We start from the raw sequence: 72,089 nt of genomic DNA on the forward strand, positions 1-72,089 counted from the left end.
TATTTCAGAGTTCTGCCTGGTGTATTAATAGTCCCTCACTACATCAGGCTGGAAGACAATGGGAATTTTGGAGTCCTTAAATCATTCTGCTTCTCCACTGCAGTTCCAATAAGGGCTTGTACTAGAGAGTGAGCTGTAAAAATGAGCAGAACTCAATAATGTGCTGAAAGTATACTTTTATTTTCCCTTCCAATGCCATACCAGGTAGTGGGAAGAAAGCAAAAAGACAGGCTGGGCTAAAAATATCAAGTAAAAAGAAAATCATCATCACTCTTAAAGGAGCAAAGCACAAATGTGGAGGATGGACTGATGTTTTTTGCTATTCCTTGTACAGTCTACTTCTAATTACCCTACATAATTGCACGAGGTGAAACAATTACCTGTAGCCAAAGGTAAAGAAGCAATCCAGTAGTTTCCATGGGAAGTTACAGCGTTCATCTGCAGCTGAACTGAGCTGAATTTCTTGCCACTCCTGGGTGTGCGTGCCACTCCAGCTGGGCTAACATGTCCATCCTTACTACAGCTGTCATGGATTAAGTCTTTTGTTCCTTATTTTCTCTTCCTTGAAACAAAACCGATGTTTAGGCAGCAGCAGGAAGCCCTTGTCCACCTAGGAAGGTAAATGGAAATCTATTACCATTATGTACTTCAAAAATAACAAGAGAGTAATTTTCTCCTAATAGTAAGAATTATACTGGATTAGTCTCACTCCTGAAAATTATAGCGAGCTCCAGGTATCTCAGTTATTTCTCTTTTATAAACTCTAGTCTATAATAGGCTAACACTTAGCATCCTTCAGACATTATTAAAACAAAAAGTATCCACATTTTAAAAAGTATGCACAGACCAGATGTGCAATGGATTTGACCCGAACCACTACATCCAGCTAACCACGGTGGTGGCAGGACTGTCTGGAGCCAGAGCCAGGATGCTTGTCCATGTTGGTAGCCTGCTGTGGCACCAAAAACGTCCCAACATGTATAAGCAAAAAAGTGAGGAGGGATAGTGGGAAAGGGAAGGAAAAAGGTGGCTTGGAGACAGCACCCTAAATACCTAATCTGTATTTTTATGTCGTTGGATAAGCAGGCACCATACCAGAGACAACAAAGCCACCAGAACTCTTGCACAGTTTATACTTTTTTTTCTCATTTAGAGGGTGTTTTTTTTCTATAGCAGTATCCACAATTTAACTGGAAACATGTTAGAGGTTCCACAAATCAAAACACTTTGGAAGAACACACATAGAGAATTTTGTATAGCTTCTGGAAAGGCTGTGAGCAGCAGGGAGGGAATCAGAGTTGGTGAGAAAGCTCTACTGAAAAGAATGGCATTTAAGCCTGAAAGCCAAGAAAGCCCAGGAAGTGGGAGGGGCCCTATTCCTCATCTTTATATCTGAATACAAGTGCTAAGATACAGATTAGGAACAAAAGCAGGAGAAATGGAACCTAGAGGAGATGCTGGTTGAGGAAGATAAAAGGCGACTAAAGGCGTAGGACTAGAATAGATTTAAGTAACACTGTGGGATATGGCAGGTGGGAGGTCTCAGTCCCACAGAGTTCAGCTCCAAGAAAAAGCTGCATTCTTCCTCAGTTCCCACCTCATCTTGAGCTCTGCCAGAGCAGCATTTGAACCAACAGGTTCATCATATGAACCTCAGTTTTTCTCTTCTTCAGGGCTTGCTAGGGGTAAGCATGCTCCACCTGAACAGAATGCATTCTGGCAAGAGCAGAACACACAGAAGAGAAAGGAGCATGACATGAAATACCTGCCTGTTTCTCTCCAGAAGTCTGACTCTTGAAGAACTAGTTTTCAAAGCTCATAGATAATTGCTGTGGTGTTTCGTGACAGCCACATCCTCTAAATGAGTCTGCTCCCTCTCTTTAATCAGATGATCTTGATGAGCATCTCAGCATTCTATGTAACGTTTTCAGAAAACTACAATTACTTTGAACCTATGAGGGATGAAGTACCACAGAACACTATAATATTAATAATAATCCTTAGGAGATGAAAACTTCAATGTTAACTGGATGTAGGACTTTGCAAGAAAGAGCCCAAATCTTCTCTCCCTCCTTTCTCTTCTTCTGCCATACTGAAATTTTTGCCTGATGCCCAACCATTGCCCAAAATGTTTGCACAGCAGGCACCCTCCTTCTTGCCCTTGTTCCTTAGATTTGGTACTTCTTTTTGGTGCCTTGCCTTTGAACCCAGCACTGAAAACACACACCAAAAAGAAGAAGAAAAAATAATAACAACAAAACCGTGACCAGCATGTTCAACAGACACACAGACAAAAATGTCTCACTGAGAACCCAAGCCGAACAACTGCTTGGACATCCTTGGTTTCATCTTCCCTTTGGGAAGGTGACTCGGTGGAAAACCCTTTTGTTCAAATATCCTGTTTGTCATACCAAAACCTACTGCAAATTGGGTCACATGGAAAGAATCTACCATCCCTCCTAGCAATACATGGCATTCTATATGTACTCATAACTTAATTAATACCTAACAAAATCTCAGTATTGCATGGTTGACAAAGAGCTTTCAGTGCAAAGGACAGAGCTGCTTTTATTTATAACATCAACACATATTATACATATTCAAGCAAGCTTAGCGTCAGCAATTGGCAGAGATCAATCTAGCCTTTGCTATGTAAGTATCCTCTGCTTTGCAGCCCAAATGAAATAAAAGCCAGAGCAAGCAAATTCAGCACAGCCAGTAATTGCCATGGTCCTGTTCAGAAGGTCTCAGGGACAAGAGAGCAAAGATGACATCTCTCTTGCATTAAGTACCACCATATAGGAATTAAGGAATTTCAAAAAGTCACTTAACTTTAATGTCCAAATGAAAAAGATGACACACTGTGGGTAATGAATGGCATAAGCTGTGGGACACCTGAAAACACACCTGATTTTATATAGTCATTAAAAAGAAAAATCAGCAATCTTATGAGCTGATCTGTGTCTCTGTCCTCTTGTGACTCATGAGTCATCTTTCACAGATCTCAGAGAGACACACCAAAACATGCTGGCGTCTGAATCAGTTCAGAAGGCAATAAGCAATAGCATTACCTTTCTTAAAAAAATATCTATCCTAAGTTTGATGCTTGGGCATAAATATCAGGCCTTTTCCAGGATATAGTCCTGAGAAAATAAAAAAGGGGAATAAAACCTTTACTTAAAAGTCTCATTTTACAGTTCTTGTAAACATTTTGAGAGGGTTACAGAGGACACAAGATATAAATACCTTAAACATTCCTGTTTGTTGCAATTCATATTTGATGAGTAATGTAGCCTCCAGGTTACTATAGCAGCAAGATCCATCACCTAGGTGACCAAGCACTAATGATGTCAACAGACTCAATCCCTACACACGCACTCACACTGTGCACATTATCAGACTTCCGTTTCTTGCAAGATGTTTGTCTTCATACCAACAGACAGATAGTAACAGACCGTACGGAGAGTCTCCAAGAGGAGTGAGCTCTCCTGGCGGCTTGTTAAGGAGGACTGTTTCTGAGGAATGAACCTGTGTCAGAGCTGGGCACCTTAGGCATCCAACATATGCAACCTGATTTACTACCAGAGTAATAAGTAGCAACAGAACTTGCATAAAAGCTCTTAGGAAAAAGCTTCTGATGGACAAAGGGGTCTCTTAATGTACTAGAGGGTCTGAAGTATAAATCTGCACAAAATAGCAGGAATCTCTTGGAAAATGCATTGGCAAGGTCTTCCCCCAAAATAAGCATTCCTTTTGGGAAGTCCAACTTTCACTAAGGAACACAAAATCCAATAAAATAAATTCCCAAATCAATACATTATCTATTACATGGGTATAATCCTAATCCATTCCAGATAAACCTGTGATCTCTATCTGTTTAAGGCCTTGCAAGCAAGTCTTCTTGACCCAACACAGCAGCAGAGCAGCTCATGAGCTTCCCCGAGCCACTGGCTGGGCAACAAGTAATGACGTGTTTGTTCACAACCAAGCAACATACCACTTTGATTACAAAGAAAGATTAAACCCAATACTCCTGAAAAATACTGATTTTTTGATAACGACATTACATAATTGGTAACTTCCGCAGTATAAAGGGGTTTTAGTTGGTTGCGTTAAAGTGAATGAAACTGGGATTTTTCTTCTGCTTTTGTTAAAGGCTGCCTTCATATCCCATACACAAATGAACTGAGGCAGAAATCTCTTGCCCTCCACTTCAATAAAAGCAGATGACTCATTATTTCCCCACTTTATTTTAAATATCCTGTCATCATTGTGGTTTGCTTTGTTCTGCCATTCTCTCAACCTCATACAGCACCTGCTGTAGTGACGCAGGAAGCCCACTGTGGTGCTTTTACCCTTTAAATACGTCTCTCTTACCAACAGAGTGCCCTGACCTTTAAGCATCACTTACTTTACTTGCCCAGCAGGTACTTGCAACTCCCTAGGACAGTGTTTCTTTGATCACCCTTTCCTAGATAGTCGATCACATTGTCTTCACAGAACCCAAAAAAATATGCCATACCTTTTTAAGCCTTTGCCCTTACCAAAGAACACTCACATTTTGTACTGCAGTCTAAAATTTCAGGAGTGAGCTGTCACAGCTTCACTGACACTGCGGTAGGTAGGGAAACCTCTTGAAACAAATTTATTTGCTTGAAACCTAAGCGTTTGCTTCCTTTTGACCAACTTTCACTGCCTATTGCTCCATGTTCCTATGCTGAGTAAAGACTATGGTGTCTTTAACCTGCTTATCCACAAACAGATTGAACAGAGACCATTAGAAGCCAAGCCCTTCGGAACTCTGGAGAACAAAAGAATAGCTGCTCCTGATAAAGTCAGTTTTCTTGTCCGCTTCTCTCGCTAGCTGATGATGGGATAATGCTGGCAGACGAAAGCAAGATCAAACTAGTGCTGGATCTGAGAAGATAAAAGACAACATTCAGAGAGAAAGGAACCTTGGGCAGATGAGAGAAATAAGAAACACATTTTTACAGCAAAGGATATTTTACACTGAGGCTAGACAAGGGCAATGATGCTAGGAGAAAACAGGGCCTCTCTGTTTCAGGAAAGAAGACATCTGCTGGCAGAGAGCTACTGAACCCTGAAAGATTCAACCCTAACACAGAGAACACTTGAGTAGTGGAAAAAAAAAAAACCACAAAAAAAACCAAGCATGGAAATGAATAAATGCTTATTGTTTGCTGAGAACTATACATTCTTTGTTGCGCATAAATGCATCTTGAATTTTGCAAAGCTTTTGTATCTGCTTGCTTCCATCATGAAAACGCCCTTCAGAGGTGAGCCACTGAACTGCCATGGGCAGTGTGTGTCAGAAGGACACGCACACCCTGACTTGTTGATATTGGACCGTGAGCAGTGTCAGTTTGAAATGGCCAGCTGAACTAACTGAGGTGAATGGCATACATCTATGTAGTTAACTGGCCAAGAAACTCTCCATGGTTTCTTGTGTGTGAATTACGAAAGAATGTTTTTCTAGTTCACATCCCCAACAGTCCTCTTCAGAGGACTGCATATCTAGGGTCAGCATGTCTTTCTGCACAACTGGGTACCTTTAAGGAATAACTGGTCTTTAAACAGTGAATTTAATTAAAATGCATCACTTTACTAGCAAAAATATTCAGCACTTGTGACATTAAGCAATCCTGCACTCAGTGCAAAGATATAAGATAAACAAGGAATGCTTGGGGTTTGCGTATCACCCTGCATGACATAACTTCCTATTACTTTCTATTTCTTTTTAAATACATATTTATATTCAGAAGAGATAACAGGTTAACTGAACATTTCAGAACTGCCAACAGCTGCCCAGGTGGAAATCTTGCTATGATGAGACTGCAACCATGCTCAACCTTTCAGAAACAAGACTTCCTTCATTAAGCGCTCGGTTGGTCTTTCCTGCAGGAGCAGTGAAATGCTGAGTGCTCCTAACTCCGTAATTCTAAGAAATAAGATGGGTCCTAAATGCTCACATCCTGTGTTTTAACTTTCATTTCTAACACTCTCAAAACCAAGAGACAACAACAGGAAAAGCCAGTAGGATTCTGTCTGTTGTTTCAAAGTGCAAGGGCAGCTCATGATGGCATCTGAAAGGCAGTAGTGTAAAGCTTCGTGTTTTACATAAGGACAAACAAGAGAGAGGGTATTCATCTGTTTCTTTGAGGGGAAGGCTTCCACTAGAGAAAACCCCCAAAACAGGACAAAAATGTGTGAACAAAGTGATCAAAGGAGACCTACAATGGAAAGGGGCACAGAACCTTTGAACTACTTTTTTTCCCCTTTTTATAATGCATAGAGGACATGATAGGGGTTTTTCAGTAGTTCTTTCTTATTCTAAAAGGATTTTTTTTTTTGCTCCTCCTTCTTTTTACATTAAAAATTGCCTAGAATTGAAGTCTCTGAGGGAAACAGCTTCAAAGACATGCACAAGTCAGAATCAAGCACATCAGTAAGAACATTGGTTATTGCATTGGATTCTCAAGGCTGCAGAAGAAAGTCAACAAATCCGAGCATTCAGAAACCAAACTAAACCAAATCTAGTTCAGCTGCAACAAATATTTTTTTTAAAGGGATAAAAAAATAAAAATTTTTAAATTGCTAATGGTTTAGCTTAAAAAAAAATAAAAGACCCTCCAAAAGTTCAGAGCTATCCTTACACAGAGGAAACTTGTCCTTGATACCTGGAGTGAAATTCGTGATCAATAAAGCACCTTTTCATTGCCTTTCACAATAACTTATATGGATATGTCGGTGACTGGATATTTATTGCAATTTGGTCTGTGACAGTCTCTCTAGGTCTGTCTGGAAGAAGTCCCTCTTTAGGAAAAGGACTAATCAATTTGTTCCTCCGGTAAGAGCTCCTGTGCTATTGGGACTACCACATCTTGAAGCACTTCACACCTGCCTTTCTCCATCCTTTTCCCTTCCCAACATGATATTTTCTTGCACTGCCAAGCCATGTTACCTGCCCAGAAGCCTGCTTTTTTTCCCAGGATGTGTGCTAAATCAGGCAATGCTTCCGTGAATAGACTTTAAGTTACCTTCTGAGACAGGCTTGAATTCCAATCCTTTTTCTGCTGAAGGAAACAGTACTTTCTCAGTTGGCTGGTCTCTTTTCTGAGTGGAAAAGCAGCAGCAGAGCTGTGGAAGAAGAGCTGGAGACTATTATTTCTTCTGCATCAACAGAACAAACTCCAACATTTAAGTCTGTTGTGCCTGCAAACACGCCAGATCATTTTCTCCCCAGCATAGTTCTTATAGTAGGAGGAAACATTTTTCTTTCTCAGACTGGTTGTTGGTGAAACTATCTGCTAAAAAAAAAACAAACAAGCATCTTTTATTTGAAAGCGAACACTTTGGATTTGGAAGTCAGTAAGAGGAAGCAGATATGGTGCATCTGATGACATTTTGCCAGTTTCTTTCTCAGGGTAGAACTGAGCTTTCAAAACTGAAAAATGATTATAACTCTTTTTCCTCTGTTCTGCGTGTGGGGTTTTGGTGGATTGCCTACTGCACATTGAGTCAGAGATGCTCAGCGCCTGCTTGTGTTCTCAAATTCATGCGGTTATGTTGCCCCAGTTAGGATCAAATGATACATTACACCCCGAGTCACACTCTGCTAATGCTTGCTAGATGATTTCTGGCATCGAATTTTAGAACTGGAGCTGATTGGGTTTTTCCATAGGGGACATCTTCTGAACGAGAATTCTGTTTCTGAGAAAACAGAAATTTTCCATGAGGGGAAAAAGGTTGTTTCTGCCAAAAAAATTTTAAAGGTTGGTTTGTAAAGAGGAGCGAAACACAGTATTTCCTTTTGAATTGACTTGGACTAACCAAACTGTGCAATGCCCCAGAGGATCCCCATCAATTTTAGATACTTTCAGATGGAGGCAAGTCTATCCAGAGACCCAGTCTCAGACAAAGCAAGGGCTGTGACTACAAATGTCACATGGCCCAGCATGACTGCAGCATTTCTGACAGCCATGAGTGTCACCAGTGCCTGCTGGGCAGGGTAAGGGGTGATGTTCAATAATCCTCCCCAGCTACAGGGCAGGGTAGGTTACAGGAGCCCCATGCAGGGATCTCCAACTGCAAGACACAGGCCCAGACACACATTTTCCAGTGACGGAGGAGGCACTTCCCAGTAATCCCAGATGCCTTCAGAGCTAGTATTTCCCTGTCCATATCCTTTCCTCCGTGCTGGAACCACTTCCTCCTCCCCAACCCCCTTCAGCCCCGAGCCACCCTGCAGGACAGCATCCTCATCTCTCCCATCCCTGTTCCCTCATCCCTCAACTCCCCCTCCAGAGTCACGTACCTGCTGGATGCTGCCAGTCAGCTGCTCCACATTGACACTGGAAATAGCTGTAGCTGTCTCCTCCTCCCCATCCCGCTTCCTTTTGCTGGCTGCCTTCACCCCATACCAAGGCACAAACTCTCCTTGGCACCAGTAAACTGGGCAACACACCCATGCAGAGCCACAGTGGCCACCTCCATGCTGCTTCCCACCTGTCATGGGCAACATGAACGGGAGACAAATCCAGTGGAAAGCAGACTTGCTCCAGTCCTTGGCTCAGAGAGCGGAAGTTTCTCCTACAGCTTGGAAAGCTCCCAAGGCTTTGTCTTCATTTGCTTCTTTTTACATTATAAACAATAATTCCTGAGCTCCTGTACTTGGCTAAAAGAAGATGTTCCTCTGCCCACTCAGTACTGCTCAGGAATACCTTGAGACCTGGACTGTCCTAGAGGCCAGCTCCAAAGCACTCCAAGCCACCAGTAATCTTCTTTCACATTTCAGTGGGCTCTGGATCAGGCACAGAAATATCAAGGAAGCCAGATCCAAAACCTTGAACTGTTAAACACCAGGAACAACCAGTGTCTGGCTCAGATCTGCTTCTGTGTCCTCCGCTGCTGTGGAGGCAAAAATGGACAGAAAACTACCCATTTGGGGACAGGAGTTTTCTTTGTGGTGTGGAGAACCTCAGATGAGAACTTCCAATACCCTCCCTGGGCAGAGATACCTTCTCACTTATCTTCTGTCTCCTGAGGTAAGGGCCACACTGTAAGATAAGTACAATGAAATTAAAGTCATCTCCTGGCTGTCACAGGACTTTTGACCCCACAATCTGGTGACTTTATTTTCCCCAACGAATAACAGAAAACCTCCCTATATAGTGAATGTAAACCTGTGGACATTGCAAACCCCACGTGTCCATAGGTTCAGCAGCTACAGGCTGAAGGACCTCACTCCAGCTAGTCACTCCAGACACCATTATTTCCAGCAGCCTGCAATCAGCGCTAAACTGTACCAGAGCATAAGGTTGGAGAAGGGTGGAAATGTTGGCACAAAACGCATTTTCTCTCAAGCGACAAATAGCAGTGGCATGGGTATCATCACTCAGCGCTCTCCAGGAGCAGCTGCAGGCCAGTCGTGAGAACAACCTTCACATCAGTCCATGAAGCTGTTGTCTGGGCAATGTTTCGAGCTCCTTTGTTCCCTTGGTGCACCAATTTAAACACTGATTGATTTGCAATTGCATTTTATTGTTCCAAGAGTGCTAATAAATAAGATACTAGTGGAAGGAGACAGGGTCTGGTTGGAGATATTTACCTTGCAGGAAAATTGCAAGGGTCGGTCTGAACCTGGGCACTAGGGCATAGATAAGTCCTGAAACCTGTCATGCACAGCAAATCAAACCGCTACAGCAGAAACAGTCTTTTTAGGACTAATGGACTGTGAGAATAGGAAATCAAAGATCTCCGCTGAGTTCAGAAGATTCAATGCAGACTGCTGTCTAGTCACAGGATGCTACAGATACCACCTGACTGTTTGGAGAGCAATGTTCACCTGTAATAGCACCCTGCCTGCCAGCTTGAGAACAGAAGACTGTCCCAGCCACTTACCTACAACACAGAAGTGACAGAAAAGCTGGCAAAAGCTCGCTCACTGACAGAGCCTGTCATTGACACCAGAAACCCTAATACAAGGGTTTATACAAACAGGGCAGCATTTTGAAAGCAGAGGTAAACCACTGGCTGCTTTATAAATCTATTATCAACTCCAGGTACTCAGTGTCCCACATAGGACCTGGCTTCCTAACATCACCTGGTTAACCAACCCCTGTGCCAAACCTGTGGCATCTCGACCATTGGGAAGATTCACCCTGGTCAAACTGAGCTGTTTGCTCCCATCCCTCACCACAACACCATCAAAATTCTCGTGAGCCCCATATGTGCTGTACTCATCATCCCCTCTCACTTTGCCTATTCGCTGTTTGCTAGGGATATATAAGTATTGGCCTGTAGGAAACCACGTTGCCTGCAGCAATGATACTGGATGATAAACCCTTTACAACTGGGGAAAAATTATTAGACATCACTAACTGCACTTCTTACATGAGATTCAGCTATTAAAGAACACTTCCTAAAATATCCAGAAGAGCTCCTCGAAAGAGGACTGAAAAGACAAACAGTAGAAATTCAAAGTGAAGGGCAAGAGTGGAAAGAAGTGATTTGCCAAAATGATTGGGATTTTTTAAGTGAAGAATTAGACTTGGTAAAAGGGAGATTAACTAACAGAAAACAGAGCTGGCAAAAGTATCCTTTAGGGACTTGGAAGTGCAGACACAAGAGTGGGAGCACCAGAAGAGATAAGATTTACAAACCATCATATCCCCAGAACAGAAACAGTTCAGCTCATGTGTCTGACTACACAGGGTTATCTGAGTCAAAGACAGGTACTACAAAAGTACTGTTCACACTGCAGTCCTGTGGGAAGAGAATGCTGGCAGCTCTGCTGCAAAACCCCATCTTTTCCGGCTTCACTGTCCTATGTTGCTGCAGGTTCTTTTTCCTGGAGGTTTTAATCCCATGTGGAAGAAGTCTGCAAGACAAGGCACAGGCAGCTCAGCCAGGAGGAGCTGACTCCAGAGCCAGGGGCAGCTGTAGTGGCCGCAGTGCCGATTCTCCTGCGCAGGAGCTGGCCGCAGCGCCTGGACAGCTGGTGGGAACAGGCTGGAACCACACACCACACAGTAATATTTCACCTTGGGTGTTACCTGCCTAGGAGGTGTTTTTCAAAACTAGATTGCAGTTTAGCATTCTTTCTGAAGAGTCATCAGCCAACATAAATATCTATCTACAACTATTAGCAATTTCTAGGTTTTGAACAACCTTTACTAGTAAAATAAGAAGGATTTTCTTTTTGGAAGTGAGACATCAAGATTTGTCAATAACCTACTGTCCCCACAAATTTAGCCTACTTAGCTCTTTCACATATGAAGCTTATACCAGAGCACACTTCAAATTATAAAACCACATGCGCAGAGCTGCCAGTGTTACTAGTTACCAAGAGTGCAGCGCATAGCCAAGGGATATTTAATTTACACCAGTAAAGGCTGAAAGAAAAAAAAAAACATAGCTCAGAAGAAGCATTCAGCTAACAGAAATGAAATCACAATTTAACACTCTTTAAAGTTTCCATACAGAAGTTTACATTACCTCATGACAGCTTTCAGTTTATTCTCGTATCAAAGATAAAAATGAGTAACATTTTAAAATTGTAAAGGAGCAATAAGAGACACGTGCTTTCCCCTGATATTTTAATAACTTTGGTTTTGTCACCATGTCTCTCCCCATTCACACGCAGGTTTCAAACTGGGTGATTACCCAAGAGATGGGAAATACTGGCATTAGAAAACAGAGAGCTGGACCCCAGCTTCCCAAGTGACACCAAGAAGCAAGAATACTTTCAGCCACTGGCCATCATAACTCTTTTCACTCTTTGTTCTTTGTAAAATATCTGTTTCTAACATTAGATAAACTGAAGCCAAAATTCCAATCCTGTCCGTATAGTGTGTGCCATATAACATATCTTAACAGTCTCTTCTGGCCAAAATGATTCTATGATTCTATACAGTGTTCTTGTTATGTTAGCTTTATCTGTGCTTTTTCTCTTTCTACAACATTGCTCTGGTATGACTTACAGCTAAGATTCAACCCTCATCTGCATATCTGTGTTTTGTAAGTGCTTCTCAAAGATGAAGCATGTGCAGCAACGCCAAGTTAAGCCTAAAGGATTTCCCTACTCTTCTAATAGCCTGAAGAGACATTACAAAAACCTCGCCCTGACAATATGCTGGTTTCGTTTGTGAGATTATTTTCTTCTTTAAGAAACTATAGGCTAAGGCAAAAATGTTTTATGTAAAAAATGTAGTATTATAGTAAACACTTAAATGCAGTTTTCGTGTAACTGGATATTAGCAGGTACGACCGAGCGCTTTGTAATTCCAGTGGTGGAAAAAGATGAGGAAATTCAGCGGCTGCAAGCTAAGTTTGACAGCCAGGTGAACCTTTGCACCTTTTAGTCTCTCCAGACTGTATTTCTCAACCTGTCTAGATGCCTGGAAGCCTGCAATACAGCCTGATTTCTCTTGTCACACATTTGCTTTTAATTCCATATAATCTGTACAGTCTGTTAAAGAGCTGAGGCCAAAAATTCAGCTTGCTCACACCTCAGTTGCTTAAACACTGTACTACACGTATTGCATGCCTTATTATGTGCCCCAAATTACAGTTATGAATGCTTACTTATTAATGTTAGAATACACAGTAGTCTTAAACTTGCCAAAACAGCCCCCCCACCCCAATCTATGAAGCTTCTACTCTTGTTTTTGTTCAAATTAAACACAAACTTAATCCTCTCCTGTCTCTAAATAGCACTGAGCAATATTAAATTTAGTTCAACATCTGTTCCAACAGTAGAACCTTGTTAAGCAACACTCACAGCTTTATCCCCCGCGTTCTCTCACAGGGGATGTGAGGTGCTCCCAAAGCTGCTGCAAGAGGAAGAAGAGAGAACTGTAACGGGATCCTCCACGACAGCTCAGTACAAGGCACTTGCTGGGGACCAAATACAAGAACATCTACTGTTGATTTAATTTTAGGAAAGAGCAGACAACTCCAGTCATAACCATTTATCTTAAATAGTACATGCATAGCTGTTCCAATAGATATAAAAAGTAGCATATGCATTTATCAAACAGATCCACCCCTCCGCTGATATCTAAAGTATATTTTTATAGTACAGCATATTCTTTATCCTCCTTCCCTCCAAACACGCCCTCTTGATCAGTTCTTTAGTTTTACCATTACTGGGAACACATAAGGCAGTTTGGCAGAGTCACCTCCAGATATGCAATGCTCTCGCATACTGGATGCCATGGGGAGCACTGGAGTTACACTCAGCCCCACCACAGCCCAACTGGAAAACTCTCCTGCAATAGATGGTGAGGAAACCTTTAGAATGAAGGGTCTGCTTCTGAAAAGTGACAGAAAACCATTTCTGGCCAGTGCATTTTTGAGCAAGAAAACAAAGTATCCTTACTTTTGTTGTGTAAACCAGAATCTGCAGTATGAGCCCAATAAAAACAGCTTGAGTTTATATTTTGTTGTGAATACAACACACTTATCAAAAACCTAGTTGTATGTTGGCTGTATAACTCAGGGGTTTGTGGTGGTGTTTTTTTAAATAGAGATAAGTCAGCAGATATCTTTAAGTTGGAAGCAGGCCTTTTCTTTCACAAAATAAACAATTTTCATCAAAGAGTTCAATATACTGAAGTGTCTCTCTCCTCCTCCTTGTAAGTTCTTTCCATATTTTGATTTTTTCTTCCTGTTACTTTGACCTGCCTCCAGTCAGATGTGATTTAAACTGGATGAACCCAGATATACTTGTAAATACACTGGAAACAACTCTTCACAAGTTCATTGTGCTCGGCTTAAGTTGAACACTGACTTAAAGAGATAACATGCAAAAGAAGGATTATTTTTTTTCCTCATGATGATAGTAACCATCAATTTGAATTACAATATGCTGAAAAGCTAAAAGAAACAGCACTAAAAACAGCCTCACAAAGGCCAAAATCTTCATAGAAAGAAGTACAGATGGATAAGAAATAACCAAAACGATGACAGAAAATAAGGTAGGGCACCCAATGAGATGGCATCAGCTCAAGTGGATATCCATGTAAGGGAAAACAATATGGACAGGAAAACTATTCAACAAAGCAGCCAGCAAATATCTAGAATGAAGGGGAAAGAAGGGGTAGCAGCAAAAGAGAAACGGTGGAAGCTGGCTGCTTGGCATGACTTGGCAGGCCACAAACAAAAGCAAACTTACCCACAGCAGCTTTGTCCACAACCTGCTCCCCGAGCTCGAGTGCAACTCCCGCTGTGGGTCCTGGGGGGCAGCTCCTGGGGCAGGTCCCGCTGAGCACCCTGTGGGAAAACACGTTTCAAGAGGTCAGTGCAGCATTTCCCCACGCTGCCCATGCCTCCTCCCGCCCGGCTCATCTCATCCGAACACCCCATCAACTACACGACTTGACCACTCTTCCTTTTTAATTAAAATCTGGAATTTATTTGACTACAAGTATCAATTGCTCCTTCCCCTGGTAACCTGTGATCTTACTGACAGTGAGGGAGAATGCTACTAACATTATATAGAGAGGCTTAAACAGGTGTAGCCTCTACTGGGGGGCTAGAAAAGACCAAATATTTTTGTCTGCAAGTGTGTTCCTGGCAGGAAAGCAGATTTTTCAGTAATGTTGCAAAACAAAATAATCTGAAGAATCTGCATCAAAAACTCCCAAATGTTTGGATTTGTTTTCATTTTGTTTTGGTTTTCTAAATGCAACACACTCTCGGTGTTTGCCACATTAAATAGTTTGGGATGTTACCTATGACAAACACAGGCAGCCAGTTTCAAAGGCAAAAAGGCCACAGGACTTCCTAAGGGAAGAGTTACCAATTGCACACACTGTCGGCTCCTGAAATTAAAGAAGGGAAGGGTCAAAAATGACCTATCAGGTCCTGTCTGTCAACATGACACAGGAAATAGTGTCTCCTCTCTTTGCCCTCAGTCATACTAAAAGGAACTGAATCAGCAAATAATGCCACAAATAGGCAACAGGGGCTACCAATAATTAATTAAAACTGATTACATCTCTAATACAGCACATTGTCTTAATTCCTTAAAAATGTTTTTTGTAAGCCAGAGGTTTTAATGATTTAAAATTATTTCACGTTTAAAAGTGAGAAAGCTGAACCCCTCTAAGGCGATAAAGAGAACAGACACATCCACCAGAAACTCACCCTCTCCAGTAACACAGTAAAGAACACACATTTTTCTTCAAAATTTTATTTCAATTTAAATTATGGGGCCAGCCAGATTTTTTGGATAAGAAACACATTTTCCTCAGGAGAAATGAAATGCTACCACGGAAGTAGAATTACAATTGTGTACATCTCATTTAAAAAAAAAAAAAAAAAAAAAAAAAAAAGGCAAAACCAAAACCTGCTCACATTTAAATAACTTTTAGTAATACCCTTAAGCCTTCAAGCAGATAAGAAACCACTTCCAGAACAATAGTTTTTTAATACGAAGAGCACGTCAAATGAGCTTTAATTTAAACACAACTTCTTTTTGAAAGCCAACATTCAAATGTTTTCACATATTAAAAAAGTCACCATAGCCATTGTTTCCAAGGCCTAATATAGAATAACCTCTATCCCAGTCCAAATGTTTTCACTTCTTGACATATAGAAATCTTTAGCATGTCTACATTTTTCTAAAGAGGAAGCCTTATATGTTATGGTGAGTAACTTGGCAAATAATATTTTCCTCCACCGACCTATGATAAACCAAATATAATAGACTGTTAGTACTGAACTCTAATATCACCTCATGGCCAATTCTGCCTGCCTGTGTAAGTGATCCTCGGTCAGGGCAAGCTATTTAATTTCCCGTAAGCAAAACGAATTGGTTTGCAAAGGACACATTAAGAACCTTTAAAAGACCAGTTACAAGGTTAAGAGCAACTTTGAAAAACCGAGTGAAAACAGGCAATTTTCTGGCCTGACTTCCCTTGTGAAGGCTTTCAAATCAGCTTAAACGTCACTTAGGAGTTTCGTTTTGGTGATATTTGCAATATTTTAATTAGGAAGAGGACAGGAAGCAATATTTTCTGTAGCATTCTCAGTCAGATTCAGCCATGCAGAATTTGAACTTTCAGACTCCAATCTCTAAGTTTGCCTGGTTGTCAGCATTACTATATGATGGATAGATACAATTTTAATAACGTCATTTAGCTATACTTAGTAGATTCCTTTTGTATGGTCACAGTAACAAAAACATGGTGCAAAATCAGTTTGGTCTTTTGTTTTTATAAATACTGATAGTTTGCAGCATTAAAGAACAAAATCAACAAAATTTAATCATTTTGTTACCCTAGGACGTCTATGAAATTGTTTCTTGAAGTTGGAACGAATTAAATCATTCACTTTCACAACTACTTTACTGAGTTATTTACTGTAAGAAATGATGCACTGCAGGCTCCCCAGAAGTTAGAGGAATCAATACTAATTTAGCATAACCTTTGCCATTTGCAGAGCTGGTGAGCACAACGCTAGTTTAATTGAATAAGGCCAATATTATCCAGTAAGAATGTAGTATAAAGGGTTCCAGTTCTCTCTTTCAGTCTACCCTAATTGATGGCACCCCATCAGATAAGTGAATACAAATAATTCTGTTGTTGTTGTTGGTTTGTTTTCCTTTTAATGCTGCAGTACTTAAGATTGTTAAATCGGCGTTTCCATGTGATCCAAAGTATTCAATTACATGTGAGCATTCATTTTGCAAAACTCAATATTAGGTAATAGTTACAGACTAATACAATAACATTCCTCTGCTGTACAAATTAAATCATATTTTAAAGAAATGAGCAGCCTAGGAGTTATATACAAAAGAAACCAGCAAGCACTGTTGAAATGAAATGCAAAATGCCACTGCTAGGTCTACTGTCTGAAATACCTTTAAAGTAAAATTAACAAAACCCCTTAGAACATATTTCCAAGTTTACAAGTCAATTCTCAGAAAAACCAAATCATGTCAAAAAAAACCCCCTATAAAGCGGTGAAAGGCATATATACATTTTCCTTATCAACCTTGAGATTTCACTCTTTTAAAAGTTGCTAAGTTTCAGTATCAGTTTATTTGCAAGACAACTGTTAATCCCAATAAGATCACATCTTAGATACATTTCCCCTTTGATTACAAATAAAGCACTGCACATTTTTTTTTAAATCAAGGCATATAATCTTATACTATGGTGCCAGGTATGCACAGGTCACGTTGTGCTCATATCTCAAACAAGGTAAGTGCAAACATACAGATTTATTCAGATTTGCAAGCATGCAACCTGTTACTTAACTACATTAATACCTTCTCTCCTAAACCAAACTAGTATCTATATGTTTGCTTTCACGAACCTAGAATCTTTCTTTTCAGGACTCCTAAAACAAGCAGTGTCTTTGAATTCTGAAATGACACAAATATCAAGAAAGTCCACATTGTGCAAGAAAGCAGCAGCTATGTTTTTCAACTTCGACTAAAAAGAAAAGAGAAGAACAAAAACCGTTCACTGAACAGCAGATTAGCAGTAATGTTCCTCATGAATCAATAAGAGTGCCTGATGCTGAATATCTAACAGCAAATGCTGAATTTGGGTTTAATATTTTAAGGGTTTATTGGAGATTAAGCTTCTTGCTGTGTTGGTCTCTTCAAATCCCTGATCTGTTTAACTAAATAGGTCTTCTCATCATTAAATTGTTCATCCTCGGTCCTGTCATTCTGAAACTTGCTGAGGAACTCAATAAGTTTGGTCTGGTTCTTTAGAAGGATGTCTAATATAGGCTGTGTCTTGTTAGGATTGGCTACAAACACCTGCAAGAAAATAAAAGGCATTTAGCATAACAGTAGGAAACAGAAGGCTCAGTTAAGAAAACAAACCTAGCCAACAAAATAGTGATGACAAAAACTTAGTGTCATGTTTTAATCCAGCATCTCTACAGAAAATAATGGAGCAAATGCAAGTTTTAAAATAAAGTTACTCAGTTTTTTAAATTGTAAGCCAAACACCAGTACCAAAGTAAATTCAACTTGTGGGAGGTGATGAGCCACAACATCCACTGTAGAAAGCACTGAAGACACCTCACAGTTAAATTCTGTAGCAAATGCTTGGTTTATTATTATACATGGCACCAGATGGGTATATTAATATTCACTGAAAACTTTTATACCTCATATCTCCAAACTCTTAGCTATTTGTCTGCTGCAAAGTCAAAAGTTATATATTGTTATGAAATGTAGGTGACTTGACTAAAATACTGGTATCTTTCAAAGATCACACAGTATGATGAAAACACTTTTGAACTCCAAGATGCTTCGTGATTTCACATGAAATCATGCACTCCTCCTTATCACACTTCATCTTTGTTAATTCCAACATTTTCTAACACAGATTACACTGAAAATCGTATGAAAGTTTCTTAAAAATTTTCAAAATATACAAAGATAGCTATTTGTAAAGATGGATCATAATAATGACAAACATTAGCAGTCTATTTAACCGCTCAGCAGACATTATGATAAGCTTCATTTAGGCTCAGCTAAGTAGTTTACTCAGCTAAACAATTGGGTTTCTTTTGTTTGTTTTTTTTGTTTGTTTGTTTGTTTTATTGTGGGCTTTCTTCAACATACCTTAAACACATGAAAGGCCTCAAACTGAATGTTACGACTCTTGTCTCGTAGAAGGTTCATCATTAGCTTGAGATTTTCAGGTTTACTGATGTACTTCGTCATAATTGTGAAGTTGTGTCTGTCCAATAACAATTCACCAAGAAGCTAAAAGTTGAAAACAAGACTCAATGAAAAATGACTGACATTGGATGTAAGAAATAACTTTTTCATAAGTGCTTTCAAACACACTGAGGAGCTGACACTGGTCTGTAAATATATTAACAACAGAACTCAAACGTCCTGAATTTATGAGTGCAGGGTGCATTTTCTCCTTTTTCTCAACAAGTAGAAAATCACCTTTTGTTCCCCCCTTGTTATGAACTGAAATTGAAAGAAAAGGATTTTTCATTCCTTTTTTCCCCCCCATGGTTTCTGTATTTTTTTTTCATTTATAGAGAAGCTATACATCACCAACAAGAATGTGGTATTAAAAACCAACCAACAAAAAAAACAAAACAAAACACCCACAACCAAACAAACCACATACACCACAAAAAAAAAAGTTAATACTTCAAAGGAGAAATATTTACACTTCTTTCGCTATCTTCTTTGTCCAGAGAGGAGTAAAAGAAAATTGGCTACAAGTATCACCCCTGCTACAAGTTATATATTATATTTATATTCAAGTAGGTCAGAAATAGTGAATATAAGATTAATATTGCTCTAATCGCACCATGCAAATATTTATTAAACTATTTGAATGCATCCAGATTTTTTTGAAGGAAAAAACCCAATCAAAATAAACGTATTGCATACAGCCATTTCTGCACAGGCAGAGAAATTACTTGGTGTGTGTTGGACACTAAGTAATGGAAGGACTGTACTAGAGAAAAGTAACTAATCCCAAGTATTAGAACACATGAAAAACTAAAGTAAACACTATTGAAGGCAGTTACTGAAGTTACTTCAATTAAAGTTAACCCTTCTTGAAATTAAAGGAATTCTCTAACTTAGCATTTAAGAAGAAAATATATTTGCGTTACCTTAAGTGACTGCCTCTTTGTCACATAATTTTCCGAATGAAGTAACTTCTCATATTCACTGAAGAACTAAACACAGAATAAAGAAAAGGGTTAGGACCTTTCCAAGTGTCATCCACACTCTTCTTCCAAATGATTGTAAGAAACCAGAGGACATGCAAATCCCTAACAAAAATGTAAATAAAATCTGAAATCTCAGTAGGTTCCTGTAAGTCACTACTGTTTAAACATTGTATATGCTCAAAACAAACAAACCAACCAAAACAAAACAAACAAAAAAATCACACACATGCACAAACACCAAAAAAACCCCCACACAACTCGTTTAGGAGCCTTCAGTGTTTAGACTGCAATGTAGTTATCTCATTATTTCTTAAGCTCTAGTAGTTCCTGGTACTGAACGCTGTCCACTAATTTCAGGAGTCCCCAGCAGGTGGAGGGTTGTCTTGCATTCTTTGGTTGTTACGGGTTAACATGGACAAAAGAAAAATTCAAGGAAAGGGTTCCCTCTAGTGGAAAAATCGGATCTAGGTTTCTGCCGCCTTCTCTTGCTTTTACACCTTTCTTACGTTCAACAATAATGTCTTGAACTGAATTTTACTGCTTGGCAGAAATTAGTGTATGTTCAATTGGTTTAATATTGTATGTAAATTTCAAAAAATGAAGCTAAACAGGGAATGAAATACACTGTTTTCTTTAAATAAGATACAAAGCACTAGAAAATTCTGAATATTAAAGCGCATCTGCTCACCCTATCATAATGTTGTTCCAAAAATTCTGCACTTAGCAACTTGTGTCTTGTAAGCAAATCCTGTAAAAGAGCACAAAACCAGTATTTTCACTAAAATATTTAAACAATACATATATATTCTCACTAAACAGTGAGTATACACAAGATATTCAAGAGAAAACTTTGCTATTTCATTAAACCAAGACATTTAGAACAGTTATCTGGACATTGCTAAAGATGCTGGCATCACTTAGGAAAGGTTTGCGATGCGCCATGTTGATCACACCAATAAATAGCCTAAGGAATGCTGTTTATGGATCAAGGCTCTGCTCTGCACACAACTATACACAACCAAGGGTAAGACCAACTATTTACTACTCATTAACATTATGCTTATAGTCCCATGACTGAATGTTTTAAGAAAACAAAAACTTTCCCCAAACGAAGCATCAGCATCAAATATACTCAAGTTCATAACAGAATGAAAAGGAGTTTGCTCACTTGAGGAGCTGGAGACACATTTAAAAGCCCCTGGCATGGAATACACATGTATTTAGATAATGCATGACAGTTTAAATCTTGTTTTCTAGAATAAAAGTGGTTTGGAACATAGTATATCTATTTAAAGGAATGTCTTGCCTTCTGAGGAATAAGGAAGAACAGTGTCCAGCTTACCTATTTGCATCACACCTTTTTGATTTTTTTTTTTCCCTTCTCCCAGGGCTTGTTTTGCCCAAGAATGTAACACACATGATGTGGGTTCATACAGCAGAGAACTACAGAAACAATAATTCGAATGTTGTATATCAATTACCTTGAATGTGGCAAATGCATCCGAAGCAATGTCAAATGTTGACATTTCCACGTATCTGAAGAAATCATAGAATTGTTCTGACCACAAGATTATTTTAGCAAGTGGTTCATGCCTGATGCATTCTCTAAGCATTATTCCACAATTTAGAGCAATTTCTGGAGATTCGTACCTGTTAAAAAAAAAAAAGTAAATAAAAATTCTTCATAAATACTTTGACAAGTTAGCACTGCAACACCACACTGCATATTACAGTTTTCAGTGCTATCAAGCAAACAATTCAAAAACTCATTTCTGCATTAAACCACCCTTTTAAATACTACTACAAACTATTGAAATCATCAACAGTTAAATGCCAAATTACAGCCAATACAAATGATTTTCACAAACTGAGTAATGAGAGTAAATAAAAATACTTTGTTCATACTCAAAATCAGTTTTCTTTTTTTCATATTGGTGGGGCTGCAGGTAACTGGAAAAGCAGTAAGTGATTTCTGTCTTCAAAGCTGTTTGCTTAAACATGACAGCAGTTTACATAAAACTATCCATAATATGAGCATGAAAGGTTAATAATACTGGACATAGATTCACATCTCCTCTTTCACTAAGGCATTTTTCAGTGCTACTGGCTGCTCTACACATCACAGGTTTCCAGCTTGAAACGCTGGCAAGCGTCCTCTGTAAGGACAGTATAGACCATCTCTGCACCCCAGCATCGCCTCTGGGGAAGTATCTGCACCGTCTTTACAAGAGACCTTTGGAACACGTCTGTCACTCATTTCATGGACCCGATGAAGCCATCCCTGACGGCTTCATTTAGAAATTGTCGCTACGCTTCCTTGGCAGGCTTTCTTATTCAAACAGTACAGGGTTCTTTCTCCCAGCTGATTTGGTATGTACCAACAGCAGCTGCCAAAATCTCACAACAGACACATCCAATAGAAATACACCTTTGTACTTGCTACTAGCTCCTTGTTTTCCCAAGCAAGCCAGTAGCTGGAACCTGGAGGGAGATGGGGCTGCCTTTCCAAACCAAAAACTCACCTCAGCATGCTGCAACATAAGGTATCCCAGTCTAGAGGAAAGTTCATTCTGCTGTTACCTACCTCACCCTGGATCAAAGTCTCTTATGTACCTTCCTGACTCCCACCTAAAGAATCCTTCATCCTATACCATTGGAAGCTAATTTAAATTCACCAGAATAATTCAGGAGCAAAGTATTATTGTGCATACTAAGCACTAACTATATTACCATAAAAAACATTTTCTTATGAATTAATTTTCATGTTGAATCCTACAATATTTTCCCATTTAATCTGCCATGGAGATTTGAAATCTACTGAACTTTTTGCAACTCACCCCATAGATAAAATTTACATAAATTTGACTCACTTGGATACAACATGTAAGTCACTAAAACTAACTAAATGCCCATTTCAGACATCCTTACTTATGTTACAACAATCCCTGTCAGAATTATGCTCTCTGAAGAGCGACAACAGAGACTAAAAATTAGGACGAATGTGTTACAACCCTCATTCAGTCACATACCAACGAGAGCATGCTGAGAAAACAGTTTCATCTCTCTGCACCTCAAATGTCTTTGCCTTCTTTTGTAAATTATTTTGAAGTAGTACTGAATCAATGTTTTCTTTTGTGTTATGCCATGACTAATAATCTTTTTGTCCTGTTAACATTTAAATCTTGCTTCCCCGCAAAATCAGGGCCAGAATGCAGGGGGCGAAATAAAAACCAACAGAGCACTTCTGGCAGACGAGTGTCTATCTTACACTTGTACAAACTGAAGCAAATATTCCATGCTGCTCCTGCTGCTAAACCTTTGGAATCAGCATGGAACCTAAAGGCATAAAACTCCTCCTTTCTCCACAGAGGAAGTTTCTTGTATGATCCATTTTCCAGTGGCTTACACAAATGGCCAAGAGGAGGTAAACGTAGATATGCTACAATAAAATAGCCCAAGGTGCCATGTATGTGACAGGTTAGTCAGTAGCTCTAACGATTACTATGAACTAGGAGGAGGGAAAAGGAAAAACGCACCAAAGCTTCCCATTTAAGTGTTAAACATATATTTGATTATCTTCATATCTCAATGCCACCAACATAAACATAGGCAAGTATCTCAGTGAGAAGCGTGGCCTCGTGGCACATCCTCTAGCTATCTCAGTAGATGCAATAAGTACCCAACAACTGCAGTGAGCTTACACAGCAGCTTTGACACAAATTATAAAACCAGCACTTCAAACAGGTGCATATTTAAAATGGTTTATTAATGTCTTATGAACTTTTCTATCCCAAAATAACACACTGGTATTGTAATTTCCAGAACTTTCTTAATTAACATTAGAAAAAATGTGAGCAATTATTTTTAAATGGAGAGCACATTCTCATTAAAAAAAAAAAAAATCTTATTTTAACATGAAAATGTTAACACTTTTCTGCTTTCAGGTTTGAGATCCACAGCTCTACATATAAATCACTTATTCAGTATGGTGTGATTTTCCAATATCCAGCACAGCAGATAATACAAGAATAGAGGAAGAAAAAGCTGTCTGGCATGCACCATATGCCCCAAATCATTCTTTGTTTAGTCAAGTCTGAGTTAGTGCATTTGTATCACTACAGGAATATAAATCACTATGAATAAAGTCTAAGACCAAACTAAGACCAGCAGATAGGACAGAAAACTGGAAATTATAAAAGTTAAAGGAAAAAATTGCCTTTAACTCTAGATGAAGGAGTAAGTTTCAAAGGAAATAATTTAAATAGGATCAAATAGTATTCTCAATGGAAAACTTCTGCACCACTTCACTAAGAGTATTTTAGGTTACTAACAGTTCTCAATTTTCAGTCATATCTCATGCAAAACTATATTTTTGGTAGTCTATTACTCAAACTTTCCTTTACTTAGAGGCCTCAAGACAAAAAAAAAAATATATAGACAGATAGATAAGACAGATAGATAAATTAAGCATACTGCAAAGGAAGAAAAATATTTCAGAACTCATTGCTTCTCCACGAATTCAAAAACATACTTCATGTACAAGCATATTTATGTTTCACAGCATACATACCCTTTTAATAGCATGAACAATATATTCTGTTGAGTGCAGATGTATTCAACTGTGGGAGTTCTTGTACCAATTTGCCTTCTGAGAATGTTGTTGAAAATTTGCGCAACGTCTTTTTTGCCCTGTCAAAAACATTAGCAGTTAAACACATAATATTCAAGTCCACTAGGCAACTAACAAACATTATCATCATCATCTCATACATTCATACCGTGAGAGCTCTGCACTTCAGTCAGTCTCTGTACTCTGATCTTAATCAGATCAAATATTCTGTTTCTTTACACCCGTTTCAAATATGTCAAAGCACTCAAAACATTACATCATGTTGCAAGCAGATCAAGGGTAATTGACATTAAGAAGTAAAGTCAGTTGATGTTTCATCAGATACTTCTATGTAGCATCAATCTCCTGGGCTTGTTTTATACTTGTTTTTGTTAATCACGTACCAGTTTTTAACCATGCTTTTGCCTAAAGCTTTTCTTCAACACTCCATTATCCTCTCCACTGGACCAGGAACATGTCATGCCACCATTAAGAGTGTGCAGAGCATTTCCGACTGTAGTGTTAACATCAAACTTAAAACTACAACTTATGGAAGTTAAATAAATGAAACAAACATACAAAGATAAATCTCCCACTGACCTAAAATGCAAATCTCACATTTTTCAATGGACAAAAGAAGCATAAATAAGACCAGGATGGAATTCAGTACCGACTACACAAAAGAAAGTGCACAAGGATAGCACCAGACAGTATAATAAGGAGCTGGCAATGTTCTCTTTGTTGAATATATATACATCTCCTATTTATTTCTTCTGTCAGAGCACAGCTAAAGATGACAAAAACTGGTACAGACATCTAACAAAAAGCTTATTATAAATATAAGCACTTTTCATTGTCATTCACATGCGTAGTTTAAAAGACAGATTTCTGCAATTAACTTTCTATTTTGGATTGCCATAAAGACAACTTCAGAACTATTTGCTATCAGATCTAATCCAGAGTAAGCCTAGGCAAACTTGCACGAAGTCCGGACTTACAAATAAAGGTCTATTAAGTAATTCCACCTGAAGGTTCCCTGAATGCTACACACAAAAAACATATGTGGATAACGTTTCTTGACAACCTCTAGCTGTACTATAAATGTCCTGAGTAATATCAATAAGCTTTTGAGTAAAATGCAAAGCATGTTAGGAAAAATTTTAAAAACAACAGAAAAAAGTCAAGAAGATTGCATAAGAAAAAAAAATGAATGTTTTTAAAAATGTAGGAGGACTGGAGTGCTACAAATGGCAGGTTTGTGAATTACCATGGACAGTTTTGTTAGAGCGTTGTTTTCAGGAAATAAGAGTTTGTTTGTAAACGGTTGTTTTCTCAATTACAATTCCATTGAAAGCCAGCCCAATGCAACACCACAACTCTTTGTTCTGAAATGAGTAGAGCAGTGTTTCCAGAAATTGCTTTACTCAAACTCCACATAATATAGTCATCAGCTCTCATTCACTAACATTGCCAATTTTGCGCTGGATCTCACAGTTTGCTTTGGATTCCTCAGCAAGAGCGGCATTTCCTTATTATGCACATAATTGAACTGATAGTGGTACACAGTAATACCAAAGCGGGTTATTGTAGGAAGGACGTGTTACTGAGTGATCTCATGGCCCAACAAGGGCAAACAGACACTGAACCCTTTGCCCACAGTCACGACTGCAAGAGGTGAGGAGGAGGCTGGGCCAGTATTGTTTTTTGAGCAGAAAGATTCAGGCTTATGCAAAAGGCATTTTTGTTTTCTGTTTTTATTTAATAAAAAACAACCAAACAAACAACAACAAAAAAAACAACCAACCAAACAAAAACCTCATAACAAGACACAAAGTAAACATGAACCAAAAAAAACCCCAAAGGTTGCACAAAGGACACCAAAGGTATATAATCTTTCCTGTAGACACACCAGCACAAATCAGCAGGGAGATAAGTGGTAAGTTTATAAGAATAACGGTTTAATTTAATAAGAATTTATAAGTTTATAAGCAGATAGTTGTGTTGACTGTTGTACTTGTCAAGAAACCTTCCAGATAAGGGTATAATTTTAAACAGGCCTTTACATACAGCAAGGTCTGGACAGTCAGACAGTTTCTTAATTAAAACATGAAATTTGTTACTTTTCTAGGGTTTCATTTGTTACTTGTTTTGGTTTGGGTTTTTTTTTTCTTTTTACAAAACTATTCAGATTCAAATTCATTTCAGACAGTTTAAGAGTCAGAGTGAACAGTGCTTGCCCATTAATGAACTCTTTATTCCTGTTCTATAAGGAAACCTTCAGGCACAAGACTGAAGTTCTTGACAAAAAGATTATGTTTACTTCATCATTGAATAACCTCAAGCTCTGGTGGGGCACCAGAAGGAATAAATGCTTGATCAACTCTTCAAGTTTAAGAATCAACAGGAAATCAAGTTCATATCTCTACTAATAATGGATAAATCCTTTCCAATGCAGTAAAAGCTCCAACCACAGGGATGTGGAATATCAAACCAATAGCTGATGGACTTTGTAACACCTGGGAAGGCTGTGCAGGTTTGGAGCACAGGTGTGCAGACATTAATGCTAGGTACCAACAACAGCTGGACAGTCTGCCAGGTCCCATCCTTGAAAAGCAGACGTGGTCCAGCCTAGAAAGCAGCGTGAACAACTTGCTCTCTCTCCAGGGGAAATCGTCATATCCTCGTGTAACAAAGCAGCAGAAAGTCCACAAGCAGGAAACTACTCGCAATCTTTTAAAGTCCCCTTAGAATAAAATGAATAGTTCTCCTTAATGAGAGTAAGCCTGTACAAATTGTTATCATTCTTCATTACCAGGAGATAATGAAGGCTTCCTTCACTAATAACCAGGCTGAGTAAACACCAAGCTGATAAGAATCTAGAGGTCAGCAGAAACCAAATGACGTTTCATGATTTCCTTTCTTCAGCAATTAAAGGCCATCACATTCCAGTATTCCCTCTCAGCTTTCCCAGGTCTCTTTGCTTATTTAACAACCTGAATGTTTTGTGTTTGATATAAACAGTTGTGTGGTTAGGGAAAAAAGTACCACCATATTACAATTAAACACAAATCAGAGGGAGTTATGGGTGGGGTGGAGTGGAGAGAAGAAAGAACAAGGAAAAAAGCCATTGTTTGGGAATGTCATACCACAACAGGACTTGAAATGATTGTGTTTGCATTGTGAACAACTTGTTTATGAACAATACTGTTTTCAAGCAACCTGAAGTGGTATGGTCTTATGGTCAAGGCTGTGGAGTGAGATACATGGGGTCTGGCTCCTTTCCTAGACAATCACACAGTTCTTGTGGGACCTCGGGGAAAACAGGAAAATCCAACTGCACTGCAATGTCTTATAAGTAGGGTGATTTTTTTCATTATGGCACTGGAAGATGAATTATTCCATGTGATGTGGTGACAAATGTCCATTAGAGGTTTGTATAGAGATATGTTTGAATACAAAGAAGTATTGCTACTTTGTAGTAATCAATAAAAACTTGGGTTTGTTGACTTTTTTCTTAAATAAACAGAAAAATTGATGAAAACAGGAAAATAATTTCATCACTTGTTTCTGAAGAGAGAGAGAAATACTGGACTGTTATCAAAACAGCTTCACCTTAAATATTTAAAATACTTCATAAATTAATTTAACAAGATGAGAATATAGATATGCCTTGTAGTATTATAGCTTATGTTCACTTTGGCATTACTACTAAGAGATTAACTCTTCTGCGTACACAGTTATTCCATAATTTCAACAGAACTGTATCATCAGGATTAGAGGTTTATCTACTTCAATTTTCTGTGGTTTATGTGCCTAAATTCACAGATTTCACATTCTATACTTGCTTCATTTTGTACGTAGTTCAGAATAATGAGTTCTCTTTCTAATGGTTTTGTCCCAGCCAGGAAAAAAAAAAGACTAAAGATCAAAAGATGCCTTAACCAGTTAAAGTGTCAGGAATTCAGATGTATTTCTTTTAACATATACAACATAAGAAATGTCAAACTTATTTTCTTACCTCAAAATCAATTAGCTGCAAGTCGGCTACTAGGGTACTAAGGAGACCACTGTTGTACAGCTCTTGAGCAAGCTGTGCCACGGCTTCTGTCTGTGGTTCTTTTTCATTCGTGCCATACAAGATTTCTTTCATGGCAACAAGGTTTTTTGAGACCTCCTCAGTGGCCTAGAGAAAATGGGAAAACACTACAGTTAAAGCACAATGTCGTTTGCCTTCGTAACTGCACAGTCTATTATTCTTATAATCTGCAAACCTCCATTAAGGAGAAAAAAAAACAATGAAAAAAAAATCAGGAAATGACAACCTGTTAAAAATAAAAAACAATAGATAATCATTCTGCAAATAATACTGATTTATCTCATTAAAAGGCAGAGGCAGGACATACGCAATTTATTTGACAAGTTACCAAAAGTAAAAGTCTCTTCCTTTTAACTGCTTTTAAACTTCCCATTCAAAAATCCCCTAAGAACAGTAACGGGCTGAAAAGAACCCAACGAAAATTTCCATTCTGTAAAACAGAGGTAGGCAGGATCAGACTGGAAAACATGACACGGAGACACATGCCTGTCTCTAGTCAACTGCTCAGAGAGACCAAATGTACCCCTCCTACAGATTTTGCACTCGTCAGGCTCCTATTCCAGACAGTGAGGATTAAATTTTTCCTTTCCAACTAACAAAACCTCAAACAAAACCTCCTTTAATGTTCAGATTATCTCAGTTTACAAGAACAAAGCTGCAAATGGACCCAGAACGAGGTGCACTCAAAAGGACACAGTGATATAGGAAACAAAAGTCTAAGATGCTTCCCATTTGAAGTCCAGCTTACAGAAGATAGGTCTGACCTCTCACTTAGGGAATCCAGCATAAGGAATTCCCAAGGTGCCATGATGGGCTGGAGCAGCATTTACCAGTGGAAGCAGAGTTATCTCATGAGTAAGGGTGGGGGGAGGAAATCAACTAGAACACTTCTAAACACCCACTCCCAAATCTTAAAACACAGTTACCTTGGAGAAAAGAAGAATTACTCTTTTGAATATATACATTGACATAGCTTGGGGACAAAATGCTGAAAATGATAAATAGCTGCTTTAATTATATTCTATTAGTTCTTCATGTGCCTAAAAAGTATGAATGGTTTGTAAGCGCATTGATTTTTAGCACTTAGATGAACCTGCCAACAAGGTATGTATACACTTTAATGTAAAGTATGTATGATTGGTAGCACATGGAAAATTAATGAAGTGAAAAAATTATCACTTTCTGAATATTGCCTGTCTTATAAGAGGTATGTAAAAAGACTTCTCATTTCTGCGTTATATCTAGAGAGGCTTAAGATCAGCATGACCCATGCACTGTTCAAGCCAAAGCCATTCCAGCTTTGCTAGGTATGCAAGTGAGGATTCCATGACATTTAAGGAGGCTCCATATCATTTTTAGCTCCTCCACAACTTTCCACTCCCCACCGCCTCCCTCTGCTTACTAACTGCAGTTCCTAGTCCCAGCTTCCTCCTTAATCAAAATTCCAAAGGATTTTCTGAACACTTTTAGTAAGACAGCAAGAAGCAGGTGCTTGGTAACACTGCTTAGATCCATGGCAGCTCCTGAAGACGTAAAATGAAAAAGCCAGCACACCATATTGTAGTAGTGTGATGCCACACAAGTGTTCTATTTCTTTAAAATTCAGAAGAAATATCTCTTTACTAGGAAAAAAACCGGGAACATCTACCAAACGTGGAGATATGAAGAGATGCCTTGATGCAAGGTTACCAAGGAAAGAGGAGGCAGCAATAAAAATTCTATTGCAGTTTGTCCCTGCACACTCATTTAGAAAGCAAGCTGAAAGAGAGAAAGGAAGGCAGAGGTTCGAGTAACTATCTAGTTTAAGTAAGACGGTGGCAATACTGAGGGGATTCCTGCAATTAAAAGAATGCCGGTGGAGAGTTTTTCATACCAAAACTCTAGAAATCAGAACCCTGCCAAAGTTTAATAATCACACTCGAAGGCTCTCCCTCACCACCATCCCACGACAGATGCTAGTAATGGAAATGCTTACCAACCAGACAGAAAAAATACTGTTTCCAAACGGAGTGTTTTTCTTTAAAACCAAACCAAACAAATGAAAAAAGACAAAAAAACCCCTACAAACAAACAGGAGAGAGAGACACACCAGGACTTGAATTTATTTCTCATGCTCTTCACAACTACCAAGACTATCAGAATGTGCTTCACTTGAACCTGGAACAACATATGGCTTTAGTTGGAAGTAACGGTTAGAGACATAGGAACACAGGACAGCCCAGCTTGGAAGGCACCTCAGGAGAACACCCGGGTCCAACCAGCTGCTCAAGGCAGGGCCAACCCTGAAGTCCCATGAGGATGATGAGGTGCACAGCCCACCATGCTCTGAGCGGCTCCCTGACAGACACCCCACCATCCCACCGCCTGTACCAATGCCTGACCACTGTCAACATGAAAAGAGACTTGCTTGTATCACTGCAACTTAGGCCAAACTGTCATTTCTGGATACATACTACGAACACAGAAATTGAGGTTTTCTAAAAGTATTATCATCAATAACCAAGGTCCCTTGATGCACTGCACTTCTATAAAATATGACATTTCTATATTGCTGCCTAATCTAAAACACAACATCAAAAGGAGTAGAAATAAACTCTTACAAACTTGTTATAGAATCTCTCTTCTAGTCCATGGACTCTCAAACATATTCCAAATACATGATGTGCAGAGCTATTTTTGCCATTTCAAATGCAGAACGGAATTTAGATAGCTACATGGAGAAATGCTACATTAAATATCAATGTTAAGACCTAAGTGAAAACCTAGTAAAAAAAAAAAGTTGAGGAAGATAAGGCTGGCAAGAATTACTTGCAAGTTTTCCTAAGAGACTGAGATCTAAATAATTGCCTAATGTGCCGATTTCTTTTAACGGGAACAAAAAAGGGTAGAGAAAAACCAAAATGCACAAGGAAGTTCATCCAAAAGCCCATGATCAAGAATGGAATTAACAATCAGACACCACGTATATATAAATAAAACATATCTATTCTAATACAATATATAAGCAGGGTATATTTTATGTATACAGAATATACACAGCTGCATGTCTTTATAGATATGAACCGCTACGGTTTATCCCAGTCTCTAGGATATTTCACCAATATTTCCAAAATTTACTATTTCCTTAAATGCTAAGCAATGCAAATACCAAATACTTCATATAGATTTGTACAGCTGGAATATCTGAGTTTTACCAAGCAACACTTGCCTATACCTAAAAAAACAATAGAGAAAGATAAAGAACACATGGTCAGCCTTTAAGTATTTGAGATGAGCCCAGCAGGCTCTGGGTCTACAGGCAGGGTTCTACCCACATTGACACCGCAGTTACATAATTTGCACTATGAATTAAAAAATCCATCAAAAAGGCAACCTAACTATAATTTTGAGCCTGTACTTGGTGAAAATTTTCACTAGACTAGACCAGTATCTATCATAAGTAACAAACACCATTCTATTTAAAGTGATTGGATTTCAAAACACTTACAAAACCATACAAATCTGTAAATATATGATTATCTGCGTCAGTGCCACTAGTTTATTTTAAAGGCCAACAATGATTACATTCTTTTTCAGCAGACATCTAGCATGAAGATATCATTAAAGAGCTAAGATAAGTTAGAAGAGAAGCATGTCTTCTCACCCACGACTTCCAGAGGAAACCCCAACTTCACCTTTTGGGTACCAGCCCCATGCAGCAGGCAGGGCAGATCTCGTAACCTTCGGCCTTCTTTCAACCAGGAGTTAATTGTGCAAATATGCATAACAAATATAAAATGTCACTGCTTTGTAAATGACAGCGTTAAGTCACTGAATGAAACCTGATCTACACCTATGGCAACGTGACGTAATACTACACTTGGACAGCTGAATCAAACCAGCATACCGCTGTAACCCTTACACTGAATATACTGTCCATTGTATAGAGCTGCTAACTTAAAGAAGATCAACCATGCCTGCAACAGTCAACCCGCAGGGGTTGACAACATGGTTGACATTATTATCTGAAAGCCAAAACCAGAGCAGTTATGAGCAGGTTAACCCAAGGTCAGAGGGTAGGGAAGAACAAGCTGATTACATGAGGAAATCTTTACCTTCACGACAGTAAATGTGTGCCACAAAACAACTGAACTGGTAGGATAAAAATAAATGCTGATGTCAGACAAAGAGGAGGAAGAGATGCAAATAAGAGACTCATTAATGGGCTAGATCAAGGGTAGGTTCCATTTATATGAAGGAGCTTTCCTTCTCATTCCCTTCAGCCCCCCTTTCTGAAAAAAACCAAGTAACGGTTAATTCCCAGCATAGGCGATGAACACATTCACAGTTATAAAGTACTTGTCGTTTCAAGTTTCCCTTCCGAAAAACAAGCTGTTGCCTGTGTCCCCAGTGAAAGGCTGTGACCAGTGAGTAGCCAGAGCTGCTCTGCAGGGGGCACAACGTCCAGCTCTGACAGCCGCTCCACATCTCAGCTCCCGAGCAGAGATCACCAACTTCAGGAACATTTCTAAATGACCTAGAGAATTACCTGGTTAATTATTCTCCAGTACTCACAGAGCTCAAAATAAGGTAGATCAACACACAACTAGAATTCACTTTTTGAATTGCAGGCAGAATGTTTCATAACTGAACAAGATGCATGACGAACACTACTGTTGTTTTACATGTTTACATGTTTTCTCTCCTTTAAGCAGAACATGTTGCTTTCTGTATGACACAGGAGAAACAACTCCACAGGCTTAGCGTGTTATTCCTTGTGAAAGCAGCAGCCTCCCATAAATGAGGTCTTTAAAGAAGATGGAGGTATGGGATTAAAGGCCAGTAAAAAGCAAATGGTACATAATAATCTTCATCTACAGCATCAAGAACACAGGCATGTGATACAGCGCACAGCTATGCACAATGGAATGAAGCTGGCCTGTTCCCCATTAGAGGTCTAAGCAAAAAGAAAAAGATGACACAAAAGAGATTTCAAGATCAAGCCACATCTCCAGGAATTAATAATAAGGCTGAGATGAAGAAGGCAAAGCCGTGTCTCATAAAAGACTCTTCAGAATGCACCTACCCCTCCTTTCCTGACAGATGTCTTCATTAGAGATAGAAAATAGCAGCAAATTAAAATCCTCCCAGCCTCCACACAGGCCTGTATAACAGGCCATAACATCTTTCTATCCAGCAAGAGAAAAAAGGCATCAGAGAAAAATTCTGTGGTATACTGCAAGAGACCTGGAACATACCACATGCTGGCACTGGGGGAGAATGTGCTGATTCCAAAGACTATCAGGATCAAGATGGCCATTCAGTTAAGACCCAGATTCCCCTGCCCTTAAACCAGTAGTGCCAAATCTAGGTGAAACTGGATGTGGAGAAGCTGGCTACACTCTGCTTAAAAATACTGGTCAACGTGAAAAAGACTGAATGTGAAAAAGACTGTGACTTAACTCCTACACATGATTCTGTAAGGATGCCAAGAATGGCACAGAACAGTTAAATAATGCTGGGAGAGGATCCAAGGAGGGTATCATAGCCTGCTTCAAAAGCTGGTGGACTGGCAAGGGAAATGCTTTATTTTCTTTTTTTGTTTGTTTGTTTGATCTGGTGTTTCATTTTGGTGTTTTAAGTATTGAAAGCTATGCCCCTGTGCTAAGTTTACCAGGAAAAACCTCACCTAAACAGTAAATACCCCTGCCATACGAGTCACCAGGTGCAATGCAGCTGCACACAGGCTAAACTTGAAGGTAATTTTTAGTAAAGCTATCGAGAATACCAGTTGAGGTACAACCTCTAGTGACATCCACAGAGACACAAAGTTCCTTGGTTTCAGTAACAGAGACACTCTGCTCTATCAGCATTTGCACGGACAAGCACAGACAGAACTACTGTACAGTAGTGAAGCCACTACAGTGGACACAGGCACCAGAACACTGTACAGCTGTGAGCTGCTTAATAAACAATTCAACATCCTACAGTTCCAAATCAAATGATTTTAAGTATCGTGTCAGCTGTCAGTAGCATGAAAATGCAAAGGCAACAAACATGAAACACACCTGTTCAAAGGTACATAATAACTTACCCTTTATCACAGTAAAAACCCCCCATTATTAATTCTTAATTGATTCACTTTCAACAACTGTAATTGCCTTTTTTCCCCCATTTCAATTACTATTTAGCAATTGGAAAGTCTCAACTGTACCTTTTCTGCCTTTTTGTCAGAGATATCTTGCTTTTCTAGAACTGCCATACTTTCCTTCAGGTTCTTCACTATGTCTGCAGGAGACTTGTGGGACTTGCCAAAAGGGAATGGCATGATTGCGACCCACGAGGTTTTCCTTCTACAGCTCCTGCTTCACCTGGAAAAGGAGGAAAAAAAAGCATGTCAAAAAATAGAAACACAAGGTCAGTATAACACCACACATGAAGATGAAGAGTGTAGCAAAGGTATTAGTATGTGGAATAAACATCCCTGAAAGTTCAACTAGAGCTTGCCATGACAAACTTAAATGCTTGTGTTTCAAACTCTTTTAAAACACAAGATACGGCATCTAAGAACTCACATTAAGGTCATTACCTTACACTCCAGGAACAAATTAAAGAGTACATTAATTATATCCAAAACCACATACTGTACAAATGCCACATATGGGCAAGACTAACAAGGATAAATTATTCCAGTTAATGCTATCAAGCAAAATGCCTTCTTATGTTAGGTCTTTGACACACAAGCCATCACAACTCAGTGGTTCTGCAATGACTGTCCAGGTAGAAGCTTCTACCCACATTCATTCCGTAACAGATGCAAAGCAGATGCAAAGCCTGGGCCTTAGCGCGGGAGCTACGAGCATGATGCGGACGAGGCTACAGAAAGCGGCTTCTTCCAATGTCAGAACATTTGGTATGTCCGGGCTTTTTTGTATTAATCTTACTGTAACTTCATGTTGAAATACAGTCTCGCCCCAACGCATTTAATGGGAAATAAAATTTGCCACCAATAACAAGGATGTAACGAAGGCACTTGAAAACATTAAAACCATAGACCTGGTATTTATCTTTTTGAAAAGATAAAACTTCTCTTAAGGGAGCAATTTTCCTTCCCTAAAAATATTTGGTTCTTAAATCCAAATACATTAATTCCTCTGTATATTTACATATATTTGCTTTTACACATAAACATATATTCACTCTGTGTACAAAACAGAAAAGTACTACTAGCACAAATGAGTACATAAAAGCTTTTGTAACTAAACATATACACCCTCATTTAAACAATAATAAAACCTTACAAGTGAATTCCATAAAGCATACCTCTAGATCTCTAATCTAGACAGAAAGAACAGGAAATCCTGCATTAAAAATGCTGACAATGCTACTTCTGCTGGACACAAAAGACAGCTGAAGCTGACATAGCGGAGTTTACACCGTCATTACAAAGAAGGGATATTACCCTGAAATTTAGTAATTTCTATTTCCGTCCAATGTCCATGAAGTTAGTAACAAGTCAACCATAACCGGTACATATTAAAGTTTCTTATCTAATACCACACACCTTGATCCTTGATTAAAATAGCAGCTCACTCACCATGAACTCCAAAATGTTAATCCAGATCTTAATCAAGCATGTTTTGATCGAGAATTAAAAATATCGATTTGATGTTATTTTTGAGTCATTAGATTTTTAACACAAACAAGTTGAGCTGGCACAAGGGCAACAATTTAAAGGTGAAAAACAGAAGCACCCAGATCTTTAGCCAAGAAAATCTCCACATATAAAGGTATTTCAGGTAACCAAATACAGAGACCATACCTTCCCTGTTCCATGCCCGCAACTGACCCAACACAAAAAGCATAAGGCAGGTAGTTCTCAATTAGATTACTTTCAGATAAAAGCATCAGCATGAAGGTTGAAACAAGCCCTTCCACCAGCTACTTCCATTCTTACATTAGATCATGAGGACTTTCTGTTGCTTTTGTTTTGTACTCTAATTGTCTCACTATAGTAATCTCTCATTCACAATCTGCACAAAGAAGGGGTTGTAACACAGAAAATACAAATGCAGGACTGGTACCCTAAGATATAAAAAGCTGCCCACATGTCATTCCTTGTACAAGAGAATTGTATGCCTCAACTTTGCCACATGTAGTGGAACAGAAACCCACCTTTAATAAAAGCATGAATACTCATTGCTATTTAATGACAATGTCATGGCATTTAATACACTGTTTAATGAAAATTATGATATTTTCACACAGGATTGTTTTTCCTAAAGACAGGTGTGAAAATAAGTACAATTTCCTCACAACATAGATGACATACCTCCAGCATCACAGCAATATTTGAAATGTTCCCTTTATCTCTCCCTTTCTGCCAAATTCAGATGAGCCCTGAAAACAAAGCTGGATTCTTTCACGCTTGCATATCATCACTGATAATAACAGCATTTAACAACTACTCAGCATATTCATTCTGGAAGATGGCTATGCCCATGTAACAGCAGGACTGGCTCAAAAAATTTCTAGTCTTAATTCCTTGGATTATGTGTTAAAACAGAATAAAATCCAGTAGGAATCCAAACAGTTATTTGAAAGAATAAAAATATCATACGGAATCAGAAAATACAGTATTACAGCAATATACAAAGAAAAGAAATCAAAGCCAAGAAAATGTCTCTGTATACTCACTTTCTAGATCAGAACTAAGATAATTCTAAACTAAAGACTACATGGATAACATATATAACATAGAAATATACAATAATGACAAATAACTGTCCTCATGGTGTGCCAAATGTCTAGATTCACAAAACCTGATTTCTCTCCAGTTAGTGCTCAATTTCTTCTTTAAATTCAAAACAGTCTACCACTAATTTATTCATGAAACCTTCCAGGTTCTGTATAAATCAGATATGCCTACATACATACACAAGTCATACATAAGTTTTATTCTATGTACTAGCGTATCTAATAGAAAATACTCAGTTAATAACAGTTCATTAGCATATATTTATGCTAGCATATATTTCTACGGAACATTTTTTCCCAATTCAGGTAACTTCCTGTTTAAATTTCTCATGAGCACTTCAGAAAAATCAGGAAAGAATGCTAGCAGCAGTAAGAAGGAAATCCTTGATTACTGAAGGCGACAATTTTCCTTGAAGGTATTTCATTTATTATATAAAATGGAATAAGTGCATTGTTTCTGCTATTCCAGTTTATTACTGGAGAGAATGCAGTGGCACTGCCAGGAACATTATTTCAGGCTTCAAGACTAAAGACCCCACCAGCCCTGATGTGAAACTCTATTACTGAAGAACCTGTACCACATCCTGCCAAGAAAAAGCCGTAGCAGCCCTTTGTCCGTTAGAGCTGCACCTCATGCAGCGAGGAGAACACAGGCAGGCTGTTCCTCCAGCCCTGCAAAACCACCCCAAGCAGCAGCCTGTGCACAATAGACAATGACAACATCTGTGTGGGATCGGAAAGAACCGTAACCACCCGCATCTGCAAAACGGGGAAAAAAGGAAACAACATCAAATGACATTTGTTGTATAGAAGAACAGACCTTACATCATGTCAAATGATAACTGTTTCACATTACTAGCACCTGGCAGCCTTTCAAATTCATGATAAAATTTTGATCGTGGCTTAAGAAGGCAATCATGGAACTTTCGAAGAGTTAAACTGCACAAGTAAATGGACAGTTCTGTGCTCTGCTGGGCTGCTTTGCCTTACCATACCTTCCTAGAAACCTTGCTGCTTTTATCCATTTGTTAAAAGAGGCCATGAATGATGTTATACAAAACTCAGGCTTTCTTAGGCATGCCATTTTATTTCATCAATATTCAAGCATGCCAAACCTAATAAAATTTAAGGTCCTCAAAGCACTGGTGTCACAGCCACATTTAGAAATCTTAAACGACGTTATAAATCCAAATGGACTGTCAAACAACAATATGGCATGCAGCCAAACACCCAGAGATTTCAGCACAACTGACACAGAGCGGCTGACACACACTCAGGCACACTGGGACATTTGGGCTTTTGTGATAACAAGAGACAGTAGACCCACTGTTTCACATAGTATATCATTTCAAGCTCTGTCAATGCAGTGTGCAATCGTGCACAGTTTGCTTTATGTATAAGGCTTTATGTTCTTTTTCACTGCATTGACCATACAAATCAATTAATATCCAATTTCAAAGTAACATGTATCATAGATAAGATTGTTTTTTTTTCAAGTAAGCAGGTAACACTTCACTGTAAGGACAGCCCTCTTCCAAAAAATTGCTGCAAGAACAAATATAGGAGCATGATACACAAATCCATCTCTTTTAATAAATTTTAATTCTCTACAGAAGAGATTCACTACCCTGGAGTGTAATTGTTGTGAGAAAATGTGCTACCTATTATAACAGTAGAAGTATGTGCTACAGTGTAAACCTTGATTACTTAACAATAGAAGAGATTTTTGGTGGTGGTGGTGTGTTTATTTTAAATAAAGCATATTGTAAGATGCCTGCATGACTATCTTCAAGATAATTGTGCTACCCAAGACTGAGGACTGCGGTGGCACGTGCAGAGTTACTCCACAGACAACTGAATTGCCAGCATCGAAGTCTTGGCAATGCAGGCTTTTAAAGCTATAATGAAGCTCAGGGAACACCAGCTGTATAGGCAAAGACCAAAAAGCAAAGTCAGGCTTTCTGCTTATCACACAGCATGTATTACCACAACATAAAAAACTGGTAACTTTTTTTCTCTGCGTAGAACTATAATCCATAAATAAAGCATCAAATTAATTCAAGTATTCACACTATTCCAGCTCAGGAGGGCAAATGTCCACCTTTCCCCCATGCAAAATGCTACTTAACCAACATACAAAACACCTACATTACCAATTTTGTGAAACAAACAGATACAATAAACTCAATTTCTTACTCTTTTGTAGGCTTCCCAGTTTAACTGCACTGTATTAAGGTAGATCTTGTTGCCTTGTTCGGGCACCAAGAGTTTAAGGTGACTGCTTTTCGTAAGCTCCTAACAAGTAAAAGAGGAAGGGGAAACAAACAAACAAACAAACCAACCAACCACCCTTACTTCACTTTCTGGCTACAATTGCACACGCTGAAAAAAAAATCCAAGCCTAGTGAAAAAGCACATGTAACACCCAGTAAACACAAACATTAAAAGAAAACTGCTGAAGATCAAACAAAATCAATTTGAATAATGCCAAAACACTACTAATAAGGTTCCCCTACAACAGCTGGTTCCTGCAGGGAGGTCCCATTCCCCCCTGCCTAGACACCAGGCCCAGCTGACTCACCCCTGAGCTGATTCAACCCACTATGCTATCAGAAACCAAACACATAAAAGGAAAGTAAGCAATGAGAAGCGTGAGGAATGTAAAAAAAGCATCCCTTTGACCTGCAAGTAGCTGTGAATCAGCTCTCTCATCTCATGATCTCACCATAGGGGCACTTCATGGTAAGGCTGGAGTCAAATCAACCGCAGGACTGAAGGAGGAAGGTCACACTCCATCAGTTATTTGGGGTGGTCCAATATTTGTCTGGATGCCCAGCATGCGGGCTGAGCTCAACAAAATGGCAGAAGGGAAACCCAACATAAATGGGGGGGAGAGGGAAGAAAAAAAAATAAATTCTGAAATGTTCTTCAGAGAAACCAGTCCAAGGCGCTCCCAGGTGTGAGGCAGAGCCAGCCCAAGAGAGGAAGGCGAGGAGGAGGCTGAAGGGCACAGCATCTCCTCATCTGCTCCTCCAGGGACAGGGAGGCTGCCCACCGCTAACCCCAAATCCTTAACACGTGCCAGTTACATTCAACAGTGTTAATAACACACGGCAGATTAACTTAAGCAAATACAATCAAATAAATAAGAGAGTCTACAAAGGCAAAATACCCAGATTCACAATAAACAGTTGGGTTTACTCTGTATATGCATTTTTAACTGACAATTTATCAGTCTATTACTGAAAAAAACATGCTGCATCTTGCCAGAGAGGCATGTTTGTATTAAAAACACAACACTGTGAGCACGTGCTTGTCCTGATAGAATTGATTTCCTCTCACAACCTGCTCTTTTGTTGTATGCCTCTTGAATTAACAAGGATCATTAAGCTAATATTGAAGCCAGTAACATAAATCAGTTTTCATCAGGTCTTATTGTTACAAGCAGCTGTTAGTTCAGCCAGAATTCACTGCTGTGAAGGCTGGTTAGAATGATAAAACTAGAAATAGATCAAGAAATTATGCATTTTTAAAAGCACTCCCTACTCCCAGACATGCCCAGCATCCAAAAGGAAGAATGACAGCCATTCCTTTGATCCAAGAACCATTTTTTATGCAAGCTACCATGCTTCTTGGGAAAAGAATATTCAAGCACTTCAAAGGCAGAAGTAGACATCATATTAGCTATTCAGCCCTCTTGTACAAGATTATAGTTTTACTGGTTATCTGAGTATTTCACCGTACTTTAGGTACCGTCTGTACTTCCCATAAGCGGCGTGAGTGAGAGGAGCAGCAGTCCCGGCCACTGCCGGGATATAGCTGACCGAAGGCAGCATCCAGCATTTCCTTCAGGATATTATTTAAATGGAGTACTCACATTCATCATTAAAACATTCTTCCACACTTTTCACGTGCTGTTGTCTACTACAACTTTCAGTACCCTGGTTCTGGATGTGTAGTTTCCCATTAGATTAAACAATTTTCTAAAGCCTCAGCACTAGTACCGAAAACATTTTTTCAGTTTTCTTTTTGATACACTAAACAAATTGAAACATGACAGCCTCTCATTTAAAATTCATGTATAAATAGCGTAGTTTACTAATATAACCTCCCAGACAAAACCTTTCTATCATGGAGGAAAAGAGACCGATAAAGAGCAGAGGCCACACCTCAATCTATTTCAGGGCTCCAGCAAGAACTAGTTAGGACAACCACAGCTTTACCTGCATAAGCACACCATTAACAGAATGGCTATGGTTGTCAATAGTAATTCCTGGCACTACTAGCTGGCAAAATTTAAGAGTATACTCCAGCTCTAAGGCACTTTTGCTGTCCTCTAAATACTTCTGCACATCTTTTCAGCATTTCTTTAAGATAACTTTAAAATGTGGATAGAACGACTCCATCAACTGTCTCACATATAAGTAGTAAAACTTTTGACATACTACATGACTAAAGCAGCCAACGATCTGCTTGGGTCTCTTGTGATATTTGGTGAGGAACATAATTTATACATGTAAGTTTTCTTTCAAGACAGGCATGTTCATCTCATCCCTGGCATGTCCCACCCATCACTGAACACTAGCATCCTCCCTAAAATTCACTATTAATTTGTTCTATCAAGTCTGCAGTGTATGAAAACTTTAATTTGATTCTAAAGCAGTTTCACAACTTTGCATCACAGAATTATTTGTGATGCTAACCACTTAAAGATTAAAATGGAAAAAAAAATCCCCTACCTAAGAATGGTAAATTCTCTGCTGTAATACAGATTAACAATTAAATGAATAAAAAAGATCAATTCAAAAGGAAAATTGGAAAATACATGTCTACATAAAAACGAAACACACCATATGAAACATCTTATGGCTTTCTGAAAATTTCAAAGGAAATTGAACTGCCCAGCAGTTCACAGCCCTGCTTGTTTCTTTAGCACCAAATGCCAGCTGATTCCTTTCATTAAGCAGGCTTCTCTCTTGCCATTCAATTACCAATCCTTCTGCCTCTCCCAGAGTCCACTTCTCCAGCAGACACCTGCACCATGCGGGGGAAAGAGCAGGGCACCCGCTGCCATCAGGCTCTACAAGCTCACTGCAGCCTCCTAAAGCAGCTTATACTTGGTGACTTGCAGATTGTTACATTCACTGCAGTTTAACATACAGCTACAGAGCTTCTGCAGAAACTTAAGTAGAAATAGGTTTTAAATAAGGCTGCTGCTTTAGAGGAGCTTCAGAGATCCAGAATAGGCACAATAGTCTGTTAATACTAATGCTTAGTGTCTGAGATCCCAGCTCTTTCTCCATATTCAAGGAAATCTTATGACTCAGATTCTTTCCCTGGTGTACTGTTTAGTTACCCCACCCATTTGTTTCCCCACAAACCTTACTGCTATATTGCAATATGGTATACAGACAAGCATGTAAATGCCTCACCCATTCCTTGGTAAATATATTTTTTAAAAAATAGTAATCACAAGTTTCATCACAAAAAGTAACTACTATCTCTAACACACCGCACACAAAGAAAGAAAAACTTACTTCAAGAAAAATTGTCAGCTAATGTGCCCACTTCTGGCCAAGTTGAAGTTCAAATAATTTTCCCATAACCTGGCATTACAGCCAAGCCCCTGTTGGCTCAGATGCCTTTACTGCATCATCACAAAACCCAGAATATTTGTTACATGACAAAAAACACTACAATTATGTACATGCCATTCTACCCACCCTTGGAAGCAAAAAATGCAAACCCAAAGAGTCTCCTCTGTAACTGCTTCTATTCCTGAGTATAATTATTCCCATTCCTTTCCAGAGGTTTCCCCTTTGCATCAGATTTCTGATACAAATCTAAGGGTTAATGTTGAGAGTGAAGAAGTGGTAAAAGTGAAGGCAGAAAGTACACTGCAGTTCAATCTCTGACTTCATTTCACATAGTGCACTATGGTCTACAGTTAACATGGCCCAATAACTAAAGACAGCTGTACGAATATCAGAAACTGCACAAGCGAGGCACAGGAAAACCCACTAGCAACACAACATTGGCATTTAGTTTTTAACCAGAAATCTGATGCAATAAACAGAGGAAAAACAGATTATCTAAAACATGGATTAGTTATGTAAGTAAGGAGGATGAGAATCCTACGTACTAGCACAAGATAGGACGAGAAACGCACATGTGCTTTCTGGGCATTTTGTTTTGAAGATAAGTTGTGAACAATTAAACTGTAAGAATGGTCCTGGGATTGTTCCAGGTGCAATCCTCTAAGGTGCCATTTCTTTAGATAATTTTCCCTCAATAAACAAAAAACTACACAAGCCATTCTCTAGAAGCACAAGTAACAAAGGTAGGGGAAAAAAAAACGACAACATCAAAGTATTAAGTTAATGGGTTATTCAACAATGATCCAAACATAGCTCAGGAACATCCTAAAAACATTGACTTAAGAACTGGAAGAGATATCAAGGAGTATCCATTTTCCCTAACTGATGACTACTGGCCCCTACCATAGGCAGAATATAATAAACTACATTAGTCTCTGCTTTGACATATTACACCTGCTAAGGCTTCCCTTCCAAAATAATCAATTTGGGCGTTCACAATTAAAGACTATTTATGTTAAACTACTGTACAACTCACCTCAGTCCTAGCAGCCCTTCAGAAACCAGCTGAGACGACAAGCAATCAAGCATAGCTTAATGTCTCTGGGTTTACTTTTGTGCATTAGTTTGACATAACTAGGGCAAAAACCCAAAACCAACAGGCACGGCAAGCTGCACTGCAAAAAGATGTCAGGTGGTCAAACTCCTGGAAGGTGACTCTGAGACCACAGATGACTCCTCAATTCTGCCATTTTTACCTTTATGGAGAGACCCTACTGGCATGACACGAAGATTAAAATGTAAATTACTCTGAGATCAACTCTCATGAATCCAAGCTGACTCTTGCTACATGAAACCGAAAGAACTTGGCACATTATTCAATGATTACATATCTCCTCTGCAAAAGGGAGTTCCTGACATAACCTAGGGGAGTTATGTACTGAGTCACAGAGAAGGCAGGAGAGAACAATCAATAAACGACTCAAAATCATGACCCCAACATTACTGCGAACCCTTTCCGTCTTGTTCATCACATCCTCATTCAGTAAAGGGAAGAAGCTGTTTAGGTTTGGTTTTTTTTTTTCCTTAAATTATCTCTTACCTAGTACTAGGAGCTAATGTACAGGAAATATATGAGCTGATCCATAAGGTCATTAATCCATTTGATAAATATGCTTTCTGTCAAACTATTATTCTGCCATGGTCCTCGACACTTAAAATAGAGTTTTGATGACAATACAAAGGGTTTACTGACACAGCTCTATTGCTAAATCCTACCGGTGCAGATACAGCTTATAGTAGTTAAACCACCACTTCTGACCATGGTAACTGCAACCATGCCAGAGTGTGTTCTTTCCTTTACACTGACAACCAATACCAGTACCACCATAAATCAAGTGTCAAGTGTGACTTTCCCAAGCTAGCTATATGGAGATGCCTTTACCATGGAACTTTTATCTGGCTTATCCTCAGATGAAAATGCCTGCTTCTTCCCAAGTACGCTGTATTAAGGACAATACGGCAGATGGGAAAATTGCACAAAGGTCAGCAAAATCAGAGGCTAGCCAGCAGAAACTTCTCTTTTTCCCTAAATACTCAAGATTAAGAATCACTTGAAATAGACCAAAAAAAAAATCAACACATTATAGACCAGAACACACACAGATACTCAGATATACACCTCAGTGCTACCAAGACAACAGTGTGTTTGTAAGAACTACACTTATGAGAAGTAGCTGCCTGAAGTTTCAGATGAACAAAAGTGTTACAGGTTCAGGAAAGAGAAAATACAATGATAGTATTATCTCCCTTTTCAACTAAACTAGAAGTCATTACTGAATTGATGATCAAACTGTGTGCCATGATAATAAAGAATAAAACAAACAAGCAAACAAAACAAAACCTTAAATGACAATTCATTAAATTCTCCCAAGAGGAAAACCAGCCACAGTGATACAGAAATTTCACATCAATAATTTCAAGATCATAATATTCCTAAAGCAGTTATAAAAAAAAAAGTGTACTTTACACAGCTCCCTCAAACCACCTCTGATTCTCCTGCCAGTTCACATGTTTGGTCTACATCTTCAAAGTCATTAATAGATTTTATTTCTGACACATAAACCACATCACACCTCAACTGCCAAGACAGGTGTGTTCCTTTGGGGCAAGGCAGATCACAGAAAGATAAACTTAAGGGCAGAGATGATGCATACCAGGGTTAGGAGGACTCGCCACGGCACAAACCTTCAGGAGAGATGAGGCAAGAGCCAGAACTTTTAATACCATGCCATCGTATTCTCCTTTTGTGGCAAATATTGTGAGGCAGAAGGAGAAAAGTTTCAGTGTAACCCTGAACCCCATGCTATGAAATGCTCTGCAGCACAGGAATCGAGAAGGAGGAATGATCTAGATTGCCCCCTAAAATGTGTCCAACCTCCTGCCATGCCAACCTAAGAGTCCTTCTGATGACCTACAGGTTGACAGTCCAAAAACCTAAGATACAACAGTCTGCAAACACACTCTAAAAAGCCAGATATTCCTGAAAAACCCATGTGAAAGTCCTTTTCCTTTCTGATGCCACCTGAGAGTTCCAGTTACTGGAAGTTACTTGTACATTAAACAGAACAGAAACGTGACAGACGTCTGTGGTGATCCATCAGACACACATACACGCTACATTTCATGTGGATTTCCCTTCTGGGAACAGTCAAGTTATCTTTCCAGGCAGACCCCATCATGGCAAGCAAAATTCTCTGCTTCCATCAGAGTAACAAATACAAGAAAATAACCAGCTTGGGACAGGTAGGTAGGAGGTCCCCATAAAAAGTTTAGCATTCAAATTTATTCCAGTCAAAACTCAGAGCAAAATACTTTACAGCTCCTGCTTGCTAGAACTAAGACAAGTTACCCAGAAGTTTCAAGAAGCATTTTTGCACAAAAAAAAAGGGGGGAGGGCATGGGGAATACCACAGCAGAAAGATACCTTTCCAAAAGGAAGATTTCCCAACTGATTTTACTTCAAAGTAGCTAGCAATGGCTATTGTACATGTGATTCTTCAGAGGGTTCACGAAACGTAACTAAAACCAGCACTGTTTACATTTTCTATATAGGAGTCAGCATCTCTCCAGCAACACACCAAGAGGACCACAAACGAAAAATGTTAGAGAGCTACCAATCTACTGACGGCAAGTCAAAAAATGAGGCTTGCGACTAGAAGCAACTAATATTATGCCAACTAACAGAGTGGAAAAACTGAACAGAATTCCCTTATCTGATCTGCTAAGAAGAGCCGGACTGGAAAAAGGAACTATCAAATTGTTTCACAATACTAAAATAAGAGCTCCCAACTTCAATGCAATTACTGTGTAACACTACCAAGAGCAAATTAAACACTACAAGAAGTTGTTATCATCTCTACAAGTTTACCCAAGGAATGGTCACAAGGAATGATCTTTGCAACTACTGAAAATATTGTTCCAAAGGGCAGCAGATCTTCTGAAGGGCTGACACCAGGCTCGTGTGGGAATGCTTGCATTTCAGCTGATAATTAATAACATATAATGTAGAATTATAAGTATTTCAGCTACATCAGTATCCTGTCAACTCCCTCTCTTTCTTCGGGCTATGTGGGGGAAAAACAAACACACACCACACTTCAAAATTGTTAATTGGTGCATCATCTTAACACTAATTTCATTTAAATATGGGATTATAAAAACTACTTTGACAGGAGTTTACAACAGTACCATGCCATTGCTTTCTGCATCACCAAAAAGCTTCAATCAAACAAGAGTCCTTAAACGATCAAATACTCTAGAAATAAAAATCTGCAGCTATCAAAATTCACAGCCTTGGTAAACTCTGAAGTTATTCACAAATTAGTAAAATGCTAGGTTTAAGGAGTGGGTAAGGTTATGCTTTCAAGACCCTATAGTCTAAAACTATAACCTAAGGCTTGACTGCAGTCAAAACATACTATTGGTTATAAATTCTTTAAAGTTTTTGAAAAGAACAAAAATAAAATGCATTCAGTGACAATTTTGGGATCTGATCCACCATCCATTAGACACAGAGGTAAATCAGGGGACTTCAAAGAATTCAGTTATCTATTAAAATAATGTTTTTCAGTACTAAGTCAAACGAGATTTATATCAACAATGCAAGAGACTCAATACTAGATTGTTTTTGAAACTACCGAGACTTCCCTTTTAGCTGCTAAAATATAGATTTTAATTTTGACATTCACAATCACTTTAATTTAGTTCAGTTATCTAATTGAGGAACTGAATGAAAGGCCAGATTTTCTCAGTTCTGGTATAAATCTTGGAGGCATGAATTCACAACGCTGAAAGTTAGAATACTGTAAAAAGTAGAAGTGACAGGTTGTAGAAACTTCTGCTGTACTTACTAAGACTTTTCAATGCTTGTAAGTAATTCCGGAAGTTAAGAATAAGCAATTTAAGAAAGGAAAGATGCTATATTTCTGGCCAACAATCCTTCCCCTTGTTTGCTAAAGAGCTCAAGAACGGCTAATTCTAAAAACACAGATTTGACATTTCTTCCTAGATTTGATACCATTAAGTCCTCGACTTGCGTAAATATATGAGGGGCGGCTGCCAATGCCAGAGGGAGAGCAGAACTACTCTGCAGATTCCAACACCTTGACTGCAGCAACGTTGAGACCGTATTCATTGCAATTCCTAAGGGAAGCAAAAAGCCTTGCATGGTTAGTCTCAAAGGAAAAAGCATCATCCATCTTCTGCTGGATGGACACTATAAATCCGTGCTTACATGGCTGTTAACATTTGTATTTATATATATATGCACGCTATACATATAAGTTCCCAAACAAGAATGAAAGCTCACTAAACAAAGTTCATTTCTCTTTAAGACACCTAACAATGTATATATACAGGTAGGAAGGAATAACTACAACTACCAGCCAGAAAGCTGGAGGCTGTTTGTTTTTTCCAAGTTAAAGGAATGAAGAAAACTGACACGCAATTCTTTCACAGAATTTAAAACTTCAATGGACTCCTAAGTTTGTTTTCATGTACAAATATCCTTAAGTTTTTGAGACTTCTTTATAAAATATTCCATTAACCTGAAATAACAAGGTTCTTTTGGATCTAAGTATGTTAATCCCCTCACCATAGCCCATGGGTTAGGAAGAACACCAGTCACACTGCACAGCCACGCCAAGACTGCCCAAAATGCTGTGAATGGATTCAGCTCCTAACAGAAAAACTGTTTACTCCAGCTCCACCCTATTACAGAGTTTAAATATTGCTCAACGTCAATTATAGATGTAAAACGGAACTATGTTAGTCAATGCTGATGAGTCAACATAATGCTTTTCTTAGACATTAAAAATCACATCCAGAACAGTGCTTGTTTAGAAAAATTAGAATATTTTAAATATGGGGTTTTTTTGTCAATCATTATCCTTGAACTTCACAGAAAAAGAGTAGTTCTGCTCACCGGAGACAGTGTTTGCTTGCAGACCCTATTTTCAGACAAGCTGAATTTCTCATGTTCAAGTAGCAAGGCACTCAAGTCCAACAACCAACTCTTTGAGATTTAAGGTTTTCTAATTATCTTGACTATTTTAGTTTCTTAATTATAATTTAAGAAAAGCCTTTGTTCGTTCCACTGACATACTATGCTAGGCTACAAAAAATAATAATTTTCCATAGAAGCTGTTCCATATTGATTTTAAAGCTGGAAAGCATGCAACCACGCAGGGGCCAGCAAAACCAGGTCGCTCAGTCAAGACCCTCAAGCACTGCCCTGGCCAGCTGAACTTCAACCCAAATCTTCCTTTCTCATTAGGCAACACATAGCCCAAGCGTCTAATAGGTGGTCACTATTTAAGTATCTGTCCCCTTTTGGGAGCCCAAAATGGGACTCTGAAGCTAACAACTAATTCCATGGCAAGAATTCAGGTCTCTAAATGACAAATGGCACTGTGAATACACTGTAGCAGCACAGATGGTCTCCAACTGCCCCTGCAGAAAATCGTAAGCCTCCTACAACTGAATCTCACATCACCAATGGATGCCACTGGAATAAAAGCTTTGGAAGTGTAAGCTCTCAAGTGCTCCACCAGACGACAAAATGTCAAGCACTTGAACACAGGTGAAAATTCCCTGTCTCCTGAAAAAAAGGGGGAGAATCACCGTGCTGCTGAAAACCAGTGTGAAATGTACTGTCATCAGTATCTGTGAACCAATGAAAAACTCACAAGAACCTGAATCCTCCTGTCTTCAAGGAATGGAGTTTTATGCAGTAAATCAAAAGACCAAATACTATACTGCAACTAAACAAGTACACACCAAGGATGGCTCTTCACTGAGCACTTGCTTGTGCACTGACTGAAGAAAGTTCCCGCTGAACAAAACCTGGAAAAAATCACATCATCTAACTTTTTGTACCAAATCAGTATAAGCAAAGTGAGGCTATAAATATTTCTTAACTTTTGAGATATTAACTTCACTTCTTCAGTATTTTTCTAATCTAGTACTGAGCACATACAAAGCCTTCATCAAGAACTGTGCCTCAACTCTTTCCCCTACAAGGTGCCTCTTTAAATTCCCCTGTAAAGTTTCTCCATCACATCCAATCTCCAGTCAGAAGAAACTTGGGACTTGAATAGCAGGTGTTACAGGTTAGAAGAACGATGGCTTCGTAAACTGTGTGGGAGAGACTTCTCAGCACTCACGTGTGCTACACTCCGTGAGTGTCTGTGAGGGCTCATTGAGGCAGAATAAAACTTCCATTTTATTTTCTAAAAACTTACTTCTCTGTGAACAAACTTTTCTTTTGCTCTTTCTTTGTCTAGACACAATGTTCAACAAAGTCAAAATGTTATATGCTGTTTAATTTTACAAATTGTTAAAATACATCAGGCATAAATATCTTTTGATATATATTAAAAAGGAGTACGATCTGCCAAGGCAGTAAAGTGCATACTTTACATGTAATAGTCAAATTAATAGATAATGATGCAAGTAGCTTTTGCCTCATTTCTACAACAGTAGCAAAAACTCTTGAAACTGCTTACCCAGGGGAACAGACCAAAGACTCCACTGCAGCAGGATGCTCTGAATGTGTGCTATCAGCACGCACATCTACCACACCATACAGATGTTACTGATAATTCAGTGGCTACGGATTTTTTTTTTTTAAAGCAACCTCCTCATCAGATGAGTCAGGAAGCTGGCACAGCTCTGAATGAATATTTGGAGAATAAAACAATCCATCCATGGTAAGCTTCCCAGGTGAGCTCTTGGCCAGGAGAGTGAAGAGAAAAATAGTGGTGAAAGTTGCAGTTGGTTTCTGCCTGGCAAGATTTGAAGTGGCACCAGCCATGAGGGCTGGACGGTGAGACGCGGGACCCTTCCACAGCTGCCTGTTCAAAAGGCTTTCTTCCTATTTCTATGCACCAGCACGTTTTACTTAAAAGCTAGTAAATAAAACAACTTTTCAGAAAGGTATTTCTTCAGATGTCAGCTGTCCGCCTGGGCACCTCTACCAGCCAGAAAAAATTATGTGTTCCACATTTCTGGGTTTGCTTCTCAATTTTTTCATTACAAGTTTGTAGCGCAGATAACTTCAAAGGAGATAAGACATTTTGCACACATGAAGGACTGAACATAAGTACTTGTCTCACAATCACACATATTCAACTCCCTGAAAAGCTGACACATTAATTTATAGCCAAGTTCTATTTTAGCTATTTTAAGTGTCAAGTTTCAAATCTTGTAAGGTTTGTAGTTAGACATTTAGTTTCATTCCTTTAGTAAGTAAAATGGATACGTTATCAATACAAATTGATTAAAAAAATAGACAATGGTATAAGAATCAAAAGCAGCACACAGCAATTTTTCACTGACGCAGCCATTTCGCTGTGAAACACTTGACAGTATATCTCAACATTTTAAAATAACTCAAGTAGTAGCTCCAAAATAACTCCAGCCAAAGATGTTTCTGCACTTAGAGAAACACACTATACAAATACTACAGTTCTGTACTAAGTATAACATAGAAATTTTTGAACTGTCTTGATATATTTATCTTTTTAGCGACGAATTCCCCAAGCGTTCAAAAGGGAGGAAAGAATTAAAAAGCAAACGGATCTTTAGAAATGAACTAGGTATTTTATTAGAAGTAGCACATTTCTAATAAACAGAAAAATTAGCTACAACATTCAGCGATTTCCCCCATAACTTTATGCCCTTGTAGACAGGCTTAAAAATTTGCTCCCTTTTAGCATATTTGAAGTCCACAGTCAGGAACTTCTTATAGTGCCTTCTGACTATTTGAAGTATTAGTGAGCATACTCAAAACGAGGGAGTTAGAGAGCAAATTGCAGTTGTTTGTTTAAACCTAAGAAATTTACTTTCTAAATTAATGTTGTCTGTCTGAAAAAAAACAAAAACAAAAACAGGCCATGAAGGCTGCTGAGGAACAACCACAGCTTTTCCTGTAAATACACAGCATTTTGGCTGCTTCCACTTTGAATCAATCCTGAATTCAGTCCTTTATAAAGCCTATTTGAATCGGGACAAATGAACATGCCATTTTATTGTGAGGTGGAATAACAAAAGCATAAATATCTGTTCAGGGTGAAGAAAAACCAAACTCACATGACACCGGTTTAAGCTCCAGGTACCCCTGAAGTGTACATTTAAAAGCTTAGCTCAAGTCTGTTAAAATAATTCAAGACAGCATCATCTTCTAATTTAACCTTTGTGTTTGCACTTGGGGGGTGGGGAAGGATCTCAGCGTAAAGTTTCACCTTCTAACTGAAGACATTCCGTTTCCTTCTGGCTCACACCTCTCCCAGCTTGTGGTGCAAGAAGTCAGCGAAAACACGGGAGAGAGAGAGCCCAGACAGAACGGAATGAGAGCTGAACTGCCAAACAATTCCGACTAATACACACCCTAAATTAGACAACAAATTGGGGAAGTAACATTTTAAAAGTTCTCCTCCTGTTAGAACAGCGCAGTTTGGGGCACTAATCGCAAAAACAATTTGTCATTTTGCTTGAGGTATATCTACAGCTACAAAAATACAGTTACAGTGAACGCTACATCGTAGGACCACTGAACAACTGAAAAGGTTTTTGTCCAATGTGATTAATATCTGGCTTCAACACACAGTTAAGAAGAAGTGGTGAAAGTGCACATAGGCCACAATTTCTTTACCAGAAACTGCGAAATTTACAAGATTTCAACTGTACAATGTATAAAACATGATATTTTAAATTAAACCCCTATTTTTGCTTTGCACATTATTCACAAAAAATAGCTGCAGGCTGTTGTGGTACTATTAATTTCGAAGGAGCAGATGAGTCAAATTTTATTTTAGATAGAAAGCTGCAAGATGCCTCCAATTAGACAAGGGTAATCATACTTTAATAGCTGCTCTTGTAATTAAACCATGTTATAAAGTGTCACAAGTACAGAAAGCAGGGCCAGAAGGAAATTCAAAAGGTCATCCAGGCTCCTCCCTGCTTCAAACCAGCATCAACTATTACTAAGCTATTCCAAAACTCTACATGCAACACAAAAAAGGACATCATTTTAACAAGTGTCTAGAGCACACTATAGAGATTATCACCACTTTCACAAAGATTTTACACAAACATTAAGGCGACAAACATGAGAATTGATTCAGAAGTGAGTACACTGGTCAGCAATTCCAGCATCCACAAAAATGCCTTAAAAACCTAGAGAGCACATGTACAGCTCAACAGTAAGGTTTCATTTGCCAACCACTCACTAATTAACAAGAGACTAATATATTAGCTTCTACGATAGGATGCAAAATATATACCATTCCCTCCTGAATAAATGTTTCATAAAAGCAATCGGGGAATTCCAAGAGGTGGAGTTTTCTTAATATTATCACACCCCACTGGGAATACACATTTGTCTGCACTTGATAATACCCAAAGAGCATAATTATCTCTCAAAGACATATTGTCACAAAGTATTACTTAACTGGCATTTCTATTTAGAATTGATAGTTTTAAAGATAGATGTATGTATACAAATAAAGGAGACTTATAATTCTCCATCTATAAATATGCACTAAATACCTACAGAACCCATGAAAGTTTCAGAACTCTGTGTCAAAGTAAATAAGAGAATGCAATTAACTTGAAAAAAAAAAAAATCAATGCTATCAGTATTTAGAAATATTTGGCAGCATGATAGTCCATACAAACAAACTTACATTACAAGACCTTATTCGGCTTGCTCCCAACACCAGAAGACACAATCTCCTCTTGTACTAAGGTACTTTCTTTGTCTGACCAAGGAAAAGACCTCAGCGACACATATATCACACAACCATTGAGATTACAGTTTAAACACAATTTAAGCCCAGTGCCTACTACCTGGCTGACTCAATAGTTTCTCATGCCACAAGACAACCATGAAGCTAATTGTAAAATACAATGTTCTTACAACAGCAAGTTCACAACTGCCAGAACCCTACCAAGACACAGAACCATGGGGCATCATGCTGCTCATACAGATCAGATAAACTGCCAGTTTGCACAGGGCAACTGAAAAAAAAATCAAGTTATTTCTGACCCCAAAACAGGTACCTCCATAGAATATTTCTTGGCCTCTTTTCCCCTCTGCAGTTAAAGGAATGTGTCACATCAACAGGTATTAGGTAACAGGTATTAACTAAAGATGATGTTTTAAATAGTAAAAATCTATTATTTAAGTTTAGATGCCACAGCACAAGCTCAGGATGTTAAATTTCCTCTGGCAGTATATGATTTCATGAGCTCTTCACGTTATAAAGGAAGACACACTTCCTGATGATGAGCTATGCTGCTGAAAGGAAAACACAGGGCCTTGAATTAGAGTTTCTAACAGGTAAGTTTAAAAACAACACACACAAGGAAAACTTTACAACATTTTGACACTACTCAAATTTCATTTCTGGTCTACATTTAAACTGTTGTTCCCAGCATTGTTACTCGCCTCACTGAAACTAACTAGCCTAGGTCATGTAATTTAATCTTTGACTCATCATGCAAATTAAATCACACCATTCTCATAAGACAGCATATAGGTTTTAAATAAATCTTATGCACCTAGATGATCATTAACCAAAAATCACATTTTCCTTAAAAAAAAAACTAATACAAAAAACCACCTGAATACATCCTAGTCTCAATACTAGTAGTATGAAGTAACTGAATTGTAGGAAAAAACAAAGAAAACCCTTTTTCTCTTATGGAAAACAGAGATCATTCTGTGTTAGCCTTCTATTGGGTAGTCTGCAAAAAATCAAGATCTTAACAGCCCCCACATACAGTTATTTCTACACAGAGGCCTATTAGGACTATAAGTAACAATTGTAGGAAGAAGCCTTAAGACCTGGACATCGAGAGGACTGCGCTAAGTAGTGTCTCCTCCGCACCTCCAACCAACTCGAATAATAAAGGACATAACAAAGAAGAGATTTTAGCCGGGTGTTTTCCCGGTCACCAGGCTCCCCCAGCCCGCCCACCTGCGCTGCCCTGCCCGGGACAGAGCCCCCGCCGCCGCCCGGCCCGGGAGCTGCGGCCCCACTCCTGCGGGCTGAGGTTAAATCCGGCGCAGTTTTGCACGTTAAATCGGTCCCCGGGTACAGTATTTGAGGAACTTGGGGATAAAAGGTGCTGCCGCACCGGCCCAAACCAGACACCGCTCCGCACCTTCCCCTTCCCAGTGCCTCCGGCTTCTACGTACGAACACACCGACCTCCCCAGAGGGCACAGACCCCTCCGTGCAGTCAGCACCCGGCGGGACCTGTCCCGCTCTGCCGGCCGCCAGCGAGCCCCGCGGAGGCAGCGCCGCCTCCCAGGCCAATCTGCCCGGCCGGACTCGGCCGGTCCCTTCCAGCACCGGCCGCCGCCGAGCTGAGAGCTGGGGCCGGTGAGCGGCGGGCACCGGCCGGACCAGGCCGCAGGGCACGGCCGGGCCCTGCCCGAGCGGCCGCCCCGCACGCACCGGCCGCGGCGCCGCCCGACCCGGCCCGGCCCGGCCCCGCGGCGGACAATGCGCGTCGGGCCCCCCGGCCTTCGCCCCCCTCACCTCCCGCCGCGCTCGAGCCCGCCCCGCCGCCGGCCTCCCCCCGGCCCGCCGCCTCGGTACCTCGGTACGGAGCGCGGCCTGGCGTCTCCTCGGCGGCGTGTCCGGTGGGGCCTGCCCCTGGCGGCCCGACCGCCCCGGCTCCGGTGGCTGGCGGCGCGGCTCCGGCGGCTGCAGGCAGAGGCGCGGCGCGGCCCCGGCTCGCCCGGCCCCCTCCCCCCCCCCGCCCCGCGCTCTGCTGCGTCGCAGCGGCCCTTCCCTCGCCCGGCGGCGGAGCGCGGCGGCGGCGGCAGCGGGCGGCGGAGCGCGGTGTCGCTTCCGCCCGCCGCCGCGAGCCAGCGCCCCCTGCCGGCGCGGAGGGCCGAGGGCGGCACCCGGGCGGCGGCCGGGGCTGAGAGCGGGGGCGGCTTGGAGCTGCACGTGCGCCCCCGTGGTGTCCCCCGTGTCCGCCCCGGTGGGCGCGCTGTGGCCGCGGGGAAACCCGGTGTCAGGCAGCCCTGCGGCGAGGTTCGGGGGACACCCCCCCGCCGTCGTCCCTGGGAGGGGCCGTTCGCGCCTCAGCACCCCGCCCCAGTGGCTGTGTATTATTAGTTATTTTTTATTGTTATTACTTATTGCTTACTTCTTGTTTTTATTAAACTTTTTTATTACTTAGTTGTTGTCTATTCCTTTTTATTATTTTTAATTATTATTTTCTGTTTATTTCTTATTATTTATTAGCATTATTACCCCTCTCCGTATCGCCTTAACCTGCTGCAGACCGTTTGCACCCTCTGCGCTGTCAGAGAACCGTTCTCCTGTGTCACGACGCAGGCTCGTGACGTAGCGTTGTGCCTTGGACTTGGACTTCAGCTGGCCCCGCGCGTCAGGTTGCCAGTGAATTATAGTCCAAAGGTTTTCTGCTGGTTCCCATCGCAGCGTCAAAAGGTTTCGGGCTGTTTCTGTGTTCCTGGCAGGTAATATCCATATATTATTCTCACTATGACAAATGCAGATTAGCCCAAGTCGAAAAAAACCCACAAGTCTCCAAACGTAGATCAAGTTGAAATTGTCCATTCGTGCAGTATAATACATAACGTGATTTTAAAGCAGAAAAGTATGTTTTTTATGGAAGAAGGTAATGAATTTCTTACCAGCTATGAGGTGAAATGTTGCACCCCCGGGTTTGATGCATTATTGCTGTGCAGTGTGGGACTTGCTGGCCTGATTTCCTGAAATGTCCTTAAGCTCCTCATGCTCTGGTGCGCTGTACAGCTCCAGCTGACAGCTTCTGTCCAACTTATTTTTAATTACGTGCCTCTACATCCCTTTCCTGCACTTCCCCATCACATCACCGGGAAGAGCTTGAGTCGGGCTTCTCAATGCCGTATTTTTTTCCTGCAGCAGCGTGTTGCTGCTCCAAAGTTCACGTGCTGCAGTTGCCTTGTCTGCTGGACAAAAAAGCAAGTGGTGTTGGGTGGGCAAAGCTGCTCCTGCACCTCATGGGCTCCCACGGAGACACTGTGCTGGACATGGCAGCTTTTGCTGGGGGCCTGGAGTGTGAGGCAGGGATGGGCTGGAGCTCCTCTCTCCTGGACTGTGCTCACAGCCAAGCGACCTCATATTGTACAGAGTGAGAATTTACCCTAGCCACAGTGCGGGGACAGGGTGGGTGAAAAGCAATTTCTGCAGCAACACCTGAATTAGTGCAATGGGGTTTGCATAGGGTGCTGGAACTATCTGTACACTCCCCTGGGGACTGCAGGGTCTCTTCCCCCATGCCTGGCAGGCATTCCCTTCCCTCCAGGTGGAAATTTAAAACAAAACAAAACAAAAAAATCAAACGTAAGCAAAAATAGGCTTCATACCCAGACAACAAATACCATCCTCAGCTGTCCAAGAAAACGCAGTGATCTGGTATTACATTTTTGGATATGTATCCCATGTACTCTGCACTAGCTGCATCTTCCAGCAGCCTAGCAGCAAACTCCAGTATTTCACAGTTCAGCTTCTCACTCCTCTGAGATGGATTTTCATCCGTGGACAGTTCGCACATCATCCACCTGCAGCATCCCGTTGGCTTCCCCGCTCCAATTCTCCTTGTTCTCCAGTTCCCACCCTGATGGCTCCCTGCACTTGGCTTATCTCCCCCAAATAAATACTTGCTCTTATATCAAGGTACAAGAGCTGAAGCAGCTCTGGGTCTGGGGCAGGCAGGGGTACATGCTGTCTGCACAAGGTGACAGGACCTGGGGAACAGCTTGCCAAGCTTGCCTGGGCCCACAGTGTGCAGTCAGCAAAACGCTGCCGGTTCATATATCCTGCTTGTGAGCTGGGAATAGTTGTTTTCAAAGCCAACATGGAAAGGGTGTGTATGTCTGAGTTCATACTGTTAACCTGTAATTACGCTAAAAACATTCAAGTTTAAACAGATAGTATTCAGGGTACTGACTAGAGAGAAGGAGGAATTAAAGGCAAGTGCCAGTACAGGGATTCAACACAAGCTCTTGGAAAAAAAGGCACTACTGCTCTAAAAATGACTGTTTGAAGAAAGATCATACAAGTAACGGGTTTGGTGCAATTACCACCCCTGTGTAGTATACTGCAGGGAAAATCCTGAACAGAGAGCACATGATTTTTCTAAGCTCTTAGATGCAGGAATTAAATTCAACATGTGAGAGAGCTCTCAGTACACTAGTAACTCACTAATTCACAGCCATGACTGAGACATCCATTGTGAATTAATTAATTCTTGCAAATTAGGAAGCAAGTAAACATGATTAAAATACAAGTTACTTCACTGGAAAAAAAACAAAACAAAACAAAACAAACAAAAAATCAACAACACAAACCAACAAAAACAAAACCACCACAATGTAGATAGAAACGCAATGACTTGGGTGCTTTGCTCAGGAGGGACAGACAGCTGAATGGGATCCTTGGGCTTTTTCCTGCTGGTCTGGGGTCCCAAGGAGCTCTGCAACTCAGGTTCAGCTCCTCTAATCACCACCCTACACCAACCAGTGGTGAAAATGGGGAAAAATACTATGCCATCCTGTGAAATTTATCCTCCTTGAAGCAGCTCTATTTTGCTCACTTCTTTTCTTCTTTTGACCGTACCACGTGCAGAGCTGCTGTGCCCTGCACGGGATGTGGGTCCTGCATGGCAGCAGCTCTAGAACCAGCCTCCTCGACTCTCCTTGAGGCCAAGGGCAGGAGGAGGCAGGGAAGCTGCCAATACCACCATGGGCTCCTGTTGTTCACCGAAAAACCAGGCTGGGCCAGTGTGCTCCTGCACGAGCATCAGGCTTGTGAGAGGTCATTCACACTGGGCTGGTTTCTTAAAGAGAATGGTGACAAAACTGCCTCTCAAATACAATTTCAAAGTAGATCCCCAGTAGCCCCGGGAGTCTCTCTCCCAACCCGTCCCCGGGGATCAAGACTTATTTCTTAATCCCTCTGCTGCACCCTCCTCTTCCTCAGTACTTCACACAGGGGAAGTATTTTATCACCTGGTTTCTCTTTTGTCTTTCCCAGGGCTGTAATGCAGTAGGACACACATCCTTGCCCTTTGGAGCGGGTTTCCTCCTCTTCCCCACTGCCATGCTGTGGGGCCAGGTCCCGAGTGCCTCTCATCATGTCCCCCACAGTGTCCCTCCATATCCTGCAGACTGCCGTGTGCATTTGGATATCACTGCCCATAGCCCAAATGGGAACAAGCCCGAGCAAGGTAAATGTCACTCCTACAAAACATCCTGCGCCGAGTTGTATTGGCAGTGGTGCCTGTGAGAGCTCCCCAGCACCAGGCCCATTTGCACAGAGCCCAGAGCATCATAGGAAGCTGGGCAGGGAGTACAGAGGCAGAAATCACTGCCTGTACCTCAGGCATGGCCCCATCTCACTATGCAATGGGATGGAGCTGCTCCTCTGCCACCCATTTGGCCACCTCAATAGGCATGATGTGGACCATCTGAAAAAAATAATCTGAGTCTTCTTGCCAGCAGTCTTGACAAATATACAAAGAGGAAAGAACATAACGAACATTAGTTTATGTTTTAATTAGGCATGGGCATGCACTGATGTGATTCAGAGACCGGAGCCCGGATTCCTAGTCCCTGATAAAGTGAAAGGGAAAAGGCTTTGGGGAGAAAATATGAGGAGTAGGGATGACTGTAGTTATTATGCTGGATGTCCTCTACTTAAAGTCTGGAAGAAAAAGAATTCTGAATGTTTCCGTGGACTTTGGATCAAGCTGAAGTGGCTGAATTTAATCACCCAGGTTTTGCAAGTGCCTGTGACTGTTCCTGAATCTGCGTTTCTCTCGTTCCTGGCTAGGCATGGTCACTGCACACTCTTGAAGCTTTTCCCAAAGAAACATCTCTGGGTGAGCATTTTGTTACCTTTCAGTTTATTCAATTCATACATTATGAACAGACTCACAGCCTACAAAACCTAGTTACAGTAGAAAGCACAAATACATTTTATTGTCATCCAAACCAGGGGTTTGTGGTTTGTTTTTTGTTTGCTTGTTTGTGTTTGTTTTGGTTTGTGTTTTTTTGGTTTTGGGTTGCTTGGCTTTTGGGGCTTGTTGGTTTGGTTTGGTTTTGTCCTCACAGGGATGCTATGATCCTCAATTCAAGGTGCCATTTCAAAATTTAAACACATTTTTAAAATATTAGTGCAAATCACAAAAACTAAGGGTGTAAGCATGTAAAGATTGTCAGAAAAGAAAAAAAAAATGCCAGAAGAATCATAGGGGAAAAAAACTGTTGCAAGTTCCTTTCCTGGACAGCAAGAAGAGCGGTATATTGTTCTGCAGAACCAGGTCCTTTTAATAAACTCTTTATTACTGTGGCACAATTGAGAGTCACCTATAAAGGGCAGCATCCATTCCAGCAAGAATCTATGGCTAAAGTCAAAACCAGATTTCCATCAGCTCAGTAAACAGGAAGGAAATAACAGAAGTCACCCTGAAAAATAGCACCATAGAAGAATGTATTTCCCGAGTTAACAACAAAACATAAAACAGTAAAATATATCCATTAATTTAACTGGACGGGAAGCAAATACATCTACAAATCCTAAATCATACAGGAAAGGCACGAGGCTGTGAACACTGCTGAAACAATTAAAAAGGATATTCTGTATATTGCCAGGAGCCTTCCGTTTTCACCCTGCCCACATGGGTGCTCTTGGTAGGTGACAGTTTGCTCCGCTGGTCACCCAACATGCCTGAAGGAGCATCATGGCAGTGAGCCGGCCACACTCTATGTGTCCACACCAGGGCTGGCTGCCACCCACAGATTTAATGAGGCTTTGGGAAGAGAGGCTGAGCTCCCGCAGAGGTGCCGCAGGAACCGCCTCCACCGACCTGAATTTACCCACCGATCTTCCCCAAAGGACTGCTCTTCTTCTATATTTCTCAGCACTTCTATTCTCTCGCTTTTACTGAATTAATTCCAAAATGGAAAATTATGGAAGGATAAAGGTTTTTCCTGGTTATGTCAGCAGGTTAAGGTTGAAAGCCAGGGAAGGGGAACTGGAAGACAATTGCTCATCCTCTGGGGAGCTGGCTTCTTTTAGTGAGTCTTTCTCAGCCTCACCACTATCAAAACAACTGATGTTGTTTTCTTTTTTTTTTTCAGATGCTTTCCCTGTTATTTTACATTTTAAAGAAATTATGAACCCAGTTTAGTAACTCGGTTCTATTTAAGTAGTGCCTGTTAAGCTTTGAAGCCCACACCCTCTGGATGATGCTGCTATGCACTTACTTAGCACTTTACTCCTTCAAAGGACTTTGCAGAAACGAATTAATTAGCTCTTACAGCCAAAAACTGCTGCAATGACCCTGTTCAGCACAGGCTTAGTGCTGCTCTTCAGCTGGATGGGGTCTCAGCTGCGTGGGGCTGAGTTAACACAGGAACCATTGCCATACCACTTGACACCAAAAATCTATATTGGGCCACTCCAGCAAATACGTGCAGGTACCTTCCCTGAGACTCTTCAAAGCTTTTCTGTGCCTGTCATCTTCCTCTTCTTCCTCCTCCTCCTCCTCCTGATGGGATCCCTGGCTCTGGAGGAGAAGGGCACTCCGAAGCTTTGCCTGTCCCCACCTTCCAAGCTGGGCACTGGTTTGGAGAAAGGCTGAGCCCCTTTCCTCCATCTCAGCTGGATTCACCTTCAAAAGAGAGTTAATTTATGTTCTATGGTGAAATTTGTATCTTCTGAAAATGTTCTGTGTGCAAGCAAGTTGCTGTGTGTGCGTGTGTATACGCACACACCAGGAATGGTGAGAAGGGAGGAAACATCACCTTTGAAACACAACAGAGCACTCAGCTGATCACAAGTGTTCTTCTGGAAAACTCCTTGGGGAGCTCACATGTGTCATGGCCCCTTTTGCTTTCTGATAGAGCAAACCCAGGGCACAGCCCCTGGTGTTAAAAATAGACAAGGAAAAAAAAGGTTGCAGCAGTGGGGTGTCTGTTATTATTTTTACATGCCTTGTTACGGAGAAGATGAAGCAAGAGCAAGCTCTGCTTTTGCCCTTCACAGAGCAGCCCGTGGAGCATCACCCACCTGCTCTTCACCCCACTGGGGCTCTGGTCTTTCTTGCACTGAGCAAGTGTGCCCCAAGAGCTAGCAGGACTTCCTACACACCCTTTGGTTCCTCCAGAGAAATAAAATAAAGAAAGAGAGCCTCCTGAAGATATCTGAAGAGGGAAAAAAAACAAATAGGGGAATTGGAGAGAGAGAGAAGGTTAAAACCAGAGAGTATCTATAAAACAAAAAAGCAGTATAAAACTTTTCTCGCTATGATAGGTTAAAAATTTAGGTATAAAAATAAAGATTTTTTTAAAAAATAGCTTAGAGAGAAGGATGTGATTTTCATGTACAAGCCAGGTCAGACTTGGCTCACAAAGACCAGAGACCCTGTGGCTCATGCCCCCCCATCCCAAATCCTTGTATGTACTGCTGTCCCCTCAGCAGCCGGGCTGCACAGAGACTGAACCAGCAAGTGAAAAAAACCCCAAGTATTTCCCCACTTCCTGGGGTGCTGCAATCCCAGCCCTGCAGCACCAGAAATGAGCAGCATGCACGAAATGCTGCTGCTAAGCCCAGTGCCCACCCCCCAGCCATCCTGTTGCCCCACAACAACAGCCACTGCCTGTGGCCCAGGACCAGGTGCTGGTGGTTGGGCTGCACGTCACCCTCCCTGCAGAGCATCCACGGTGATGGCCTCGCTGCCTTGATCGTCCTGATGAGGTATTTTGTGTCAGGGGGTCAGGATGTGGTGTCAGTACACATATGCACATGTACTATAAAAAGAAAGCTGCTACTGGCACGTGGCCAAGCCGGGACAAAGTCGCATTTACAGTCACAGAAGAGATATTTGTCTCACAAAGGTGAAACTTAACCCAGACCCTTCTGCAGCTTCAGGAACAGAGAACCTAAGAAGAAACAGGCTGTGTGCCATGTGCAGGAGCTGTGGTTGGGGTGCTGAGCCCCAGTTTCTGGTATTTGGGGAGCCAGGCACCCACATAGGTGTTGCTGTGCATGTGAAGGTTACTGAATAAACCAAGTGCTTGCTGCATTATAGATGAGGCTTGTTATCAAGGGACATTTGGTAACGTTACACATAGAGAGAGTGTGAAAAATCCCAGATCTGCCCTATTGAATGAAACAACTTCTAGCATGCCTGATGAGGAAAGTTCAAGAAACCCCCTGAATAGTCCCTCAAAGCCCCCTACACCCTCTCCACAACACCCGGCTCTTGCCCCTGGTACCATGGCTTTGGCCCACACGAGGGGCTAACCCTTATCAGTGTGTCACCACCTACATGGCTTATCAGATTTTCTTCTTCCTAAGGCCTCTTGGCTCAGGAGCCATGTTGCAAGCAGCAGCTTTCTGGCTGTGAAGCAGTAGATAAGGCATCCTCTGGGGCTGGGAGCACTGCTAACCTGCCAGACAGGAGATGTCTTGAGCAATGGCAGGAGCATCAGCTGATCCTTAACATGAAGGCTGGAGGGGCACTGCAAAAGAAAAGCTGAGAGTTAGTCAGCTAGTATAAGCCATGTAATTATTTCCTATCCCAGGAGTCCACTCCCAAAGGTGGTAGAGCCAGCTGGTACTGAGGAAGCTGAGCTAGGGCTAGCAAGGTTTGGTGCACTCAGAAAAGGAGCTGGATTAAGAAACATCAGTGACATTTCCAGAAAATGTCCAATGCCACTTCTGAAGCTGGACTCCCCCTATGATGAAAATACTGCAGGTAGCACTGACCAATGCCATGTATGTCCTCTTTCTCTCTCCACCTGTGTCTCTGGAGCAGGTGAACCTTCAACTGTGTTCCTAGCCCTGCCTACACCATGCTGAACTGTGTAGGATATTGCTTTAATAGGCCACCACTCAACCACAGACATCAAGACTCATCTCCAGATCCCTTCTGCCTCTTCCCCACTTGCCACACAACACTCACGCAGACGGAAACCACAATGCCTTGCAGTTCTCTGCCAAAAACCATGACCCGGTACAGGCAGCGTCACCCTGGCCCTGAGGATTTAACCGATACAACCTTTCAATGCAAAGGGTCTCTGGAGCAGCCTTCCCCACCACAACCGCAGCTGCCCTTGCTGCAAGCTCTGATGGTGCCTTCGATCCCACATCTCTTCACGGATGGCATCTGCTGCATCAGGGCTGAGCTCTTGGACAACTCTCCTTATAATAGAAAACAATTGCAAATGCTCTTCTCCATGCCCCAAACAGACAAATCATAGAATAGTTTGGGTTGGAAGAGACCTTCAAAGGTCATCTAGTCCAACCTCCTGAAATGAGCAGGGACATCTTCAACTAGATCAGGTTGCTCAGAGCCCCATCCACCCTGGCCTTGAATGTTCCCATGGATGGGGAATCTACCACTCCATCTGCCACAGCTCCTTTCTCATGCAATCCTGTCCTGGCCAAGCTGCTGGACATGTGGTCCCTCTGTGGACCATGCTGCATCAGCCTGAGATTGGACACTGTGGGTCCCCAGCTGAGGCCAGGCTAGAGATGTAGCCTGATCCCCCCAGGCAATCCAGCAGTGAGTAATCTCCGAGTGGCTGCGGTTTCCGTGCCTGAGCGCCAGAGCCAGCCTGCCTGCCCAGGCACTGCCTGAACCCTCTGGACTCGGCACGTCCGGTCACTGTGTCTGCATGTCTTGCTGCTCCTCACATTCCTCTCTTGCTGCAACATTTTGGGAGAAAACTACCCCTGGGCAACACAGGGCTTCAGGATGAGCTGCTTGGGATTTACAGCTATCAAGAAACTCGCAGATTGAAACCTTTTCATGGAGAGCTTCACCCCTCGTTTTTAAACCTCAGCCTTGAACCAGAACTGACCTTCTGAAAAACATCAGATGAAAAACTCTTTATTCGTAACAACTAAAGCCCCTGTAAAAACAGCATTTCTTTGGTGAGTGTTTGCTTATGGCAAGGTGGGTCTGGAGCCCATCCCCGAGGGAGGGAGCACAGGGTGCAGGGAGTGCACCCAAGTTGCACCAGCAACAGCCTCTGTCCCTGCTTTCCCCTACCACTGTCCCTGCTTTCCCCTGCCCAATGCCCCTGCCTGCCCCTGCCTGCTGCCTGTTCACTCCCGTGGCTCCCAAACCCACGCTTTGCTTCTCACTTCACAAGCCACATGTCACTGTGTGTGCCAAAGGCAAAGCCCCTGTGATAAAAGCAGAGCCAGCAAACCCACTCACAGCTGGAAGGGCTGGAGGAGGCAGGACACCCTGAGCATCCCCTCCACCCAGCTGGCAGCTGCCCACCAGGTAGTCCTGCCAGGTTGTGAGCTGGTGTCCGCAGAATCGCCCCGAGTGGCAAGAGACAGGAGGGAGCAGCCTGGGCAGGCGCACGGGTCTCTGGTGACATGCAGCATCCTTCCTGCAGAGAAAACAGACTGGGACAGAAACGGAGCAGAACTAAGCATGCAGGAATTAGAGGAATCATCACAGAGCTCCTCAGCTTTAACAGCAAACTGGAATTTATTACTTTCTTATAGGAATTTTCTTGGCTCTGCTCCCTTTTCTCTAGGCTTCTCACCTTTTCTTATGAAGTGCCTAAACTGAAATATTACCAGCTTTCATAGCAAAAACTTATTTTAAAACATTTTATTTTACTAGCCGGAGAGAAGGGGAGAGGGTGAACAAAAGGTTCACAGAAAATACTTTTTTTCCTTGATATTTTTGCTTTCCATTAAAAAAAAAAAATCTTTCCTCAAAATCAGTTTCACAAGGATCTTTCAACGGGTCCTAATCAATAGGGTTGGGATTTTTTTTTTTTTTAATTATTATCTTTTCAGAACCTCTTATTTAAAAGTTAAATTTGTCTACCATGATGCTGTGTCCTGCCACATCCTTTCTGTCCTGTGGTTTCTTGCACTGCCTTGGCTGGTGCATTTGGGACAGCCCAGGCTGGCAGGTACCTGCCTTCCATCTCCCCTGCTTCTGCCATGGGGCAGCCAGCTCCTGCGCAGCTGGGTCTGCAGACCAGCTGAGATCATTTAGCACCTCGAGAAGGATGGTCCTTGGCCAAAGCACCATGTTGGATGACCCAGAGGGAGCAGGCAGGGCTAAGGAGGGGACAACGCTGCTCACAGCCCTGGGGACTGGCAAAATTCCCTCATCTCGTGGCCCCTGGCTGCCCTGAACCCCTCCCCAGTAGGGCTGGGGGCCGCTGACCATTTCTCTGCTGGTTATTAGATTGTTCACGGCTCTCAGGTTTGTTTGAATAACCCCTTTTGTTCACCAGCACTTTCCCACGTCCCTCCGTTCGCTAGGCAGTCGCGTGTCCCGAGTCAAAGAGGAGCCCTGGCCGCCAAGCCCCAAAGAAAGTTTTCTTCGGAGCAAGACATCTGCGTCGGAGGGAACCTGCCAACATCTGCCACACTTTCCCTTTTTTCAAGAGCCTTTCTTTCCCTCTTAAAAAGTGCAGGAACAGATGTTAAAAGTTGTTTTCTTTCTCCAGGGTGTGAAATGTAGACAAATAGCAAAAAAAGAAAACTCCAGGCAGTGCTGACCCTTTTCTTTTTCCTTTTTTTTTTGTTTTTTTTTCAGAAAGCCCAGGAAAAAAAGGCAGGCTTTGTTGATGAAGGAGAATCCCCTTTTCAGGGAAACCTGGCAGTGGCCAATGCAAAAGGAAAGCAGGAATTTGCAGAAAGCTCCCTTTAATGCTCATTTGCATGGGCCGGTTGGGTCCCCACAATCCCCAGCACAGATGTCAGCCTTCCCCCAAAGCCAGGGCAGCGTTCCCGCCCGCACCCCTCCTGCCTCCAAAATAAAGGCCTTTGCCCTGACTGAGAGGTGTAAAATAACTGTTTACAGCAAAAGCTGCCCTTCTTTTTCACCGTGGTGCTGTCTTACAAATGAACCTTGAAATGAGCTCACCCGGAGCAGACACCAGCCAAGGGCTGCCTGAGGGCTCGTCCTGCCAAGCCTGGGGCTCAGCTGCCCCGTGGCAGGCTGCGTACAGATCATGGCTGGGCACCGGTGGCCACCACATTGTTCTTGGCCCCCCCATCACGCCCGTCTGTCCCCAGTACCCGCTGCCTTGCCACCAGCGCCCCTCTGCCTGCTGCGTGCCTCATGGAAACCGCTTTGCAGGGGAAGCCCGTGTATGACCCTCCCACAGAGCATCCCTCTCTCCTAGGAGCTCGACAGCATCTTGCAGGACAAGGAAAGCAGGAGGGAGGGTGAGGCAGAAGCAACAACTCCAGGCCAAGGAGGAAATGGAGGGAGAGGGAGGAGGTGCCACCATCACAGAGACCAGAGAGACCTTTCCTGGTGGTGCTGGGGAGCCCCTGGGAGAGACACACACAGCACCCTGCAGCCATGCCTGGCCAGGGAGCGATGCCAACAGGAGCTGGATGTGTTTTTCAGAGCTTTTAGACAGTTCCGCATTTGCTGACACTTCTGCAATGCTCAGTTGGGTCAGGAGCCAAGATGGTCTCAGGCTTCCCCCTGCTGCCCTGGGAAGGTGCCTCTTTCTGCACAAGGTGCCGGTGGTGGAGGGGTGTTTTGGGGGGGACAGGGGGTGGCTACTCTTCCCCATCCACCAGCTGAACCCAGACAAAAGCTGTGTGCCCAGCTGATGGGCAGACACTTCCAGCCCCGAGCACCCCAGCAGACTGCCCAGAGCCAGGGGTGCCCCCACTCTGCACCCCCTGCCACGCACAGGGCAGAGCCCGACGCCAGCCCACCTGCTGCCCCTTCCACGCCGAGCTCATGGAGTCATGCAGCAACATGGATGCCTCAGCTGTGCCTTTTATAATACCGGCAACTCGCCACTTCCCCTCATGGGCTGGAAAAAGCTTGAAAAACCAAAGGAGTCTTCACCTGTGTGCAGCCAGGGCTGGCTGATGTGAGAGGTGGTGGGGACCTCCTTTCACTGCCTGAGTGCAGCTGCACCTGAGACAAGGAGCCCATCCCTTTACCTGGAACACAGGGCAAGTTATTAACCTTCCCATCCCAAACCCTCCTCTCCCAGCACAACAGCCACATCAGCCTGTCTCAGCTCACCCTCATGATCCCTTGCCAAGTAGGATGCTTATACAACCAGGTAACTGCACCCTAGCTCTGCATTTGACTGACAAACAACCTCTGCCTGCATGAAGATACCACGGCTGAGGACAAGATTTCACGATGAGCCCAGGCAGCCGGGTGTACAGACATGCCACAAGTATGTTTGCATTTACACGCAAGCAAGCACACACCCACGCGGTGTTTAAGCAAGGGACGTGATGTCCTGGCTTTTATGGCTGGGGTACATCCCCACCCATGGCTGGAGGGGAGAGAGGGCTCTGCCGCTGAGGGGCTGCGCTGGGTGCTGGGAAACCCCAGTGGTGGGTCGGGGCGGCTCGTGGTGCTTCTGAACCACTGCGGCTGCTTCTTCTCCGTATCAATAAGGTGACACATTTGACACCAACCCAAAGGGCTTCACCTGTGGGACTCAACAGGACACTGCCAAATCCTGCTCATTAGCAAAGCAACCATCAGAAAGCAAAAGCATAGTCATGAAAAAAAGCCTTCATGCTCCCCCCTCCCAGACTAGGCAGAAGTGAGGAAGCATAAAAGTGCATTCTCATCCTGTGCCAAATCTCCTCCAAAGGCCCAGCTGCTTCTGCACCAGCATTTCAGAGGGGCAAACCAAAAAACACCCTTCCCCCCAAAGCCACCCAAGAGTCCTTGCAGCACAGGGGAAAAAAACAAAGCAGTAAAAATCCCACAGAACTAACTCAGCTCTAGGTTTGTTTGCATCTGCAGTGGCCTGTAAATTTAATATTAAAGTCTACACAGCAGCCAAAAACTAGAAGAGTTACGTATTTCCTACATCCAGCTGTGTGCAAAGGAGAATTAGGGTTTCCAGAGGTAAAGAGAGTTCCCATGTTTTCCCTAGAGGATTGCTGTGATGGGAACTACCTTCCTATGGGTGTCTGCTGTCAACAGTTTTTAATCGATCATCATTACCTTGTAATAACAATTCCTGGGAGCAGGAACTCCTAGCTCAAGTACTCTATTACTAAATGAAGAGGCTGCTTCAAAAAAGCAAAATGGCTGGGGCTCAAGTTAACAGGTAAAAACAGACATTGCTTTAAGGAGATAGAGGGGAAAAAGATGCATAGAAGGCAGGCATTTTCCCAGGTGTAACTCAACCGCTTCCCAGCTATTGTTTCCCTCCCTGGGAATCTGTGCAAATTGCGCGAGGAGCCATGCAAGCTGCTCAGAGCGCGCCCATTTTCCTTCCCTTCTTCCCTAACAAAAGAGCCCTCCAAAGCCTGGCGTCGGAGGCTGGACATCTGTCGCCATTTGGGGGGGCTGGCGTGGTCATTGAAAAGAAGCAGTGACCTGTCAGCTTTGATTGATGGCCACAAACCTCCGGGCTCGACCCCTCATGTGGGAAAAGAAGTCCCGCCAAGGAAAATCTCCTTTCACATGCTAATTCTGGGTTATAAATACAGCAGAGAGCAGCAGCGGAGCAGCAAAGAGCCCGCTGGGAAAGGGAGCGACCCACTGCCCGAGTGCCTGTGTCCCGTCCTCCTGGCAGCGGGGCAGCCTGGATTGCAATGACCGCCGCAGCCTCCGCCAGCGGCACCCACAAGCTGGCCAGCACCAAGGAGGAGAGAAAGGTAGGTCCCCTGTGCCCTGCTGTGACCGCAGCCACACTGGGCACATGAATGGTGAACGCCGGGGCTACAGGCACTGATAAATGGGGCAACTGTTTTTCTTCTTATCATAAGGATGCTTTCTCTGAATTTAACCCATATTTGTGTTTTTTCTGTTTCCTTTTCCTGCCTCAGAAAGTTTTCTTTCTGTTTGTTTCATTTGGGTAAACTCTGCTTAAAGTGAGCAGAAGCAGGAGAATTGAGAACTGATACCACCTCAGGGACAGGTCGTGACCGGAGCTGGAGATGGAGCACTTTCCATATGTATCTGGTCCCTGCCAAGCATCGTGTCACCCCATGCTGGCTTCACACAGGGGATGGGGCTCTCTGCCCCCGCTGAACTGCAGTAGGGAGAAGAAGAAAAAATATCAACTCAGATTTTTCCTCCTCCTTTTCTTTCCTCTGCCAGTTAAGGAAACCACTCATTGAGCGGAAGCGAAGGGAAAGGATTAATAACTGCTTGGACCAGCTGAAGGAGACTGTTGTGGGTGCGTTTCATCTGGATGTAAGTGCTCATTTTTACGCAGATTTTTGTCCTTTTGCTGGTGGGGGATTGGATTTCTGTTTTGAGAAACTGGGTATGGTACAAAACCCTTCATTGCCTCTACCTGCTGCACTCTTTCCTTATCAGCAGTCTAAACTAGAAAAAGCAGACATCCTTGAAATGACGGTGAAGCACCTCCAGAACATCCAGAGCAGCAAGCTGATGGGTGAGTGCCGGGTCCCCCCACCCTGTGAGCATGGGCAGCACTGGGGCATGAGTGTGCCAGCAGGTTTAAATCACTGGCACCTTGGCAAAAGCATCTTTCAAACCTATTGAGGCCCGAGCTGCTGCTCGGCCTTTGCTTTCTCCACTAGATGGGGAGATGGAGCTGGGCACTGGTTAACCCACAGAAGGTGTTTTTCCTTCCAGAGCTGCTCTCTGCTTTTTGATCTAAGTTTTGCCCTTGGTGGTGGGCAGGAGGATGCAGGGGCTTGCACACTGCATCACCTTCACCCTGCAAATGATTCACCCGATGGTAAAGCCCAGTGGGCTTCAGCAAGGAGCCCTCAGGAGCCTGTGCACACAGGAAACCTGCCTTTTAATCAAGAACACACCCGGTAGCTTTTACTCACTCACCAACTCCCCTTGTCTGCTTTCCAACATAGCCGACTCCAAAGTGGGGCTGGAAGCCCAGCAGCGGTACAGCACCGGGTACATCCAGTGCATGCACGAGGTGCACAACCTCCTCCTCACCTGTGAGTGGATGGACAAGACCCTCGGGGCACGCCTGCTGAACCACCTGCTGAAATCCTTACCCAGGTCTGGCGAAGACACCTGCAAAGCAGCATTAAGGTCTTCGAGCCCATCTCAGCAGCCTCTTCTCATGCCAAAAAGCCCACTGAGCTCTAAGGGGAGCACTCGGGGCACAAACCCATCACAGGAGCGCTTCTACCCTGCGGAGAACAAGCAGGCTTCAAAAAATTCCTTCCAGCTGCCATCACTGTCGGTTTTCAGCCAGGTTGATGCTGCACCTCCCAGACAGGTCCTGCAGCCAAATTTTTCCCATAACAACCCTAGAATGGGGTCATTAGATATGTGGAGGCCATGGTAAATTGCGTTATAAAATGTTTTTCCTAACCTTAGACACTCTTATGTATGTATCTTATAGATATGTTTCTTTAAAACACTTGTGGAGCAAGTCTGCTCCTGTAGGTGTACTAAAGATCAGGGTACTTCAAGCCGAAGTAAACCTATGTGTAGCCTGCATTGTAGAAGGCTGCTATTATTTTTTTATTTATTTAATCATCTAAATTATTGTATAGAATTCTCTCATCCTCTTTAGTGTATATTAATTACATAGCTTTCTTGTCTTACATTCTTAAAATAATTGACTTCCTATTAATAAAAATACAAGCCAACAAGCAAGGACCCTCCCTGGCATCAAGCTTACCTTTCAGATCTCACATAAGCCCCTGAGATGACCTCATTGCGTAACAGGGTAAATGGCCAATCTCTTCTGCTTTTTATTATTAACCCTGTGCAGCTGTAGGAGATTCTGTTTCTGATTGCTGTAGAAATGCTGCAGTGACTAGGAAAAAAAAAAAAAAAAAGGAAAGAGAGAAAGGGAGAGACCTGGTTTGGACTTCTTAGGCTGTGTAGAAATGCTCTCTGTGTTGCTCACTCTGGCCGTGCTGTTCCCAGCCACCTGGACATCTTGACATTACTGTTCAATTAGTGAGCTACGTGTATATATATGTTACATAGAGTTATACTTAGGGACTCATTTTTTGTTTCCATAACTAAAAGTTCTAAATAAACTTTTGGAAGATAACCACTGATATTTCTCCCAGCCTTGTCCTGTCTGCTCTGAATAAACAGCACTGGAGGATCTGCTTTTGTTTTCTTCTTTCATGAAGGATTTTCCTGAATGTGTTTGAAAGAGGTTTTGCCTCTAATGCTTTGTAGAAAAAGCAGTCTGCACACATGAAGAATCACCTGGATCATGGTAACACTTAAAAGTTATGAAAGAAATTAGGAGTTTGGTTTATCATCTTGGATGAATGCTTTAGCTGTATAGGGGAATCACAGAGAGA

General features: G+C 41.6%; 2 protein-coding genes across 2 annotated transcripts; one reads left to right on the top strand and one right to left on the bottom strand.

The window, feature by feature from the left end:
- Positions 1–14,940: 14,940 nt before the first annotated feature.
- On the bottom strand, positions 14,941–56,272 carry CAB39 (calcium binding protein 39). Its single transcript, XM_080349819.1, has 9 exons — positions 55,404–56,272; positions 34,597–34,753; positions 28,326–28,490; positions 24,269–24,387; positions 21,180–21,348; positions 20,387–20,446; positions 19,639–19,704; positions 18,617–18,760; positions 14,941–17,800 (listed from the first exon to the last, which is right to left on the bottom strand). The coding sequence occupies exons 2-9, from the start codon at positions 34,708–34,710 to the stop codon at positions 17,612–17,614; spliced, it is 1,026 nt and encodes a 341-aa protein (XP_080205945.1). The 5' UTR covers positions 34,711–34,753; positions 55,404–56,272; the 3' UTR covers positions 14,941–17,611.
- A 13,141-nt stretch (positions 56,273–69,413) lies between these two features.
- LOC308043729 (transcription factor HES-4-like) lies at positions 69,414–71,107 on the top strand (the record flags this gene model as incomplete). The annotated part of the gene is made up of 4 exons (XM_080349984.1): positions 69,414–69,476; positions 69,922–70,017; positions 70,144–70,222; positions 70,662–71,107. The coding sequence occupies 4 exons, from the start codon at positions 69,414–69,416 to the stop codon at positions 71,105–71,107; spliced, it is 684 nt and encodes a 227-aa protein (XP_080206110.1).
- Between the last annotated feature and the right edge of the window lie 982 nt (positions 71,108–72,089).

The sequence above is a fragment of the Nesoenas mayeri genome, assembly GCF_963082525.1.
Source record: "Nesoenas mayeri genome assembly, chromosome: 9".
NCBI classification, from domain to species: Eukaryota; Metazoa; Chordata; class Aves; order Columbiformes; family Columbidae; genus Nesoenas; species Nesoenas mayeri.

Excerpts from the sequence above, each read along its gene's own strand:
- CAB39 (XM_080349819.1), bottom strand. The coding sequence starts at position 34,710 with ATGCCATTCCCTTTTGGCAAGTCCCACAAGTCTCCTGCAGACATAGTG. Across the intron at positions 19,705-20,386 it reads TGGAACAACATTATGATAGG|TTCTTCAGTGAATATGAGAA; the intron begins GTGAGCAGATGC and ends TTCTGTGTTTAG. Across the intron at positions 17,801-18,616 it reads AGGCCTTTCATGTGTTTAAG|GTGTTTGTAGCCAATCCTAA; the intron begins GTATGTTGAAGA and ends ATTTTCTTGCAG.